The 72089-nt window shown below is 31.0% G+C and overlaps 2 protein-coding genes across 2 annotated transcripts; one reads left to right on the forward strand and one right to left on the reverse strand.

Annotated features, from left to right (window-relative positions):
• Window positions 1–7044: 7044 nt before the first annotated feature.
• Bulli (regulator of MON1-CCZ1 complex protein bulli) lies at window positions 7045–10245 on the forward strand. The gene is made up of 11 exons (XM_018539056.1): window positions 7045–7186; window positions 7284–7589; window positions 7818–7992; window positions 8067–8226; window positions 8304–8409; window positions 8482–8635; window positions 8787–8850; window positions 8976–9195; window positions 9301–9470; window positions 9640–9915; window positions 9984–10245. The coding sequence occupies exons 1-11, from the start codon at window positions 7058–7060 to the stop codon at window positions 10243–10245; spliced, it is 2022 nt and encodes a 673-aa protein (XP_018394558.1). The 5' UTR covers window positions 7045–7057.
• Window positions 10246–22095: 11850 nt separating this feature from the next.
• On the reverse strand, window positions 22096–30299 carry LOC108773411 (GTP-binding protein Di-Ras2). Its single transcript, XM_018539217.1, has 4 exons — window positions 30113–30299; window positions 28817–28962; window positions 27929–28194; window positions 22096–22300 (listed from the first exon to the last, which is right to left on the reverse strand). The coding sequence occupies exons 1-4, from the start codon at window positions 30297–30299 to the stop codon at window positions 22096–22098; spliced, it is 804 nt and encodes a 267-aa protein (XP_018394719.1).
• Between the last annotated feature and the right edge of the window lie 41790 nt (window positions 30300–72089).

Below are 72089 nucleotides of genomic sequence, written 5' to 3' on the forward strand. Positions count from 1 at the left end.
CAAGTATATGCGCTGTATGAAACAAAAAATAAAAAATTATAATAATAAAAAATGAATATAGCTATAGCCGGATGTAGAGAAAAAATTACAAAAAGTAACAAAATGGCGGACGTGAGAACCTTTTTTTATAATTTGGCCACAAAATCAGAATAAATTTGTAAAAAATAATGTAACAAGTAATAAAATATTCAACAATATTCATGTTGAATATTTTATTACTTGTTATATTATTTTTTACAAATTTATTCTAATTTTATGTTACAATTTTTTAATTTCACAATTTTATTAATTAAAAATCGGCTACATCCGGCGATAGAAGTAAGTTTTCTGAACAAAATGCAATTTACACCAAGTTAATAGGTCGAATAGATTTTTTGATTTGCTGTCAACTAGATTGAAAAAGATGATTTTGAGAAAAATGCGTTTAAAGTTTTATTTTTAGATTATATGTTAACTGCACATTAAATTAAAAATTTAAATTACTTACTCTTATAAAATGTGTGTAACGTGTGTGAGAGTAAATCACTTTAATCATGACATCACTGTCTTGATTAAAATACACATCTTTTTTTATAAAAAATGTAAACAATGTTTACAATATTATGTTAGATATTCCATCGAAATATTTGAATTTGCAAAGGCATAACAGCCTCAACAGATCGCGTGATATGAAAATAAAAAAATATTAATACAGTTATAGAAATTTTAATCCTAATAAATATTAAATATAAAAGTAAAGGACTCTTTTAGTATTCAAAATATAATAAATAGGCTAATAAGAGTAAAAGGCTAATAAAAGTCAAACATCTAAAATTAAAAATTGAATCAACGCAAATATATTGACATAACCATATAAAAAAAATTAACATAAAAATTAAACATTAATAAAATTATGTAATGCGTTGAATAATATATCAAACATGACATGTTTCGGCCTCGGGTTTTGGCTATCCTCAGATGTACAAAATTTAAATTGCAGTAAAACAGACTAGAGACGGTTTTAAGAATTAATAAAAAATATACAAAAAATACAAAGCTAACAGAAAAATTGAGTGACTATTCGGAGAAACCCTGATACTCGTCAAGCGATTGGATGACCGGTTGCATAGATATCTCATGATTGTCTAGGTCCCTCAAATGTAACACAAAATCAGAATAAATTTCTAAAAAATAATGTACACACAAGTAATAAAATATTCAACAATATTCATGTTGAATATTTTATTATTTTAACAATATTCATGTTGAATATTTTATTACTTTAACAATATTCATGTTGAATATTTTATTACCTGTTACATTATTTTTTACAAATTTATTCTGATTTTATGTTACAATTGAGGGACCCAGACAATCATGAGATATCTATGCAAACGGTCATTCAATCGCTTGACGAGTATCCGGGTTTATCCGAACAGTCACTCAATTTTTCTGTTAGTTTTGTAGATCTTGTATATTTTTTAATAATTCTTAACTAAAACCGTCTCTAGACCGTTATAATGTTTTACTGCGACTTAAATTATAGACATCTGAGAATGGCCAAAACCCGAGGACGAAACATGTAATGATTGATGTATTATCCAACGCATTATATAATTAATTAATGTTTAATTTTTATGATAATATCTTTCATATAGTTATGTCAACAAATTTGCGATGTTTCAACTTTAAAATTTAAATTTTTGACAGTTATTAGCACTTTATCTATATATTATATTTCCAATAAATATTATATACCTCATTTAAATTAAGATTATTTCACAACGTTACATAAAGTGTTAAAGACGAAAAGTCGTGAAACGACAAATAGAGAAATTAATTATAAAAATTATCATAAACACCTTCACAATAATTCAGACAGAAAAGAGCGCAATACATGTATTTCATTATTATTCCTTTCCTACTTCCTAAACACGTTTATTCTAAAATGAACTTTCCTTCCATATTAGTCACTCCGTTCCGGTTTATTTAAACACTTAATTATTCCAGTTTTTTTTGATTACTCGAGACGAGTGTTATTTTGTTACATGTCTCTTGCAGCCGACTCCATGATACGTGCAACAGACGTTAAAGAACTATTGCAAAATATTTTTTGGGTCTATGCGAAACTTATGTAAATTCGGGATGCGGACTGGTAACAAAATCGATGCAATATCGATACTAAGAACATTTTTCACGAATGAAATTGTGTCAATTTTCTTTGATTAATCGTGTATTATTTTACATATCTCTTGCAGCTCTCTCCATCACACGTGCAACAGACGGTGCGGAATTTTTAAAAAATATTTTCGGTGCCTATTCGAAGCTTGTGTAAATTCGGGATGCTATCCGGTATCGGAATCGTTGCTCGAGTACGTGCTCAATTCTCCTCACGTTTTTCGGTTTGTCGAGTTTATCTCGTAAAACCAGCGTCTAGCAGGCCGATAAGCCGGAGTAACCATGATTAACGCACGAGATGCGGGCACTGTCACCTGGTAGGGAAGTGTCTCGCCTCTCGTCTACCAGCCGAGTGGTTTACATTCTTTGAGTGTTCCATAGAGTATCATGGTTACGAAGGCCTCGTCGACGTTAGTCGCGTGTTAAACGTGAGTCGAGGAGCCGGCTGTATTCGCAAGGATTTCGCTGACGGTCCCGCATCTGTCGCGTCAATCTTAAGGTTCGGTCGCTACGTGGCGGTCCGGTAACGAAATTGTTGTTGGAGTACGTGTTGAATTCTCCTCACGTTTATCAGTTTTTCGAGTTTATCTCGTAAAACCAGCGTCTAGCGGCCGATAAGCCGGAGTAACCACGATTAACGCACGAAACGCGGGCACTTTGTTACCTCGTAGGTGAAGTGTCTCGCGTCTCGTCTACCTGCCGAGTGGTTTACACTCTTTGAGTGTTCCACAGAGTATCGTGGTTACGATGGCCTCGTCGACGGTAGTTATCGTGTGATAAACGTGAGTCGAGGAGACGGCTGTATTCGCAAGGATTTCGCTGTCGTTCCCGCATCCGTCGCGTCGGTCTTAAGTTCGGTAGCCACTTCGCGCAATTCGCACTGTCTGTTGCATGTGCCATGGAAAGCAGCAACCGCGATTTAATGTGATACGCTGGATACTATAAGAACATTTTTCACGAATAAAATTGTGCCACTTTTCTTTGATTAATCATGTGTTATTTTACATATCTCTTGCAGCTCTCTCCATCACACGTGCAACAGACGGTGCAGAATTTTTAAAAAATATTTTCGGTGCGTATTCGAAGCTTGTGTAAATTCGGGATGCGGTCCGGTAACGAAATCGTTGCAATACGTGCTCAATTCTCGTCTCGTTATCGGTTTGTCGAGTTTATCTCGTAAAACCAGCGTCTAACTGGCCGATAAGCCGGGAGTAACCACGACTAAGATACGAGGGATGCGGGCATTACCGCCCCAGAAAGTGGAGTGCCTCGCGTCGCGTCTACCTGTAGGCCTAATGGCTCACTCTTTGAGTGTTTCGCAGAGTATCGTGGTTACAAAGGCCTCGTCGACGTTAGAGTCGTGTGTCAAACGAGAGTCGAGGAGCCGGCTGTATTCGCAACGATTTCGCTGTCGTTCCCGCATCCGTCGCGTCGGTCTTAAGTTCGGTAACCACTTCGCGCAATTCGCACTGTCTGTTGCATGTGCCATGGAAAGCAGCAACCGCGATTTAATGTGATACGCTGGATACTATAAGAACATTTTTCACGAATAAAATTGTGCCACTTTTCTTTGATTAATCATGTGTTATTTTACATATCTCTTGCAGCTCTCTCCATCGCACGTGCAACAGACGGTGCAGAATTTTTAAAAAATATTTTCGGTGCGTATTCGAAGCTTGTGTAAATTCGGGATGCGGTCCGGTAACGAAATCGTTGCAATACGTGCTCAATTCTCGTCTCGTTATCGGTTTGTCGAGTTTATCTCGTAAAACCAGCGTCTAACTGGCCGATAAGCCGGGAGTAACCACGACTAAGATACGAGGGATGCGGGCATTACCGCCCCAGAAAGTGGAGTGCCTCGCGTCGCGTCTACCTGTAGGCCTAATGGCTCACTCTTTGAGTGTTTCGCAGAGTATCGTGGTTACAAAGGCCTCGTCGACGTTAGAGTCGTGTGTCAAACGAGAGTCGAGGAGCCGGCTGTATTCGCAACGATTTCGCTGTCGTTCCCGCATCCGTCGCGTCGGTCTTAAGTTCGGTAACCACTTCGCGCAATTCGCACTGTCTGTTGCATGTGCCATGGAAAGCAGCAACCGCGATTTAATGTGATACGCTGGATACTATAAGAACATTTTTCACGAATAAAATTGTGCCACTTTTCTTTGATTAATCATGTGTTATTTTACATATCTCTTGCAGCTCTCTCCATCGCACGTGCAACAGACGGTGCAGAATTTTTAAAAAATATTTTCGGTGCGTATTCGAAGCTTGTGTAAATTCGGGATGCGGTCCGGTAACGAAATCGTTGCAATACGTGCTCAATTCTCGTCTCGTTATCGGTTTGTCGAGTTTATCTCGTAAAACCAGCGTCTAACTGGCCGATAAGCCGGGAGTAACCACGACTAAGATACGAGGGATGCGGGCATTACCGCCCCAGAAAGTGGAGTGCCTCGCGTCGCGTCTACCTGTAGGCCTAATGGCTCACTCTTTGAGTGTTTCGCAGAGTATCGTGGTTACAAAGGCCTCGTCGACGTTAGAGTCGTGTGTCAAACGAGAGTCGAGGAGCCGGCTGTATTCGCAACGATTTCGCTGTCGTTCCCGCATCCGTCGCGTCGGTCTTAAGTTCGGTAACCACTTCGCGCAATTCGCACTGTCTGTTGCATGTGCCATGGAAAGCAGCAACCGCGATTTAATGTGATACGCTGGATACTATAAGAACATTTTTCACGAATAAAATTGTGCCACTTTTCTTTGATTAATCATGTGTTATTTTACATATCTCTTGCAGCTCTCTCCATCGCACGTGCAACAGACGGTGCAGAATTTTTAAAAAATATTTTCGGTGCGTATTCGAAGCTTGTGTAAATTCGGGATGCGGTCCGGTAACGAAATCGTTGCAATACGTGCTCAATTCTCGTCTCGTTATCGGTTTGTCGAGTTTATCTCGTAAAACCAGCGTCTAACTGGCCGATAAGCCGGGAGTAACCACGACTAAGATACGAGGGATGCGGGCATTACCGCCCCAGAAAGTGGAGTGCCTCGCGTCGCGTCTACCTGTAGGCCTAATGGCTCACTCTTTGAGTGTTTCGCAGAGTATCGTGGTTACAAAGGCCTCGTCGACGTTAGAGTCGTGTGTTAAACGTGAGTCGAGGAGCCGGCTGTATTCGCAACTATTTCGCTGACGGTCCCGCATCCGTCGCGTCGGTCGTAGGCACAGGTAGTCGCTACTTGGCTGAATCTGCACTTAATCCGTCTATCACACGTACCATATGGAGAAGCTGCAATCGAGACATAAAATGATTTCTGGAATATTTTAACAATTTTTTCGAAGAGAGGTATGCGCTACGTGGAATGTTTCGTTGGTGTAAATTCGAAGATTGTTCAAGTTGTATCAGTAGTAGTTTATTTGACGAATCTCGGAAATGTAAGAGGCGACCAAGTAATAGAAATCCAAGAGGCTTTATTACAACTGTTTTGATGTTTTTAATTGATCCTTCTCATTTTGTTTTATTAGTATTTATTCTGCAATGGCTCCTCTCGTTTTGCTTTGCCAATAATCTCTTTTCGAAAATATTTTAATTATGTATATATTAATATTTTTTTTTTTATTATGTTATATGTACGCCATATTGTATTTTGTTCAATTTTTTTATACATGTATAAATTTATGTTGTAAATTATATCCGTATACTTTTATATACATATTATTATTTTTTTTTTATTATGTTATATGTACGCCATATTGTATTTTGTTCAATTTTTTATACATGTATAAATTTATGTTGTAAATTATATCCGTATACTTTTATATACATATTATTAATGCATATTGTATATGTCATAGTATATTGTTAAGTGCGATTTGTTGTGTGTATGATGCTGTGGATCATGAAAATGGTATGCATCACATTTTTTAACCACACCGGGTATTCAATATTTGTATATTCCGACAGTCCGCAGTCTGTAAAGTGGGACGGGAAAATGTGTTGCATTATATTTTTAGTAAAAGAAAAATAAAATGAAATTAGCGAAAACTAATTGTAACTTTTATAGTAATATTTGATTATCTTAAATAATCCAAACTTAAATATAATGTTAATAACATATTAGTTAACACATCGCGCGCTCAGGAACTTACTAGTATAACCGGTTATATTCATATTGATATGCGCATATAGGTTTGAATATCCCCACTACTGGTCACTTGACCCTTTTAGTTCCAAGTTTGGTATCTCATTGTCAGAGCTATTTTTTAAAAAATCATGGACATAGGGAAGATTCGAACCAAAGATTGTGGACATTACCGACACGATCGTGGACATTTGCTACATAGTTCAATATCCATGTTTTGTTGACTTTGTGGCGCTTCAGAATAAAGTAACAGCAATGCTGGATTCACACTGCATCCGATTTTCGTCGTACGATGACTTTGCAACCAATCAGAGAAATCGTATCATCGATACGAAGCAACGTTTTGTTTCCTGATTGGTTGCAGAGTCGTCATACGTCGAAAATCGGATGCAGTGTGAACGTGTGAATCCAGCATAAATCCCGGGCATGGCCGCTCTCAAGTCTCAGGTTTCTCTCTTGTTTTACTTAGGTCAGAGAGAAGTCTACTTAGGTAATGTCTGGTTTATGCTTCGGTCGTAACCTTAAAATCCTAAAATTCTGCCAATGAAATACAGATTTCGATTAGGACTGGCAGTCTTATTGGCTGAATTTTAAGATTTGTGCAGAATGAAGCAGGCAACCAAACGAATTTGATATAGGGAAAGAATATTGAGAAAGGAGAGAGATTTTTTCGTATACATCAACAGCACTGCTACTGCTTTACAATTTTATCCCTAGTTCGTTGCAACTTAGAAAACTGTCAAGCCTGTGATAGGATCACAGATGATCAGTTATGCCAGACATGGAAGCTGATGATCGGGGGAAGAATGATGATTACTACTTGGAGCTGTCTCCTGACCCCATCAGGTTCGAATCGGTCAGCTGTCTCACGAATGTGTTTTTTGATGATTCGAAACAACAAGTTAGTCGACTTTGGCTTAGTACTCGTGAAATCTTTTATTTTTATCCTCATACAATGAAAATGGTATGCATCACATTTTGACACGATTTGTATACAGGTGTTTGCTGTTCGCTCAGGAGGCGTTACAGGAGTGCTCGTTAAGGGCCCGGACCAGAACTTAAACTTTCGGATGGAAGACAGAGGTCCGGTAATATCTATCAAGTTCTCTCCCGATATGAATGTACTGGCGATTCAACGTACCAACTCATCTGTGGAATTTGTTAATTATTCCTCTGTCTCTGGTTTGGATCATGTCGAGTACTCGCAGTCATGTAAAGGGAAGAATGCCACAATATTAGGCTTTGTGTGGACTCATGGCACTGAGATACTCATAGTCACAGATCACGGAGTAGAATTGTTTCAAGTGCGAAATTATTTTGTCATTTATTTTATGTTATTAGGTCTGTTTTTATTCCTATACTAGATTAACTAATATTACTCTTTTGCTTTTATCAAATATTAAACATATATCTGTCTTACTTTAAGTTACAAAAATATATACTATAGTATAATAGTTTGGCTGTAAAAAACAGACCTATTATGTATTATATTATTTAGATGGAATTCTAATACTTTGAACTTATTGTTACAGGTTAATCCAGAGAAACATAACGTTAAAGCCTTAAAATGTTTAAGTTTGGGCATAAATTGGTTTGTATTCTGTCCTAAGAGTTATATGGTATTACTGTCATCTGGTACAGTTGGTAATCAAATACAAGCATTACACATTACCCCTGGCAATCTTCACAAGTTAACTAAGTTTGAAAGTTAGTAAGAAATTGCATATGCTTGAATATTGAGTTAAACAAAATATGTTTCTGTTTATTTAATATTGTTTCAGTTGAACATAACGTAACGAAACCAGGAAAACTGGCCGTTTCCGAAAGGGATGTAGCATTGGCTGTGTTATATGGAACGCCTTGTATAATTTTATTACGGCATCAACCGGGAGCCAATCGTTCAGTGGGAACGGCGTTTGTATATATCTATACTGTACACAAGTAAGATTTGTCACTTTAAACGCAATTCGTAATATGTTTGTGCAATATTATTGCTATTTTATACAATGTTTTTGCAGAATGATGACCATTAAAAAGAGTCATATGTTAAAATTGGATGTTGGTGGAAGATTTGCTATAAATGTTGTTGATAATCTCATTATTGTTCATCATCAAGCATCAAAGGTATATACTATGCTATTGAATATAAACAAGTTTATTTGAAATAGGAACTTAAACATGTACTTTTATCGACAGACATCAATGATATTTGACATTATGATGTCTGGTGTGAGTGATGGAACAGTAATGCATCATACAAGTGTAACTACAGCGAAACCGATTAAACCTTTTAATCTTAAAGTACCAGGTTCAACTTTGTCTGACCAGATGTATCAGCCGTGTCAGTTATGTATCCTTCACACATAAAAAAAAATATATTAAATATTAGTCCTTTCATAAAAAAAAAATATATTAAATATTACTTATTAATTTAATAAGAGTGATGTTTTTATAATATCTTAATCTTATTGTTGTAAATATTAAGTCTTAACAGTATACAGATTCTCCTAATTGGGTTGTTTTTCAACCAAATATAATAATTGATGTAAAACTGGGTTGTTTGTGGTATGTATTATGATTATATGAAACATTTTTTTCTCTTGAGGTCTGTTTTTATTTCTGCATTAGTACTAGAATTTTCTTTCTCGCTTCTGCCAAATATCAAACATATATTTATTTCATTTAAACAGGTATATCGAGCTCAGATTGGAAGTTCTGGTGAAATTAATCACGGATAAAGTGCTTTTAGTAGAATTTTTAATGCAACGGTCGAATGCTAAGCAGATATTAATACAAGTCTTACAGAATTTTATAACACAGTTACCTGTAAGTTTAATGGAGATGCCGACCATATTTGATAAACTTAATATTGTATACAGAAATTATTTAGAAAATGAAATACAGAACCAGGTAATTGTAAGTTATATATTTTTCCTTTTTATATATATCATTATTGTATAATTTTTGTTGTAGTTATGAGTAACATTAAACGTGTCATTTATTTATCATTTATAGATAGGAACACCTCTACAAAATAATATTAAAAATGTAACCACAGTAACCGAAAATTTTAAGTATAAATTATTGCTCGATCAAAGCGACATGTATAGTCACATATTATCCAAATTTCCTGAGAATACAATAGAACCAAAGATGATAATATGGGTCCTACTTGAATATATCAGGTATATATGGGAGTTGTAATAACACATATATAATAACTTATATATATATATATATATATAAATATATATATATATATATATATATATAAGTTTGTATATTGTAAGTCTTGCAATATACAAATTTATCGAGAGTCTATTTATTTAATCTGAATAAATGTTGATTTTACAGATCATTAGCTGAACACGGAATACCAGTGCAACATTATTTGCACGAATTAGTCATCACGACATTGGTACATAGGAAGGCTTACTATCAACTACATCAGTTATTACAGTACCATGTGGTTGCTGATTCGAAGCCTTTAGCTTGCTTGCTGCTTTCCTTGGAAAACTTGTATCCGGCGGCGCATCAATTGGCGTTGGACATGTTGAAACGGTTGGGGAACGCTCATGAGGAGATAATCGAAGTACTTTTATCGAAGGGACATATCTTAGCTGCCTTACGGTAATTTCAAATGCTATTTTTAATTAATTTTTAATTATACATGCATTTATCACATCTCTACATTTCAGATACGTTCGGTCGGTCGGAATGGCAGATCAAGTATCTGCAAGAAAATTCTTAGAAGCAGCGAAAGCTACTGATGACGCGACACTCTTTCATTCGGTCTTTAAATTTTTCGAGCAGCGCAACTTGAGGCTGCATAATACTACGGCCTTTACCAAAGGAGAACATTGTCAGCCATACGTACAACATTTTAAATATTTATTCCAAGGTACAGATAATGAGTGTAATTCGGATACAAACTCGAACGTTACCACTATTTCTTCATAGAATATCAATATCAGTGTTTGTGAAAATAATAGGTAAAAAAAATAATCTACATTTTATTTTTATTTAACGAAGCTGATAGAGAATTTGTATGTTGTAGCTGCTTCGTAACTTGTAAATTCTTATGATGTATAAATATATATTGTTATGGATTATTTATTATGAGAAAGAGAATAAAAAATTAAGAACGATTTATAAGTAATATGTGTAAAATATTTACCTACTAGAATATCTGCTTTCCATCTTTTCACTGTGAAGTTTATATTGCGTGATTTTTTTTATTATGGGAATTGTATATTCGAGATTTATAAAGTATAAGGTTTCTTTAATAATTTTTTAATAGCGAGACTTACGTAGTATAATACAACATTTATAATATTTTTGTTTACGAAGAGTATTTAGTAATATCAACATTCGTTTTTCTCTTTTGATGTATATTTTTAGATAATATATGTATCGCACAATATAGGTTCTCCTTAATAAAAAATAAAACGAATATCTTCTCTTACGTCCTGACAATATAGTGAAGGAAACGAGTTGGTCGTCGATTAGGTCTACGAATTACAACATTAGAATTTACAGTTAGGAGAAAAAGATATCTTAGATTCCGTATACATCAGAAATACAATAAGTACAATCTGTTACAAGTAAACAAAGAACAATACGGTAATAGACGCTGCAACGCTGTAATTTCAATTAACTGTAAAATAGATATTTGGAAAGTGGTAAAAAGTGAGTGAGGAAAAGTGGAAGATCGCTATTAAGTTGTGAGTTTAAATGCTTTCTTCATCATAACAAACTCCGATTAATTTAATTGGCGATTAATTGTTATCAAGTGAGTTAATTGAATTAGTAGAATTAACATGTAGTTAATAAAATTAATATTATTAGAATAGTGTGTTAATAGAATTAATATGATTAGAATGTTTTATTGTTTGATGAATTTAAGAAAATACTAGATTAAAGAGAACGAGTTATGCAATTAGAAATTGTAAGTAATCTCATCAGTTGAATTAATTGTCGAATAAGTTAATCGAAATTTGTGGTCGACGTCAAAGCAATCATAGCCGTAAGTAAATATATATAATTATTGACTGTACAGAGATCTACTAACATAAGATGATTATAAAAACGTTCAATTTCTCAACTGACGTGCAAAGAATTACGAATACAGTGTTCAAACATACATCTGAAGAAATTAGATATTGAGAAATTGGTCGTGTTTGTTAATCGCAATAATCCCGCATTTCCAGAATTGTTTACGATGATTTAAATTTAAGAAATGATTTGGTTGTTCAAGTTCGATTGTGTTTGGTTGTGTTGATTGAGAATAAAAGTAAATTGTTTGTTCTTCTTTAAATGATCATTTAAAAGAGTGTTTAAATATTTTTTTGTTGTATCGCAATAGTCATAAGAATTCTGGCACGAATGGGAGTTTTCAAATTCCATTCTTTAATTTTAATTGTAGAAAGTATGAAAAATATATTTGAAAAGGACATTTAATATTAATAATGTGCAAAATATAAAAGTTGCGTAGTATTAATTACGTCATTATGTTTTATATAATATAGAAAAACAAAAGAATCGTAGTTCAATTAAAATAATATGTAAATATGTGCGAAATAGAGAGAGAGAGGGGGGGGGAGCGATATATGTATAATTATCAATATGTAAAAAATTGAATTATTTTTGTGTGTTTCAATAGTCATTTCATTAAAAAAAAAATCATTTGCATTAAGAAATGATATACTGTGGATAGACATCTTATGTTAAAAAAACTTATCGAGATTAAAAACGTTCATTTTAACGCGAGCGAAACCTGCAAAACGATCTTTAAATTTTTGAAAGCAGTGGATTCTGATTCGCTCGTTATATGTGCCTCACTTCATATCTTATTCGTCTTCGCGGAGTTTGCATACACGATCCGGTTCGCATCGCGTAATATTCGGAATTAGTTTAGCAATTATAACGATGAAATGACAAATAACGTTTTCAAGTGATTAGCAAAAACATGTGCTGCGACAAATATAATACACAAACGTATGTAAGTAAACGGAAGCGCTTAATATACACATAGTATTATACAAAAATTGAAGTTGTTTATTTGGTTAAGAATTGCGTTTTGCTTGAACTTCACGTCGTCATTCGTACCGTATTACAATGCAATGTTGCCGAATTAATTCTTGATTATGAACTTGTCGACAATGATAAAAAGCTAAGTTAAATAATTTTTATAATATATTTTCAAGAGAGAGAGAGAGAGAGAGAGAGAGAGAGAGAGAGAGAGATAGTTGTAACACGAATTCGAATTTTATTGGTTGTTCTCTTAACGTCTTTATTACCGGCTTGTAGATATAATTGAATTGCACGAAATGAATAAAAATTTCTTTAACCTTAATATGTGTATGATAATAAGTTGTACACACATTTTATTAATCTGTAGTACCATTTGTGTTGTGTAGCGACATATTGTTTCTCTTCAGTCAAAAATAATAATTGATAAAAGTATCATCAATTCTATCGAGGTGTATATATGTCGCGACATCATAGATTTGTCTTTTATCCCTGCACTATCTGAACTAGTGTAGTACACGGTGTAACAAGTTGAAGTGAAAAGATATACGTTTGTTTCGTTTCATTTGTTGCACTGTGTGCACTAGTTCAGACAATGCAAGAATAAAAAGCATACCTTATCTTATACACTTAAAAAAGAACGAATTTCCGAATATTCATCGAGAAAGAAATCTCTTGATAATTTATTTCTGCCACTTTTCCTGTATTTCTATTTCTAGTCGTTTCTAAAATGGGAGTGGTTTATATTTGTCCACTATAGCAATTGCCCACTGTCAAAATCACACCGACTTCTGCGTAGAGAGTCTTTTTTTATTTATTAATTTTTCTAGCGCTGTGATTGGTTTATGTTCAATTAGCTCGTGTACAATTGATATACAGCTGTTTATAATTCATAACATTTATAAGTATGTAATTTCATCATATATTATACCAACGTGATATATTTAAGCACATTTGTAATTTATTACATGTGCGAATTTTGCGACCTGAACATAATAAATTATGTAACTGATATAAACACCGGCCGGTAAGCAAGGCGTTAAGATCGATATACGACTGTCGTAAATATGGTACAATTTCGTAATGCTACAAATGCTTCGAAGCATTGTTTGATTGGTAAATTCGTAAAATTCTTCCTTTTAATTGGTCAATCAAATGCTTCAAATTCTACATTTGCAGTGAGACTTTGACCGCGCCAATAGTTAAAGGGTATTCACTAGAGACGCTTCAAATGTTTCGAAGTTTTTGATTAGCCAATTGGAAGAAAACATTTTTTCTAATTGATCAATTTAAAAATGCTCCGAAGCATTTGTAACATCAAATAGACTGCAGCCATAGACGGATATTATATTAGATAAAGACTTCCCGAGTTACCCCTTTTGATTTATTAGCCTAGCCTTTTTTGTCTTACATGCTATATGTATAGGTCCGGTGACCATATTTTCTTAGAGAAAATAAAGGATAAACCTAAAAATTTTAGAACTTTAATCTTAAATATTTCTAAACTGGTTTGTAATTGTTAGAAGTTTGCGCATTAATTTCTAAATTTTTTCTTTTTTTGCGTAGTATCCCAGACAGAGCACAATATTTATAAAATATTTACAAAATATTTATAAAAATTTATGAGACTTATTATGAATATTTTAAAAATATTTTTGTGGTCTTAGATTGCAGATCATAAATATTTATTATATTATAAATATTTATTGTAAATGTTGTAGTAAATGCATTATAATCCAAGTAAAAAATACTATAGAAATATTTATTTATATTTATTATAAGTATTACATAAAATATTTAGTTTATATTTTAATATTTCAAATAAAGCTTTATATATAAAGTATGTATATAAAATATTTATACAATATAACATTTCAGAAAATGAAGAATAATATATATCTATCATAAATATTTTGTGGTCTGTCTGGGATATACTTGAAATAACTCTCAAGTAAAGTACAAGTCATAATATCAAAATAACGTCAAAATAATTGCAAATTTGATTATTATTAAGAGTCATTTTCGAATGTATCATGACTTATTTTGACGTCATTTTGATGTTATTGTGACTGTTGTTCTGTCTAAACTTATATTACCTTGTATAATATTAAATTATATATACAATAATATTAAATTAATCGGTAGTTTCCATAAGAAATCTCTCCCATTAGTACATTAGATATTGCTGGAATACTAGAGTAAAAGAATTTACCGTTTTTACTATTATTAAAATAAAAGACAAAATTAAATTTAAAAAAAATAAACACTTAAATATAAAGAATCGTTACCGAAAATAAAGATCTTTTACAGTAAAGGTCGAATGGTCACCGTATGTATAGGCTGCCCAAAAATGCACGCGTACTTTGAACATTCATAACGTTTTATGCGCAAACCGAAACGGACTAAAATATGTCAGTGGATCTAAAAAAATTTTGAATCGTTTGAAGTGTCTAAAGTGCTTTCGTTAGCAATAAAATACGAAAAGATTTTCTAGGGATTAAAATCCATACGACTCTCGAGTGGATTTGATTTTGATATTTTGCAGCGAAATATTTTTCACGTTTCTGTTAAATAAAACGTAAAAATTATTTTTCTGTGAATATTTCATTAAAATTTGTGATGTAATATAGATTGATTTGAAAGATAAAAGAGGTTTAATAATCTGCTTCTGTTTACTCACTACATTAAGAACAGTATTTTAGAAGCAATACCTGTGCAGAAATCCAATTTAACACAGGAAATTACTTATTAAAAGCACTGTTGTGTTCAATGATATAATACTCAAAATAAGTAATTAATCACTATCGGTCAGTATTAAATTTTCATAAGAGATATAATATTACAGTAATGTTGTACTCGTATAAAAGCAGTAGAATTTATAAAATGTAACACTGATGTAATAATAATAATGCTGACAAATATGATCTCATTCTTATACAGTTAAAAATATTTGATAAATGTTCAAATTACGCGTACATTAAAAGATATTTTTTCGTATAGAATTTCTGACAGAATATACAATATGTATATGTATAGACACATGGTGGCGCGCCGATTACCGATAACGTGTACAGAATCATCTGGGAATACATATCTAACTAGATATATTGAGAGTTTGGGTATTCATTATTTACAGGGACATCATTACCCGGCAATTCCGCTTGTTTACGAGAGTGAGCTTAAGGAATTGGAAATTAGGAGATTAGAGAAGAAAGAGATGGATTGTGTCCTTTACTTCAGTGCGACGATATGGCGACTTAGGTGAGTATTCAATATATAGAAGAGTTGTATACTATGTCGTGTGTTGCAAATATTCTGATTTTTAACAAACCTGGAAAAATAACTGCTCCTTCTCATATTTTAAAGTTTACACAAGATTGAAGTTGCAGAAAATAATTGATTGTTATTAACTATAGCTAAAGACTATTGTCCCGTCAGAAAAATTTTGCAAAAGCTGTCCTATATTATTACTATTTCTTGTAAATTCAACGCCTAAGCAGGATAATAGCCTTTATCGAGTCAACATCTGGTCTGATAGACTTTGGTCCATTGTACGTATTTAGAGAAGGACTGGAGTTAGCTCGATCGTTATTTAGAATATACATATCGTATAAATCATATCTACCCAGTTGGGAGCTTTGCAAGGTACAAGTAAAGTTCGACAGGTAAGGTCTATTCCAAGAAATCCGTGAGGTCGCGTGAAGTTCCATGGACACAGGAGAGAATGTTTGCCACAATAGCCGCAACGAAGTTGCATTTGTGTTATCGTCGGCAAATGCGCACATCTACTTGATGTAACTAAAACTGCTAAAACGTTCAAACTTTAGAAATCTATCTACAGTTTCTGTAATTACGTTTATATGTAAAAAGATATTATACGTTATATATACGTATCTTTTATTATTATACAATCGTATCGGAAAATTCAGAGCTGCTTGTGAAATTTAATATTATATATATGAATATTTAATATATAACTTAAATATAAAACAGAAATCTGATTCTCTCAATTACTTATAACTTTAATAAAAGTTTCCATTTTGCTTGTCGCAGAATTATATATATTCGAATTCTGAAATTTAAAACTATTTTTTTCAAATATTTCTACCTCTTCTCAATATATATTACAAATAACATATATGTCACAGTTAATTCAAAGTTTTTTTCTAGGCATATGTAAATAAATTTAGTAAAATATTATTCCTGTTTTGAAAAATTGGTTGTATATATTTTTTAGTAGGTCTTTGCACATTTGTCGACGATACACTATATATCCACATTTGTACAAACGATAGAACCGATAGAAATACATTGCTCTCTCGCATTAAAATGTCAAAATACAAAACTTCACGCATGCATTCGCACGGAACGTTCGCGAGGTATTTATTAAACATATTCTTATGACCTTTTTTTAACAATGAACTTACCTCGAGAACATTTCGCGATCTCAATTCACTTCGCTGAACATACCTTTCACCTTTATAATTTCCCCTTGGTCGTGTGAAAAATATCTTAATGGGACGGTTATTAATATTCGTAATCTAGTCGCATTACTTAACAGAGCGATTGATCCTTTTTTAAATTTGTATTTCTCCCTTGTTTTAATCTCTATTTAAATTTATTGAAATTTATTTTGTTCTTATATTTTAAATAGCTTAAACTTTCAAGTATGAATTGTAATACTAAAATAATACTAACAAAATTAAAATAAATATAGATGAATAAAACTTGCGTATAAAAATGGAAAAATAATGAAACGTGATTATAATAAGATCATTACTCTTCGCAAAAATTATATTATAATCTTAATTCATTACATTTATATGTAAACTTATGATTGACAGTTTCAAATTATTCGCACTGCAATTATTTATAAGTCATTAATTTTTAAACATTTCTTTATTTTTAAAATATTTTCTATAATTAGATTTTTCAAACTTGAAAGTTTAATCTCTCTCATTATTATTATTACACAGAAGACATTGTACGAGTATAATACTCGCGTACATAAGTTTTTTTTTGCAAATACTGTTTCCTTTTTAATTTAAAACAAATTAAGTTAATTCATATTTTGTTGTAAGTAAAAGATTTTTACCCACAAAATGTAAGTTTTATTAAAAAATGTTTAACTATATCTGAGCTAATTACACTGTGTGACCGATTTCAACTTTTAAAATTTTCCAAAGGGCGCGTGGGTTTGATTGTGTCGGGAACACGGCCCACTATCATTTTCCCAAGAGATTTGGTAAAGTTAGATCGTAGAAGAATGGGGCATAAATTAGAAGTTATTAATTTCGAGGAGTATCAGTTGCGCTATTCTCATGGTTTTGAGATCAAATATTATCACAAATACGTATACACATACTCACACTCACACTTATGTGCGCGAGCGCGAACTTTGTTTTGCAAATACATGAGATAGCATTAGATAGTAGGATCTGTGAAGCTGGCACGACATTCTGTTGATATCAAAAAAATTACAACAGTTCCAGTAGCACTTTTCATAGTTCTACAGTTCTACCTAGAAATAAAAAATAGTTCCGCAGTTTTAATATAAAAAAACTAAAATTGGAAATATGGCGTGCTAACTACGCGAATCTGGCACGTCAGATTTCCTTTAAAGTACAAGAAAAAAATTAATATTTGCACTTTTAGTAACAGTTCCCGATAGTTCTACTAAAAACCAAGTAAGATATGCATTTTCAAAATAAAATAACAACATTTAACAATTTTTATACATCCTATATATAGAAAATGGCATAAAACTTCTAGAAAAAGTGACGTGCTGACTATTTCTATCAGTTTCAACGGCAGTTCTCATTAGTTCTCACAGAGTTCTATGCAATGCAATCATTTATAAACAGAGTTCCGGCCTCTACATATTTTTAATCAATTTTTTAATACCTGAGTCCAGCACGTCACTTTTTCTAGAAGTTTTATGCCATTTTCTATATATAGGATGTATAAAAATTGTTAAATGTTGTTATTTTATTTTGAAAATGCATATCTTAGTTGGTTTTTAGTAGAACTATCGGGAACTGTTGCTAAAAGTGCAAATATTAATTTTTTTCTCGTACTTTAGAGGAAATCTGACGTGCCAGATTCGCGTAGTTAGCACGCCATATTTCCAATTTTAGTTTTTTTATATTAAAACTGCGGAACTATTTTTTATTTCTAGGTAGAACTGTAGAACTATGAAAAGTACTATTGGAACTGTTGTAATTTTTTTGATATCGACAGAATGTCGTGCCAGCTTCACAGATCCTACTATCTAATGCTACTATCTCATGTATTTGCAAAACAAAGTTCGCGCTCGCGCGCATAAGTGTGAGTGTGAGTATGTGTATACGTATTTGTGATAATATTTGATCTCAAAACCATGAGAATAGCGCAACTGGTACTCCTCGAAATTAATAACTTCAAATTTATCCCCCATTCTTCTACGATCTAACTTTATCAAATCTCTTGGGAAAATGATAGTGGGCCGTGTTCCCGACACAATCAAACCCACGCGCCCTTTGGAAAATTTTTGCGGTCACACAATGTTATCGAAACATTTTATTTTATGCCTAAATACTCTTTATGAATAAACTCGTTCGATGAAATATATATACTCAAGCCCGTACTTTTACAACGCGTAAAATAAAATATGAAACGTTATTAAAATAATCTCACAAATTACTAAACTTTTTTAGGGGATATGTTTCATGCAACCGCGAATTAACGAGACTGTAATGACCATATACGATAGAACTCTCAAATGTATATGCGAATATTTCTGGTACCGTGTGAAATATTCATATATCACTCTACCTCGTATTCCCTACCTTAGTTTTTACTTGCATAATGTTACGTGACGTTATATTACACGTTTTTATCGTCTATGCGTCAATTATAATTATAAATACACATTCAAGATATTTCGCGTACTTCAGTACCGTTAAGTTGCAATAGCTGTTTCAGTTTGTGGTATTTCCTCAATCCCCTTTGTGCATCGGTTCAGTTACGATGACATACGAGCCTCCTTCCTGTTCTATGTTATACGTTAGATAGATCTTTTCTTATTTCACAATCGGATATATAAAATATTGGTATTTCCTTCAATACTTTCTATACTACTTTTGATTTCCCTTGAGGTAAAATGTATTCTCTTTACAAAAGCCTCAGGTATTGTAAATAATTCTTTTGTCGTTAGACAATATTTTTTAAGCTTTAGGAATAAATTAGTTTTGAAATAAGAAGACAAGTTTGATAATAGTACCCTCATTCAGATAAACTTTGTAGTTTGATAATTATTTTTTATGTATTGTCTTTTTTCAGATAAACGTTTCGAAATAATTTATAATAAAAGAAATGTAAAAATAAGTAATTATATAGCTACACTAACAATGATATAACACATGTTATTATCTTGTGTTGAAAAAGTATACATTATTTATAATATAATAATATTTTAATTTTAATAAGAGCATGCTAGAAAAAATTGGAAATACTGTAAATAATAAGTTATAGGAATAATAATGTTATTAATTACAATTCTATTCAATATTAACAGTTTGAAGAAATTACAGCATGATGGGAATTTGTTAAAATATTATAGAACAAGGAGGAGAGTCGTTTTTATCGATTTATCTCTAATTATATTATATATATAATTATATGTATATATAATTAGTCTCCTATCTAAATCCAAATATCTAAAATAATATGCTTCGATATATCTCCCGTCGGCTTTATTGAAATTTCTATTGGTTATAAATACGTAACTCTTACATATTGCGATATACTTTCGGGATACTAACACGTTCAATGTAATTTATTTGATTAATTATGCACTTGCTATATATGAACGATATTAACTTAAAAATGATTGAAACAAAGCGCGCAATTAAAAACTTCCACAAAATTAATTCCACGCCGATCTTACTTTAAAATAATTCCAAGTCGAATATTACCAAAATATTTAACGTGACATCTAAGAATTTGTTAAAAAGCAATGACATTCACGTTAAGCAAAATGTTGTTGCACATACAGAATCGGAAATGAAGTCTTTAAACTTCGAAGTGTTTCCAAACAAAATATTAAAATACAGATTGTACAATTTATTACAGTAGCTCGTCAGTTTATAAGCTTTAAAAGAAAAGCGCGTATATCGGATAATATAGTTAACAGAGAGGTAGCAAAAAAGGTACTTTGTGCTTTGACTATTATGTATCCTATAATTTTTTTGCAAACGAATTTCTTTTTACACGACGGCAGTACTCGCGACTGAAGCTTTAACATTAATAAAATATTTGCGCGCAATGTGCATCGTGTGTGTATTACGAAACAAAATTTTAATACCTTTGCTATGGGATTTTTTAATTGGTCATAAAGCATATTTAAGCACAGTGCACCTCTCCTTCCATAATTTTTATATCTTAGAGTGAAACGGTATTGATATTAATTCTTGTTACAAATATCGCAAAACGTTTTTCTTAATTATATGATGTATAATTACTTGCTAATTATACATAATTATTTTAAAGGATCATTAATTTTTTGATAATTATTCGTTATTTAAATAATAGATATATCTCGATTCATTGCTTAAATAATGAAAAAGAATACATTCCTAAAGGATTGTATTTTTTTAGATTGACGTTTCTGATTTCATTTTATTTCCATATTACAAACTTCTCAGATGCTCGTTGGAAGAAGTTTTTTGAATTTTTCGAGCGTTTTGAGGGAAATTTGTACTTTAAAATTATACTAAAAGTTATTTTGTAAAGAAACGCATTTTTAAATTGGCAGATTTTTATACGATTAATTACTGTGCACGCGCACGTGTGTAGTTAAATTATGAGTTAACATATATGTCCGAAAAGCGATATGTGTTTTATATGTAAATTATACATTTCTTGTTAAATAAACTTTTTTCCATATACAGTAAAATTACATGTCGTTTTCCATATATCTACACATATTACACTTTTTGGAATGTAAAAACAATCGCAGCAAAACGTTACATACATATATGTATAATACTCTAATAATGTAATGTTTTACTTGAAATCAGGAATATTTACATGAAGATATATGAGAGTTCATCCATTCGTTGAAAACAATTACATATTTAAACATCAATTTCACATCCACACGTTAATATATATACGTATCTATATACAAGGGATATTTCATATTCCAAAAAAATGTATATCGATAGCAAAAAACTTTTTGTGTTTGCATTTTTCTTAATAAAAATTGAATAAGTTATTTAATTATTTTACAATTTCCATATAAAAACTTACATTATCTTAATGTGAAAAGATTAGAGATTTTATCATGATACTTAACATTTTCTATTATTTATTTGCCAAGAGAAACTTAATTAAAAAATTTTAATTTTTTTCTCTCAAATTTAATATTTAATAATAATTATAATACTTTTTTGTGTTATCGATACACATACTTTTTGGTATAAATCTTATGAAGTCGATTTGTATCTTTTCGAACTTCGAGCTAGACTTCCTCTGAAACTAGCCATTTTATCTACTTATCACGCTTGCTTTTCATTCCGTGGAGCAAGACGGAGCAAGCAGTAAAAGCTAATCCGTTATTATGTAGATATGGAAATACTACTTGTTTCCTTCCAAATCGCGAACGTCGGCTCGAGTCTTACCTTAACGCACTTGATAAAAAAAAAACTCGATTGCTCGTTGCTGCGCTTCTTCGCAATAATCGGGACCAGCGGACTCCTGGTTGTGAATGAAACTCGTTTCTCTGTCAAGACAGCAGATTTAGGAGATGTTGCAGTCATCGGCACGGGCATCTCTGATCTGCTGTTTCGTTTTTCTTGAAGTGCGCCTGATCAGGCTGCGACTACGTGGTTTGCTCTTTACCTCCTCGGTAACGCTTACGACGCTAGGACCCTGAGCCGCGACCACTTGTTGGAGATTCCCACCGGGACCCGCGCTGCCGGTTCTGCCGCTAGGGCTGCCGGACCTTCCATTAATAATAAAAGAATAACAGATGAGAGAATTAGAAGTATCTACATTAAGAAAAAATGGTTTGTTTGTCTAAATTAATTTGGTTCGTCTTTATGTCTTTTAGTGAAGAATGTATGTATTTTAGTCATATTTGTTTTAGTCACATTTATTTAAGTCAATTACAATACAATTTTGTAATTATTATGCAATGAAAGAAAATTATTTATTCGATAAAATTAATTATTCAATTGACTAAATTAATTTAATGTATCTTTATTTCTTTCGTTGGAAAATGTGTGTATTATATATATATATATATACACAATATATACATTCTTCAATGAAAAAAAAACAAATTAAATTAATTTAGTCAAATAAACAATTTTTTCAATGTAATTACAAAATTGTAGCTAACTTGATTTAACGCTGTATCTGTTTTTTCTTCGAATTTGTGGTGTTCAGTTATGTACAGTATTCCTTTACGTCGTATTATTATTGTTTAGATAAAGAATCCTTTTATAATATTAATAATTTATATTTCGTATTAATTTTTTTATTAATTTATATCTCTGAGAAAAAACAAGATTGTTACGATTTAAGAAGAGAAGCTTTCCAAAAGGAAATTTTAAGTAAAGGACAGTAAATAATTAGAAGGATGTAAATATTATTTAAGATTTGAAAGTAATAATAGCCCCCTCTAGCGCTCTATTGAACTACGCGTAATTAATTATATAAGTTCAATAGATGGAGTTATAAAGCGAAAGTAAATATTACGACAGCCTTTTGTTAAGATATTAAAATATAAAATTTGAGTTCGGATATTTTTTTAAGTTAAAGAAAGCTGAAGAGAAATGCATTTATATGTATACACATACAATTTGAAATTATTTTTTTTTAATTATGATTTCTTAAAATATACGTAAATAAAAAAATTCTTTTTTCAATTATTGGAAACATATATACGCATATAATTTCTATATACCTATACAATAATAAATAATTTATTAGGACCATATAATGTAAATATACAATAAATAAGAAGCTATACTGGTCGAAGCTGGACCTTAAGTGCTTTAAATAATTTCGTGTGAAATTGGTGCATTAAATAATTTCATGTAAAACTCGATGGTCTACCTAAAGACATAGGACGTTCGCACGGAATACTAAAGATCCGAGTTCGATTCCCAACTGTGGTGATAGATATTTTTCACGATAAATTTATTTACATATTTTCAATACATTAAGATCTTCTTAAAATTATTGAGCTTTAAATTATTACATTGTTAATCAGTTTAATTTGTGATATTATTATAATAGTTTAGTTCCGCTTCTAATTTCGGAAAACCAATTCGAGAGACTACAAACGTGGTACATACAATATAAATGAAATTATTCAAAGCACTCAAGGTCCAGCTTCGGAACAGGCATTATTTCTTATTTATCCTATATAATGAAATTATTATAATACAAGAAACACTACACAATATGTATGTACGAATTTTTATGAAATTTTTATTTTTGGAAGTATTAAAATGATGAATAGCAATATCATGTTACTAGTAATTGTCAATGTTTTAATGACAAAAATAGAATGTTTATGAAAAATTGAAAATCGAAAAAAGTATGAAAAAATAATACTATTCAACATTATTTTGCAACATGAATGTGAAAATGAAATTGACAAAATATTGCAATGTGGCAGGAAGATTATAAAATGAAGAAGATAATAATCTCATTGTTATATTATATTTTGTTAATTTTACATTACTTTTTGGTTTAGTATGATCCGATTATATTATGTAAATATAAAAGCACTTACTTTTTACACAATGCAGTATTAACATGGAACAAAATTCCTTTTTCATACATTATGTAAGAGAAAAACTATTTTCAAATTTAACATTGGGTGAACAATAAAGATAAAATGATACACGAAGGCACCCTGGAGTCTTACATGCAAAAAAAGAGAAATTTATTTTTGGATTGATCATAGACGACTCGCGAAAAATGATCACGCCGTAGTACACACAAAGTTTTTCCATGATACAACAAATGCATAGAAAAAAATGTCGATTTTTTTTTAAATAATCAAAATGTAAGAAATTCAAAAAATTATTTTTAGAATTTTGAACTTTGTTTTTCTATTTCTTTTAAAATAGGGAAACTTACTTTTGGACTAACCCTCATAAAAGTAATAGCAAAAAAAATTCAGCAATGCAAAACACAAGTTCGAGTAAAACACTATCGAATATAAATAATAATGTTCAAGAGACGATTGAAACGATATTGAAACTGTGTTGAAAACGATATTTAATGTTTCAATTATGTTCATATTTGATCTACTTTGATATTAATAATTACAGCAACATTGAAGTGCATTGAAAATCTTTTAGATTGAATACCTGTTTCGTTAATATGTACAGCTGATAGATAAAACTAAATGGCGGGTTTGTGAATACGATTAAAGTCGTTGATTAAGAAATTATTTTTATATATATTAAAGAAGTTACACCGTAATCTAGTTTGGTACGTGTGTTATCACTATAACGTAATCCAATAAGTTTCTTTTCGGATTTTTATTGATTTTTATTAATACTAGCCTTTTCCTGCGCGCGCTACGCGCGCGATTCAGAATTATAGGGGATACACAAACAAATCTGGAAAAGTCCAAACTGGTTTGTTAATCCCACTAAAATTACAACGTAGGTTCTTTCTTTACTTAATTTTTTAAAAAATTTAAGCATTTATACATCCTTGAAAATTTTTTCCGGATTTGTCTAATTTATGAGATTATCATATGTTTTTTCCTTTTTTTAGTTTTAATTAATTGTCTTCATTTTAAATTATTGATTTTCGTATTTTTCTTATTTTTTTATTTTTACCCGCTTTTTGAAATAGTCATGAAGATGATGATTTTCGTCTTCTTTTAATCTTATTCAGTTGTTCTTCATTTTTTTCGACATTTTTCATTCGTATTTTTTCGAAAAAATCATTACTTTAGTCAAATGAATTCCCAAGCAATCGATACGAACTCGAAAAATGATTACTTTTTTGAACTTCGAAAAATAATAACTTGGGGATGTTACAATCTTTTTTTGTGTATAACTTATTTTTTGAGGATGGACAAATAAAAATAATGGGTGGACAAACGTGGACAAACAGTGGACAAAAAAATGCAATAATGATTTTACCAATATTCGCATTTAGAGATTCCAACTTCACAGAGCTGCTTTGTGAAGTTCGCACCTTAAATGCGAATATTGGTAAAATCATTATTGCATTCGTTTGTCCACAGTTTGTCCACGTTTGTCCACACTCTAAAAAAAAGTTATACTCAAAAAAAATTGTAACACCCCCAAGTGGTTATTTTCCACTACTACGAAAAATATAATAAACATAGGGTGGACAAACGAAAATAATGGGTGGACAAACGTGGACAAACAGTGGACAAACGAATGCAATAATGATATTACCACTATTCGCATTTAGAGAATCCAACTTCATAGAGCTGCTTTGTGAAGTTGGCATCTTAAATGCGAATATTGGTAAAATCATTATTGCATTCGTTTGTCCACTGTTTGTCCACGTTTGTCCACCCATTATTTTCGTTTGTCCACCCTATGTTTGTATTTTCCTAATTTTGATCACGGATTCGAAATCAGCGTCCGCGTAAGCCTCCTTAATCCAAATTTCGCCGAAATCGGAAAACCTTTAAGATTTTCGCATCTTTTCCGTCCGCCATATTGGTCTTTTTGCCAATTATTATCTCGTTAACTATTGCGAAAATTGCAAAACGGAAGAGAACTTTTCGTCTCAGTCCGCTCTACCTATTCATGAAATATTTTCCGGATAGTCGGGACACCCTGTATATGGGATATGTCAAATCCTCTGACGCACGCGCGTTTATTGTGAGTATATACATTGGATATCAAAATGTGTTTTCTGAAAACCTTTAGAATTACAATAATATTTTTAACCGTCAATTTTAATTTTTTAAGTTTTGAATTCGATTTCGAAAACAGCGACCACTAATTCCATTTGATTTTTAAACACGGATTCATAACAAACGATCGCAATATACCCCTTATACCAAATTTCTCAAACAACGAAGAATATCTATTAATGATTTCTTTTTCATTTCCATCAACCATTTTGGATCAACTATTTCGATCTTTCAATATTTAAATACAGATTCGTAGCTACATACGACCCCTAAATCTCCAATTTACTATATTTCACCAAAATCGAACAATCTTTTGAATTTTCGTTACATTTCCGTCCGCTAGGTATATTGGATCAACTTTTTCTAACTTTCGATTTTTGAGTACGGATTCGTAATTATCGACCACGAATACCCCCGAATACGAAATTACACCAAAATCGAAAAATCTTAAGTTTTCCATTAATTTTACGTCCGCTATATTGGATCCACCAGTTCGATTTTCCAATTTTTGAGTTCAGATTCGTAATTATCGACCCCGAATACCCCCGTATACGAAACCACACCAAAGTGGAAAAATCTTTAAAATTTCCGTTAATTTTACGTCCGCCATATTGGATCAACCAGTTCGAATTTTCAATTTTCGAGTACCTAGATTCGAAATATTCGACCCCAAAAACCCCTGTATACGGAACCACATCAAAATCAGAGAATACCAACAGCCTCAACGAATAGAGGCTTCAAAAAAGCGTGAACGCCAATTTTAAGATATGATTAAAGGTAATGAATTATTTAAACATCTATATAAAATTTAATTTTTACAATTTTTTTTGTAGTAAAAGTATTCAATATTTTTTAAATAAAGAGAACTATTAATTATAAATAATTAATGGGTGATAATTTATCCATTGTTTATTATTTATACATAATAGTTTCCCTACGCGTTCGTAATTTTTATTATTTTTAATAATGTTTATTACGTTGATTTGCTTCTAAACCCATATTCTCACCCTATATTTGACGCGAAACTTGCCTCTCACAATTCTCAGTTCTCATTTACGTCGGATGCAATCTTCATTTTAAGTCTGCTTGCGCACCAACTATCTGGATTAAATAACCCTGACTTAGCGATTCACTGTTTCGAGATTACGATTCTATCTAATAGGTATGATGTGAAAAATTACTTAATCACATCGTAATTAATGCTAAGTAACAACCTTTCAACAAATAAACCTTAAAGTCACATTCGATATTGTTATTATAGCACATGTACAATTTATATATATAAATTATTATTATTATTATTTGTGATATATCACAAATGGATTTATTGGAATAATTTTTTCTTAAAAAAGAAAACGAATAAAGGTCAACCCTAGAAATTCTTAATGTATTTCTTTATGTATGATATAAAATATCTTGGTAAACTAAGTTTCAAATTAAAAATTTATTCTGTTAAAAATGAGACGCACTACACATTTTCTTATAATATAGTTTATAATTTGAAAATTTTTCGTCTTGGTTGATATCTTTCTTTAAAAAAAATTGAAAAGTTCACTCTTAAAAGATTTAAATTTTTTTTACTGTATATTATATAATATATATTTTATTATATATAATATTAAAATATATATGAAAAATATATATGCGTTCTTGCTCAATGACTTTCATTCGTAGGAAATAACGTTGTTAGTGTTACCATACCTGCGTGACCCGTACGCCGAACATCTTCTCCTGAGCCCCGACTGCTCGACCTCGCCCGTGGGATTCTTCGGTACGATCTTGGAAAGCGTGACGAAACATCTGAATACGTCCTTAATGTTATAGTCGTCCTTTGCCGAGCACTCCATCACCTTAGCGCGAAGTTTCGGCAATTCGCAAAATAGCCACTCGCTCACGTCCTCGATTGGCACTTCTCTTCGCGCTGGCGCTAGGTCAAGCTTGTTCCCGGCGATAACTATGGGTACTTCCTGTTAGAAAGAAAATATATTTTAGAGAAATATATTTAAGAAAATATATACTCTGTTTTTCTGCATTCTAAAAAATGGTAGGAATTTAACATTCCTGGTGTGTAACACGTCCACGCAGTAGCTATACAATTCTCACCATGTTGATGTTACATTATAATATAACAGCGGCATTAATAATATAACAGCGGCTTTAAAATCCCTGGTGTTTATATCAACACTATTACAGTATGAATTTAACAAGTTTCATGGGGGTGTGGAAATTTAAAATCCATAACGTTAAATCCACACTAGGTTGGTTTTAATCTAACACCAATATAGTGAAAATTATACAGACACCGCATGGTGTTAAGTTCACGCCGTTATTTTTTATAGAATGTACTAAAGTATAACTGTAATAAAATCGATTTGAAAAAATGTCGCATGTAATGCTTTTTCATCAGCTTTAGATATTGTGCAAAGTTATAAATATTGAGAACAGTAAATTAATATTTCATAGATACTTTAAATGATAGAGAAGGAATTAATTTTAATTGTAGATTGATAAGAATAACTGCTGAATATTCGCACGATAAATTCTACGAGACAAATCACGAGCAAATTAATGTGAATAAGCCATATATACCTGAAAGTCGGGTCGTTGTTCTCTTACTTCTTCGAAGCAACGTTTCACGCACTCGAAACTTGGTAACGATGATGTCGCGTATACGAGTAGAAATGCGTGGGCGGTGGCTATGCTCAACCGCCTCATCGCAGGAAACTGCAAGTCGCCTACAGAAATAAAATCAAAACTTATTTCATTTAATAAATGTTTATGAGAAAAATCTTCCTACGCGTTTGAAAAAATCGTGCATTGTTGCTTCGCGTAATGTATACGAAGTAATCCTTAGAAAATCTGAAATAACTTCTTATTCACTTTTTTCCTCTTATTTCTCTTATTTTCTTCTCTCTGTTTTTCTTATTAAAAGATACGTCGAAACGCGTTCGAAACTGACAACTATTTATATCATGATATTTTTACAAATGTTGCTAAAAAACATGCTGTTATTTCTGATAAATTTTTGCTACGTACGAAAAATAAGTCATTCTATTTATTTATGATGCGTATGTGAGGCGCATTTATCTCGCTGTTTTTTCCGATACAAACTCCGTTGGTCTCTTGCTAAAAAGTTATCGGGATATATCTTTGCGCAATCTCGATTAGATCAGGATGCCTTGGACGAACACATTTCTGTAGAGCTGTATTGAGCACTACTGAGTTACGTTTATTTGATACGCGATTCCGGCAAGAGAGAGATCCAAGCTTCTTTCGTTTTCAATCAAAACATTCAGTATTCCGTTTCATCATATTGAGAATGTGTACGTAGTATCACGTATCATTTAATATTTTTCGTTATATTGCATAGCAGATTCGATGAGGGAAACATTTCACATTTTAAGAAAAAGTGGCTTTTAAAAAAATATATAAGAATTAATTTTTCACATATATGAGACTTATTATTTTTCTTGTTATAAATTTATGAACAGCAGATCCGTAAATATACGAAATTTTAAAATGATGAATTAATTAATAACAACGAGATTACAATTTAAGTGTATAATATAGCAGTTAATTAAAATCAACTCGATTAACTTAAGTATTGAATCATTGCATAAGTGCAGCATAAAAACGATGCGTTATTACATTAAAGTGATATGATCCTTTAATAAAAGCATTACTATAGTTTTTGCAAAATAATATTAGTAGTTTAGCGAACTCAACAGTTAAGTGAACGCTTACCGTTATTGGTGTATTCTTTTAGATCATCAATCTAGAATTTTAGATCTAGAAGAATACATCAATAGCAGCGAGCGTTTCATTCAACTTCTGTTGAACTGAAAGAAGGGAAAAAGGGAATGGTGAAAGAGACGTTGATCTTACCTGCGGTATCCAGAAGGTCGACTTTAAGCGTCAGAGTACCAAGAACGCATTCTCGCGAGTACAGATCCTCCACGGTGGGCCGGTATCGCTCGCTGAAACCCTGACCGAGTAGTCGGCGTATAATGGCACTTTTGCCGACCCCGGCGCCGCCGAGCACCACCAGCCTGATCCTTTCGAGATCGGCCATATTTTCCGGCCGGTCGCACCCTGGTGACTTGGAGTACGACCGTGAGAATGTCGCTGTCTCAGGATGGCATCACCCAGGAGGTCGATCGGAGTCCCGTCCACCTTCTGGAAATCCAATACGGTCGCCTTATCCGTCCCGCCACCCGCGTCCGTCAAAGTGTTCCTCCTTCGTCCGAAGGATACTAATTCGATTCCCCGCGGCTATTCCTGACCGCGGTTAGAAACGAGTCGGTGGTAGTTCCTCGAGATCGATCAGATCGCGATCGCTTCGAAACGATCACCCAAGTTTTTCCACCCAACGACGTCGCACGTCACCGACTTCTCCATTCACTTACCCCGCTTACGTTGCGCTCTCGCGGGAACTCCCATTTTCCTCGGGGAAATCGCAGCCATTCGCTCGCTCCGTGATTCGAGTTGAAATTCCTCTGTTGAAAGATGACAAACTGTTTTATTATCACTTATTTACGCACGTGCCGCGAATATGAGATTTCATTGGCAATATGAAATTATGAAATCCAGTGTAACGCTATTTGGGACCACCGAGTGGACTGGAAATTGAAGTATTACTATGGGGACACACATTCTCAGAGCTAATTGGAATATTCCGTTTAGAACAGCGACTTTTATTGAGGCCATATAGCTTTCATGCTTTATGTTAAGAAATCCGATATGTCGGTTATAAATATCGAAGCAGAAAGTCTCGATGATTTTTTAGGTCAGTAAGCAAACGAAATATATTACAATGATTAAAGTATTTTTTTCTCAATATCTAATGTTAACATCAATAGAAAAGGATTAGAATTAACAGCATAATGAACCTCTCTCTCTCTCTCTTCTCTCTAAAATTAATTATTATAATCGCTAATAAAGCTAATATTCTTTCAAGACATCAATATCTGTACATATACTCTATATTTATTATTTTCAGATTTAATCGATTATTACGAGAATTAATTTAAAAAAAATGTATTTATATCAGATTATAGTAATATTTGTGAAATAAATTTTAACAGAAAATATTTTGCAATCAACGAGTATACAATTCCATAATAAAAATTAAACAGTTATAGTTCAATACTTAACTTATGCACTTTAAAGTATTGCAAATATTTTTGCATTATCATAAAAATTATTTGTAAACGAAATATGTATTAAATTGTGAACGTTTTAATTACTTCAATTGCGATCAAAGAGATAGACTAAACTAAAATTATATATTTCCATACAAGATGAAGTTATCCACGGGAAACTCAGAAATATTGTGAAATCGAGCGGCGGAAATGTGCAAACGAGTAGCTGCTGCACGCTAAAGATTTTTTGCACCTTTTTTGCGACAAACACACATATAAAAAATAAATACAAAATAATTTGTCCGAATGAAACATATTAATATGCCGTTATATTGAAATGGAACTATCGGTATGTATATGTCTGCTATATATTAAATTTCAATTTCAAGAATACTCTTTTCCACATCTCGATCAATCTCTATCATTTTTAAACTTACGTTATCATTTTGTTTATTCTGTTTTCTCATTTTGTTATCTTTATTAGTTTTTATTAATTAAAGAATGCGCGTTTAATTGATAATAAGTACGATTTTAATTGTATAATGAATTATAACAATTTTAATAAAATTACATTTTCTAATTAAGATAGATATTATCCTTTTGTGTCATTATATATAATAATAAAGTCTTTATTATATGGAAAATATTTTGTTATATATCCATATTTATAATATTATAAGTGGAAGTATTGATAAACAATAATGTTAATTTTAATTTACGCGCGCGCGTAAACCATTTCGCATATCTTCTAGGAAAAGTTGTATTGATATTGAAGAGATTAATTATATTCAGATATATATATATTTTTTTAATTTACATATTACATATTAATTAATAACGATACACTTTAGCATTTATCATTAGAGATTTCCATGAGTAATGGAAAATACATTCGTGGAAATCTATTTTTGATGAAAATTTGCATGGATTTGTGTCTAACTAGTTATTACATTTTATGTTTAAATAGTTATTAAAAGATAATTAATTACACTGATTAATTCAAACGCGTAAGATTTTACATTTGTATGTATTAACGAACTACGGCCAAATGCGAATTATATATTAATACTTTTGATTGTTATTACAAAAAAATTTTCCTAGTTGCAGATTTGAAAAAATTACTTTTTACTTAAAGATATCATCTTTTTTTTATAAATTAATTATAATATTTAAATATTTTTAAACATACACTTATACTTAACAAAATTAAAGCATCACCTGTTCCACGCTGCAAAAATAGATTTTGAGATAGAATAATTTCGTCAAAAATCATCGTATCGAGATTTTAAAAAAATCTCTGCTTTTTAAACTAGTACGTCAAAAAACGGTATTACTGATATTTCATAAAGTTACACAAATATAAATAAAGATGTATCAGATTTTAAAATTTTTTACAAAATTTGCGAAGAGATCCACGGCGTGAATTAAAAATTGTGCATAAAAGCGGTTTACAGCTTTCGAAAGAGTGAATCTTTATCTTTACTTTGCTTTTCGAAAAATCTCGATATGACGATTTTTGACGAAGTTATTCTATCTAGAAATTTATCTACTTTTTCAGAGTGAAACAGGTGATGCTTTAATTTGATTGAGTAGAGTATTTTAATTAAACTGTAGAGAGAGGGAGAGAGAGAGAGAGAGACAACAATATCATTTCAGTAGTTTTCCTCCCGATTCATTCAACTTCTATGAATGCAAAATTTCTCTTTCGATGAAAATTTATATGTAGGATTTAGGTTAATTTTGTTTAATCTTATCTCGCATGAGCCAGACACAGAGTGGATGGGATGTGTAATGAAATTTTACCGAGCAGCACCGGTGGTATTTACAATCCGCGCGAGATGAAAAAGCATGTTGTCGCTGTCGCGGCGATGCGACGAGACGTGATCGTAATTTACTCTGCATCCTACATCCGCGAAGGGATTATGAAAGAGAAAGAAGAGAGCGCGTACCTCGCTTCTGCCCGATTTATGCTGTTGGATATATCTCTTCGCGTTCTTTCTGTCTCAGTTCTTTCACCTTTTTCTTGTTCGCTATCAACAAGACCCGCAACCCTTCCGGTAAGAGTCACAGGTGGCTGTCGGCGACTTCTTTTTTCTACTTCGACTGCCTTTGTGGGAGTCTCCACAGGATTAAGACGTCGCTAAATACGCCGGTATCGGTCGTCGACAGCAGACTCTGTTTTATGAAATAAAGCCTTAATCATTAAGCTTATTAATTGTAAGCGTCACTGTTGACGCCACAGTACGCAGAGCGTTACCGCGTTAACCGCGTTGTTCGAAGCTTTTCCCACAAATACCACGTCGTGCGGTTCATGTATGCCCTATTTTCATTTAATTAACTTGACAGATACCGCGCGTTACTTAGTTTTATAAGATTTTATCGCAATGTATATTTATTACAATCTCTCCATTTTCGATGTTTTTGGTCATTGTGTTGTATTAATTTCGCCTTTCTGCTTTTAATGCTTTCAACAAATTGGAGTCATTTCTACGTTACTGAGGATATAAAATGGAAATCAAGATAATGTACTGGATTTTGAAAAGAGAGTATGCGGTTTATCGTTATTAATTTTAAATGAGTGGCAGATATAGCGAAGATTGTAAAGAGCTTAGATCTTCTGGAAATAGAAAATGTGTCAAGTTTGTGAGACAAATTGCAATAAAAGAATAATACAAACATGCATAGCCAAGGGAAAGCAAGGCACGGCCACTCCCCTAAATCTTCCAGAATAAAAATGATTACAAAATAATTACAAATTTACAGTAAAATAATTTTAAAATTCATTAATATATTCATCAGTTTACTATTTTATTAAAAAAATAAAATAAATCATTATAAATTAAATATATATAATTTATTTGTAGTAATTAAAAATAATATAAAATAAAAGAAGTTCAATAATTCATACAACTCGACTACTCTTCTCCCCCGAAAGAGACACATATTTAATTCATTATAATTTATTTTTTCTTAAATTTGTAAACTAATTTATATAACAAAAGTCTCAATTCTAATTAGTGCCCCTCCACCCCCTAAATAACATTTTAGCTACGCCTAAGTATACAAATAAAAAGTAAACGATATCATTATACTTGCAATTATGCTTCGCGTAAGTAGTAGCTTTTACGTTTCCTTTTCATTTATCTATGTCCCGCGTTAGAGTTGAAAATCCTGCGTCAGCGTCTGAATATTGATTCTGCAATGAAAAATCAATAATAAGTTAGCGAAATGTTGAAATTAATGTGATTAGGGTCATTATTAAATTTATAAAACAAGATAATCATTAAATTATTAAATTTATGTATATAGTGTCAATCTTCTGTACGAATCATAGAATTAGCATCGCCTAATTCTTTTTCAAACTAATTAAAATCGGGTAAACCGAGCGAGTGGGATAAATTGTGCAATCCGTCTATCTCAAGTGCTGAGAGAAACTGGAATCTGCAGCATCTCTGAGCTATTAGAATAATTATTCGCGTCATTAATGTTTCTCGAGATTCTCCCGCATTCATATACGCATTATATCCGTTGAATTCCAATTGCACGAAGCGTATTTAACATATATCAACGATGCTGGTACATGTTCTTAATCTCTAATATTTTTGTAAATATAGTTTGGAATAATGTCAGATCGAATTTTTATACATTCTTGCAATTATATGTTAGACATTTATAAATCTATATCAACTACAATAATTATGAATAAAGAGAATTTAATTTTTCGTAATTTGCAGATTTATAGCTTGGAATAAAATTTGAAATAAAAATTACAGATTTCATTAGGTTTAATTTATTATATCTAGTTACTATAATGTACCAATGCAAATTTATTCTTGTATGATTATTTTCCGCATTATGAAAATTTTGTTATTGTTGGATGGCTGCTGAGGGAACTGTAACATCCTTTATATGATTCTCCAGAGATAGAAATGGAAAAGAGCTCAAATACGGAAGACTTTCTCGGCTATCCGTGGATTTGTTCAAGCCACTATCTTGTAGGTGAAATGGGAGAGCAAAACCTTGAAGAACTCGTTTAGTTTTGCACTTGTTTTTAGAAAAAGATCTCATTTTGAAAAACTTCGGATATTTTATACAAGCTATTGCAAACCTAAAGAGAAAAATGGAATATAATATCAGATATACTATTATACGCATTATATCCGTTGAATTCCAATTGCACGAAGCGTAATATATCTAGGAAGGGTAGAAAATGCGAATCTTTTACAATAATGTATATCTTTCTGATTTGCCGAAGGATATACTATAAATAAAGAAACTAATAGACATGTTTTATTGTTGTAACTAAATACTTATAATATAAACTTTAAGTTATATAATTATCCAAAGACGAATTCCATCATGTCTATATCGTTTTTTAATAAACAAAATTTTTTACTACATTTAATTTTATTAGATACGTTAAATTTAACTGCTTTCAATTTAACTCGCTTCGGAGATGTCATTTTCAGAGTACGAAAGCTATATTTCACGATTTCCTACGGCAAATGTAAAATTATCTTGCGCGTTCATTTGTTTCGCTTTGTGGTTATTGCATTACGAATATGACCGTGTGTTTATCCATGGACGACGAAATAATAAATTTCATTAATGATTCTGTAATATCGCGTGACGTCCTACATGTATATGGAAAACCTAGTTATTAGACCCTACCTTTACGGCCGTTAACTGATTTTCACTGGCGTCAGCATACCGATTTACATAATAATGCCCGAAAATTCCCGCACGGTTTTCCCGGACACGACCAACAAAATTGAAGTCGTTAATTCGCCGCTTGCGTACAAACAGACGTTGGATAGACGTTTCGCTTAATCACATCACGTCCCTCGATACTACTAATGACTCTTTTCCTCTTCTCAGGGAACGATATCCCTCTAGTGACACAGAAACATAATATACAGCGATATCTGAAAAAATATCAAGGAAGTTTTCCCGAATCAGGGACGCAGCTGTCGTATAGTAAGGCTAGAAGGGGAGTTTATGGGTTTCTTCTGTTTCTTGTTACTTTTTCTCCTCTTTTTGTGTGGAAAAAACATTTTGTTTAAATATTAATAATTTAATATATTATTAGTTATTTGCTTACTATAGTATTCAACATTTTTATTTGTTATTATGTAGTTCTCCGACACATTACTTTATTAGATTCAAATATTTATTATATAATACTAATATAGCTAATCTCTAGTTCCATTACGTTTACGAGATAAAAAATAATATTGATATTTTTATAATCATTTTATCTTTTAATAAAATATTATTTAACAAATCAGGAATATAAAAAAATAATATTAAAGTACATATCATACTTATATTTTTAACCTTTTTCGTTAAAGTTATGTTTTTATTCGTGAAAGAAATTAATTGATATTTTGTCTCAATTTTATATATATTTATTAACTTTTATATTTGAACTTTGTGTTTATATACATCCCATTTTATATTGTATCATTGTATTATATATATATGTATATAATAATCCACACACACAATTTTACACAATCATCATTTAGGTTTGATGTTTCAACGAGTTTCGTGATGAAACGAACAAGATGATAAATGATATAACGCTTGCTCTTCTGAAATGAGATTAATTTCAATTAACCTTAACAAGGTTTTTCCTTTCTCTCATCAAATTACAGTGATACGCATCATTGAAACTCGATTCAGTTTGCAATAAGACCGATTATCGGATATGTTTGTTTCGATGTAATGAAATGAAATTCCGCGCAATAAAATACCGTCGCAGCGTTGAATTTTGCAAGTGTTCGATATCTTTAAGCAATAACAATCACAAGAAATAAAATAAAATTATTATGATCATCAAATGTTTTTGGTTAATTGATGACAAGAAAACATAATAAAACTCAATTTGTTTTTTAATCTTTTCTCTCATTGCCGAAGCTCTGCACAAAACTAATAAAAGATTGATAGGAAAGAAAAATAGCAGCGTAAGCTTATTCAGTCACGTTTTAATATTAAGAATGCTAAAGGAGTAAGAAAATACACGTGTAAAATCAATGTGATCTTTTGTCTTTCCTTTATACGTCTCGTTCCTGTTTGTATTAATACTCTCTGTTATTTTTATGTGAGAGGAGAGATATTTATTTCGAAAAATCCACTGCTCTATGGATCAGGTTTCGTAAGAGCTTTATTAAAACATCTTTTCTATTTACCTTTTTCTATAAATGTATATTAAAAAAAATATTTTTTCTAATGTTATATTATAATTACTAAAAAATTTAATCACAAGTCGTCATAAAAATATTCGTACATTTTTTATTATCTATCTCAGACAGTTAAAATATATATATTTTTTTAAAAGAAATTTTTGTATATTAATAAAAAAAGCATATGCTGCATCAATCTTTTAATTCATATATATTTTTTAATATAAATAATCTAATAAAAATAGTTTTTATTATTATATGCAATTATTATACAATACATCAATACACAATTAATTGTCTGATAATTTAATAATACTTAAGAAGATTAAGTGAATTGGCAGATAATTAACCGTGAAAATATTCGTAGAATCGATATTAATAATGTAATGATCTCATATTTTCGTTGCATGTTTAAAATTACGAGTATTTGAATCGTTCGTGTATCTTTTATACTCGAAGCAACATTGCATGTTAAGCTGATGGTAGCTATTTTGTGGAGAATAGATTTTCCGATCGTTCAAGTAAGCGCGTAGAATTTTGCTCTATCGCTATTATAATGCAATGAAAAGCAAGAGTAAGTATTTGCACACCTTTTCGCTATGGATTTAATTTCGCTAAATCTTTTGAGAGTTCTCTTCTTGAGGCAGAAGATTCTTCTGGCGTATAACCACAGAACATCATCCTCTTAAAAACTTCATCCGCATACGCGGCTGCGACGTTCTTGAAATGTAAGACTTTATACTTTATAAAAAAAAGAACCAGAAAGAAAAGACTGTCGCGTGTAATTACAAAGGCGACGGAAGAGACCAGGGAATACTTAAATCAGTGACATTATAAATGGTCGCAACTTTTCTAATATTCCTTCCCTTGTATTTATTCGAGGTAACTTCGTGGCTAACTGCAGTATTCCCTGAGATACGTTTGAATAAATAAAATAACGCAACGAAATGTGATGTTGAAATAAAGGAACGTGTAATTCAAAATTATTGGAAATTATATCATCCTTCTCGTTCTAGTTGTTGAAACATATTTAATACATTTAAACAAGATATTTTCTTTTGATGCGCGTCTATTCCAATCTTTTCATGCGGAATGAAATATTGGCACATTACATAACTCGTCAGTGATAATGTAATTATTTACGATGATATAAAAATTAAAATTGCAAAATTCTAGAATATTTTCAGATTAATTGAACCGAGCAAAAGATAAATTTAAATTGGAATTTTTTACTTGTATCCCATTTTCTCGTCTCCTTTTTCTTAGAGAAGATTTTAATTTAATTAATAGAACGAAATTCTATTATCCCCTCCAGCAGATCGAGAAGTATCAATTAATTTTATCTTATCACGAGTACGGCGCATAAATTGTCAGACGGACAGATGCAAATCGAGATAGTTAAGCGACGACGACATTAACTGGGCTATGATCTACCTTCGAACGTTGATGGATGTCAGTCGCCAGTCTATTAGATAATATTGCTGTGGTGTTAGTCTGCTATCCATCGAGTTTAGGAAATTATGTTGGGTCGCGGCGCAGAGAGGACGTAAGCTCATTATCGGTACTGACATATTTTCGTGGTTTGCGGCTTCGCTGTGCGGCTTGTGCCATTCGGCGCGCATGTTCCGGAATTACGTATGTATAGATGCGGTATGCAGCTTCACCGATCGCTCTCCTCCGACGTGGCGCGCGTAATTACAGCGGTCTTCGGGGTTTACGAATACGTTACAAACGCATTGCCGGCAGGCCCGTGTATAGATAACGCACAAGCACAAGTTGACGGGCTATAAAGCACGAATAAGCTCGCAAAGCAGTTTCTTCATCCTTTGAGCCGCACAAAATTCTCTCATCAATGTTTTACTCAAAGCTATATACTTGAAATATATCTATATACATATATATGTGTATATATATTTGTATTTCATATAAGTGAAATAAAGATCAAAATTATATAACTAAAATAGAAAAGCACGATTGTAACAAATTGCACTTTGTCGTACAATTATTTTCTTATACTTCATTGAATAACTGTAATGAATAATTGCATTCAATTACACGACTCGAGAAATATAGGACAATGCTCATTAGAATCGAATGAATACGGTTATATAAATAGTCTGTCTAAATATAATTTATATAAGTTTATATAATATACTTTATATAATAATCAATACTAAATTCTCTTGGTTGGAATTTATTTTGTACATACCGATAGTATGGTAAATGCAGCTATATACATATGCAAAGTAACCCTTTACAGATATAATCTACCGATAGAAATTTCACGGATTATCTCCGTTTGAATTGTCTACGATCGTTGTCTGAAAATATCTGTTGTTTGGATTAGACCTCTGAGCTTTACGATGTTCGAGGGCATAAACTATTGGATGTAGAACGGAAAGCAACGATTTTAAGGTTGACACACGATACTTCCAAGTTAAGTTGAATAATCGCGAGATTTTTGCATATCGCAAGAGAAGGCAATGTTCGCTGTCACGTAAAATTGTAATATTTGAAAGCACGTTTTGGACGGTGATATCGATCGCAGTGCTGCACCGATTGTGCAACGCGGGAATTTCATTAAATCGATATTTAAGAAAGGAGTAGTTATAAATATGTAAGCGGTAAATCGCGGAATATATAGACTGTGCTTTTATAGGCAACTACGTTGGCTTAGATTAGCTCGAGGCAGAAATATCCTTATTTGTTTATCTTACAACAGACTTTAGAATAATTCTTCAGCAAAGAATTTTCGTTTCCTATGAGATTAATAAAAGCGCGTTAAAACTCCGCCAGCATAAGTTTAGTTTTAACGGAACACACCTAAAACTTTCTTAATAATCATAGTCTTTATCCATTAAAGTCTTATAGCATTTTTATTGATTAAAGTGAACTCCGTTCTCCTCCAAAGGTCAAATTTTTTGCTAATAACACTTTTATATTCCTAGCCTCTTTAATCCTGTCGTTGCTTATCGCAGGCAATTTTCCATCTGACGTCTAGTCTGCGATTTATCAGCTGGTGGAGGATTACATGTAACCGTTCGTAGCAAATCCGAGTTTCATATTTGTAAATCCAGTCGAAGGCACAGTGATAGATTTTGCCTTTCGCGTATGTACTTCATATAATCAATAAAATGGAGTTATTCGATCAACTGAAGTACCGACTGCTTGGGAACTTTATTTATTCACGCAACGTTTTTGCTCGTCTCTCATCGTGAGATTTATCTATTGAGATTTTTTTTATTCTTGTATAAAACAATACCTTGTTTATTGTTTTATATTACTGACATCTCACATTTTTATACGCTGGTTCAATTTTTGACATCTAATTCGTTTTTCATGAAATAAAAATTTATTTAAAAAAATGTTCAGAATCTTAAAATTCTATCATAAAATTAAAGTATAGAAAATAAAATAAGCTTATGAAAATATTTTCGGTAATAGATTTCGTTCGGCTAATGAAATTCTCTGTTTAATCGAGAGCCATAATTGAAGTACAGGCTTATTCTCATGTTAAACTGTACGGTGACCTATTTATTTCAAAGTATTCGGTCGCTCACATGTGTTGATGATGCATTATGCATCGTTTTCGCTACAGGATATTAACTACGATTGGAACAGAATACAAACACTGCTTCTGTCACCCATGAATCACACAGATGCCAATTTTCCAATACTGAATCATATGAATATTTTACAGAACCACAAAATCTGTCATTCTTTCGCGCATTTTGTGAACCCTCACGTCAGATTGCCACTTCCCCTGCATTATATCGCAGTTATTACTCTTCAGCGTGCACTATCGACAATCACTTCATATTCCGAATCGTTATTTCGTTTCATCATACAATTTCTTCACAGGCGTAGTTTCACTTTGCGTGTCCACTTGCGTTATAATTATCTAATGACAGAAATTAAGCTAGCGTTATTGGTATGTATAATTTAAATACAAATAAAAGCAGAACATATTTTGTACGTATATTTGATTGAATTTACATGTAGACGTGAGATTTGGATTTGCCACGGACACTTATTGTATTATTCTCCACAAGCTGATAAATCGTTAAACATTAAATAGAATGTATAGATATATATTATATTATATTAATAAATCATGTGTGTGTGTGTGTGTGTGTGTGTATGATATCATATAAATGTAATACAATGTACATATTGTACAATCTTACATGTGCTTGATCTATATAACGTGCACTCCATTTAAATTGATAGGTTTTTTTTATTGATAACGTTCTATCAAATCTTGTATGCACACAGGGTGCTCCTAAAAAATTGACTAAGCTTTTTTACCACAGTATATTTTTTGCTAATCATATTAATAAAAGAATATTGCACGAATATATTTTTGCAATTCTTCCACGAAACTAATATTAAAAATTGAAAAGATTTTAGCATTTAAATAAATTGTAGATATACACGATATTTTTTTTAGCATATAACACCCATTAATCACACAGTGCTGATCCTGATAAAAAGAACTGAATCGAAAAGTTCCATAATATTTTTTATGATAAAATGTTTACAATGGTTAACGAGATACTAATTTTTGGAGATTGCCGAATAAACGGATAAAATTGATGCATAAGACAATTTTAAGATATCTTTCAGTGTTCTTTGTGAAATATTATATTTTGAAGATGTTTTTTAAAAGATTCTTGAAGATTTTAAAGTTACCTTAGGCGTCGATTTTAGACATTTTGCTCATAATTAAAAAGAAATATTAAGAAAATTCCAAAATGGTAGAGGATTTTTCAACTCAGTTTTTTAAATCAAGAATAAAACTATATGGGGTTAGCAGGCGTTAATTAAGAAGCACCCTATAATATATAAACATTGTATAACATTATATAATAAAATAATGAAGTGTTATTGATATTGATATTGAATCAAGAGATATACAATTCTAATAAATTAGAGTTTATAAAAAAAGAGAAAGTGTGTCCAGATTTATGCTTAATGGTATCTTTTAATCAGTATAATAGCATATGTGTATAATGAAGTTTAGTTAAAGGTATTAGGATCACCCTGTATATAGGACAAGTATTTCGCACTCGAATAAACTCGATCGAAACTACAAGGCTGAGGCTTCGAAGTAATTGGAGGATCATTTAAAAGGTACGTGACTCCGTTGTTACTTCGTTCCCTGGATTTTCTATGTTCTATTTGCTCTATTGTATCTCCCTTCAACTTACCGTGAATTTGACGACGAATACATGTATGCGTGTACATACACATACATGTGTATAGTTACAGTTACACTTTTGATAACACATTACTGCTTATTAGACACTATATTAATGTCACTGATTCGGTGGAGGATAATTAGTGTTTTATTAATTAGCGAATATTCGAACGTTACAGTAGGAGTTGCACGAATCGGTATTAATTCCAGCTAAATTGTTTTGCGATTAATTCGGATATGTGACAGACGGAACGGAGCGAAATCGAATTATAGAGAGATTGAGATTCAATGTAATTCTCTTCTCTTTTCTCTCTCTCTCTCTCTCTCTCTCTCTCTTCCCTTTCTTCTCTTCCACTCTGAGATAAATATGAAAATTGGAAGTTTCAATTATTTTCTAATTACAACTGCATATAATATGATATTAAAAGATGCTAATTTTATGAAATGTAACGTAGAATTTATTTCATTCTTCATTAAAAGGTAGGAACATTTTATTTCTGAACAAAATTCTGGCGTGAGAATAAATCTATTTTTTTTTGCTTACTTAAAATAACAGGAGCCTTCTATTGCGGAAGAAACTGTTTGCCATTCGTATCATCGATTATATGAAGTAACTAAGTATAGAAAATTTTCAATAGGTCTCCGAAATTCGATTCCTATAGCGACGCGTGTGATTTCCTGACTTAATGGAGCCGTAAGCAAGAGTAGTGATAGAAACGTTTCGGAAATTCGATCAGTTCACAGAAAGTAGAGAAGTCTCGCTTATCATAGGTTCAACTCGATGGTGTGCAAGTCACAAACGAAGCAACTTTATATTTTATCGTGAGAAATGTACGGCTTGACTTATCGATGCATGAACCTTTATGAGAAGGAAAGAAAGCTGACTAAAAAGGAAAAGATCGTTCTAGTTATTTCGAATTTACAACAATCGCTTCATGTAGATTGAACCAAAGAAGAATTACCATTTCTGAAATGCATATAGACCAATGCTAACCAAGAGAGAGAAAGAGAGAAAGAGAAAAACAAGGAAAATTGTTTATACAAAATGCTTTTAAATTATTGCTTAACACTGTAAGCATTTATATATACAGTTTAAAACTGTTGTATTTTTTCTTTTAAGAAAATGTGTAATTACATTCCTTTCATGAACTTATCAAAAGAATTAATTATTTTTGAATTTAATCATAAATCGGTGCATATTAAACGTATTTTTCAGCATTTACTCAATCGTGCAAATAAATGAATAATTATTTTTTAATCTCGATTAAACGCGAACGCAATAAATTGATCAACAAATTAGGCTTGTGCAAATAATTACTTTGTAAATGAAATACTCGATTGAAAGCAGATGCAACTACCAACAATCGGTTTTTGTCAACAAAGCGATTACTAGACAGGTCTTAATTAGAACCGTCCGACTATGCCAGGATCTCTGGCGTTACATTTTGACGATTGTCAATATTTAATTTATCCTATCGGTCGCTGACAAGCAGGAAACAGAATGCGACCGTTTGCAGCAAAAAGAGAAATTTTTGAAGTGTTCTATATTGACGTCGGACCCGCATTTTATTACGTTTCTCTCATACAATTGCGATCGCAATAAGTAACGTCAAATTGAGTGTTATAATCAATTTGGAACATCTCTCTGTAATTTACTTCGAAAATTTATAAGTGAGAATTAGTTATAAATTAAACGATTATAATATTAATCAATTATCAACAATTATTTGAAATGTTTGAAATTTTATATTTATAAAGAATTTTTTTTCTCTCTTTCTCTTTCGAGAGATAGAACATGAGTTATAATCAATAAAAAAAAAAGATATTTATTTTTAAAAAATGGAGATTAAATGCAGTAGTAACAGTTAAGATCTTTTTCAACTCACTCCTAGGTTACGTAGTGCAATTCGATTATGCATTGTGTGCGACGAAACGCGTCACCCGTAAATCATAATAACGGGAATGAAAAACCTCACTCGCGTGTCGCGAATTTCCGCCGACTGGAATTTCGTTTGACGAACGTTAATTGGGAGCGACGCGTTGCGCCCGTAAGAAAGAAAGGTTATGGGAATTGCCAGCGTTTAATTGTGCCAACTTGACAAATGAGAGATCCTATCATGCTCCCTTTCGCTTCTTTCATCTTTCTCTGTTGTTGTTCTCTCTCTCTCTCTCCTATATATGTATGATGTATATACATATATGTATGCATGTATGTATATTATAGTAGGTATATATACATCCACGGATGCAGCGGGAAATTCAGTCGCAAAAGGGATAGGTTACGGTCTCGCGGCTTTAACAGATGAGGTACTAATTAGTTTCAAATACGATTGTAAAGCAGAGTATATATCAATGGTAGCCTGTTAGCACGAATTTCGGTTTGTTCCACATATCTGGACAAAAGTAACGATGTAGACTCTCCTAATTCCAAAATATGTAAAGATTAAACGAAACGCGTTTCTAATAAAATAAAACTTGTTTTCAACTGCGCATACCGAATGTTATAAATTTTATTTTTAAGTACTTATGTGCTTCTCTCTGTGCGTTTTCTTTTAGTAATCTAATTTTTCCCAAACTTGAAGATTATATTAATTTCCTAAGATTATTTTTTCTCCGATAAATTTATAAAAAAGACAAATATCTCGAAGAAGTCCGAATGCAATATAATTTTAAAAGAAGAACATCTATCTCTTACGTACAGAATTTGCAAAAGTCGTATGTTCAGCTATTTTGTCAAAAATATTCATGAGTTTGTTCCTACTATTTTATTGAAATATATGAAGCCATGGATAAAAAACTTCTTCATATGATTGCAAATTACGCATTAAGTAATATTTCTTCATGTTCTTTTAATAATTTAGTCGTTGCCCGTGCTTCGCTTGCTTTCTATTTCTCTTCTCTCAAGCCAGGATGCTGTAGAATTAACTACATCAATAGAGAGAGAGAGCGCTGCGTCACGTTTTAGATACTTACAAAGCAAAGCTCTGTTGCTTGCTAAAGAGACTTTCATGTACCACACACACATGCACATTAAAAGTTCTCTAGCTCTATGTACATATTTTAATAAATTACGTTATTAGAGTAGTACCGTCGTTATTTTGTAAGTTTTTCGTTGCGGTCACAAATATTTTATAACATGTGATAAAGCGGATTAATCCGAACGTAACGACGGATTAAAGAACATTATGTGTTTTTTATGCTTCTCACATATCAATAAAAATTATATATCGACTTCCTTATTACGTTATATATAATAAGGACCATTGAACGTTCCTCTTTATGGCTAAATCAAAATGACGGAAGAAAAGAGAAATAATAAAGTTCCTATTTCTCCCGGATTAACCTTAGATCTTATTACAATCCAGATTTAATTACAATTTTGCATTGGCATGTTTATTAACGCGAAAGAATCCAAAGCTGGCATCGCGTAAAGTTTCGGAAAATCGATGGTATATTCGTCAAAGCAGCAACTACGGCCGAATGAATATACCGAGAAATACTCCATGCGCACGTATGCCAAGCGAACGTACTCAGTTTTCTCGTTTCACACACTGAAAATGTCGGTGATTCACTGAGCCGACGCGCGCGTTAAACGAAGCGACGTTTACTCACGAATAAATTCTAACGACAAAAAAAGCAATAAACAAATGGCCGAGGAAGTGGTGATTCGGTCAGGCGCAAGAATATCGAAAATGTTCTCGCCTGAGCAGCCATTCACTTGACCGTAATTAATATATTCAATACAAACGAGAGCTCGCTACTCTCGCTGGCTGGTAGTTATAATAACGTAACGATAAAAAAATCCAGCAATAATAACGCATAATATTAAAGACACATCTGATACAGAATCGTAAAATATTAAAATTGCAAAAATGCTTTTTTTGAAAATACTTGATACTGGGTTCCTTTTTCGTGTAGCTTCTTTTTTTACGTTTATAATTAAAACTATTAAAGATTAATTAAAACTTTTTAAAAAATATAAAGGGAAGTAACACAGGACATATCTGAATGAAATTTGAAACGCAGAATTGCAAAATGACGCGCTAATTAAAGAGAAAATGTTCTTCCGAAGAATTTAATCAAACAACAGTGTTCTCTAGCCCTCGTTTCTTCTCGATTTAATTAAACTTTGGTTTAATAATGAGGAGCTCTCTTTCGGAAATCGTCACGTCGTCCAACTTCGACGGCACAGGAGACAAGTTAATAAGTAATCTACGGCGAACTGATGACACGATATTCCGGCAACATCAAACAAAGGAGTTGAATTGTGGTAAAGCACTTAGCTACAGATAGTTACAAGAGTTTCAAAGCTTGTCGTTTGAGCTTCAGAATATCGCGCTGTCTGCAGATGAATACTCGGTCATTGCCAAGCGTGAAATTATTCCTCGTCTCGAGGAATGCATGAGACGACTCCCCATTAGTTACTCACCTCGGTAAAGCTCGCTACGGATAAGCGTATTACGTCAGTGTGATATATATCACTTCAAATTGCCCAATTTATTCTATATCGCGAGTATGCTATGCGAAGTAAGTGAGAAATATAATTATAAAGTACTTGAAAATTCTATATCTACTGTTATTGATAATTTGCATTGACAATACTTCATTATTTATTCATATTTATCGTGAATACAACCAATAATAAAAAAATCAATAAAATCAAAGATAGCAAAAAGATTTAGAAATAAATATGTTATATAACACTTTAGAATTGGAAAACACCCCAAACTAAAAAGATAATAAAGAAAAATAAACGGAAAATATTAACTCTTCCATTCCAATTAATTTTTAGTTAATTTCATGACTTTTAATTAATATAGTCGATTAATAAAAAGATAAAACTATAAAAAATTTCAGTGATTTTAATTTATATTGGTACTTAAGACTTTAGAATTGTAAGTACTAATTTAAAGTCTCTTGATTAAATTTTATTTTCCTAGAAATTTCAAAATAACCAGAAATGAGAAGCTTTTAGAGATTTTAACCATTTTCGTGCAGGTAAATTTATTTAGAGAGTGCCTTTGAGAATAAAATCGAGCTACATGTACCATACGTGTAGTTTCCGCGTAATTTTCGTAATAATACTGTGTGTATCATAAGTTCATTAAGAATCCTATAAGGGTTTATTAAGAGCTTCTACATTTTATGGCGCACGTGTGACGTGTTGTCTAACGCGTCTCGAGAGTTGCAGTGTTTTCCATGTACTAAATATGTACGGATATTTAGAACAGAGAGAGTCGAAATACAAAGCGATTATACGGTTTACAAAGAAATACGGATCTCCAACACTCGCAAATGCAGAACGAAAATCTTCTTACATCGGTATTACTTTTCATTCATGAAGGAACACCTCTATATCGCTATGTCACTTTATAAACATTCTTTCGCGCGATAGGATGCATAAAACGCTTAGATCGTGAATTGAAATGATTGGATAAGAATCGAATGCGGTAATCGGACACAAGAGAGACTTTTTTCCGTAAATCTCGAGAATAAGCCGCGCTCACATTCTCGTCAGTTTCTTTTTAGCGTCGTGTCATAAAACCGAGCCGAGGTTTTTTTTAACGGCCCGCTACTCGCACACGCCGCAATATCTCGTGTTATTTCGTTCCTTATTTCACCAGTAATTTCATTTCTTGCAGATGTTGATAGGTAGATACAGCGAGACGATATGCGTGTCCTATAAAATTCTGTCCGTGAATGTCGGTCAGCTTTTTCTTTCTCATATAGAGGATTTCATGTTCCGCGAAGGTCCACCGATTTAACCCTTTAAATTTTATTATTTTGAATTTTGCAACTTTCATTGAACCTTATTAAAAAATGTATTATTATTCTTTATGCAATACAAAAACTTACTTTCTCGTAATTATATATACTACAATTATTAATTTAATTTTGATGAAAATTTAATGGAAAGTCCATTTAACGAGATAGTTAACGCATAAAATTTGATACTTAATAATTGAAACAAAGAATTTTAATTTTAATGTTAATATAATTTTGTTGAATTACATTTGTTTTGGCTTGTAGCTTTTCTTACTTTATCACTTTTGTTATTTTATTTAAAATAAAAAATTCTCGATGCAAGCTTTTCCATCACGTTCTCTCTCTTGCATTACAAAAAAATATTTAATTAAAGATAAATAAATTTAGTTAAATCGAATTAAATATTTAATAAAGTTGTTATTCAAGACTAACATTTCAATACTTATTATTAAAAGAAAAAGAGAGAGGAGGAGGCAAAGATTAATTAATCAAATTCTTGAGAAAATATGTAAATCAGAATGTATAATTTTTCATAGAGGTATTTTATGTTTATCTTTACCGTAAAAGATACTAACAAGGGAATACACGGAAATGTCTCTCTTTGATTTGATAAGCTTGTAGTATGTTATTCTATAAACAAAAGTAAGAGATACGTATTTTTTTATATTGACTGAGTCAAACGTTAAAGGGATGAAAACCTCCTTTGAAACAAATTAGTTTTTTCTTTTAGAATGAATATCGTCGAAATCATAAGAGATAGAAAAAATTTTCCAGAATAAAAATTTAATGACTTCAAGAGTACTTTAAAATTATAAAAAAATTTATAAATAAATAATTTTTATTATATATATATAATTTTAAAAAACCAATTTTTTTCAAGGAAAGTTTTCATCCCTTTAACGTGTAACTCAGCCATAAAAAAATACGTTTTCTTAATTTTGTTTGTAAAATAACATACTAAAGACACATTAAAATCTGAGAGGGATAGATACTTCCGTGTGTTCCCTTGTAAGCAGTGCAGAGATCTTATCTTGAAAAAGTTATCTATTGACACGGAAGCACAAAGATTAGACTTAGAATATTGATCACGCGTATTTAGAACTGGGTCAGTGGTGGAGAATTCTTGCAAATGCTTTCAAGTGTTAAGAGATATCTACTGAAATTTAAATAGATACACGCGAACATGATATCTACATGTGCTGTGCAACATATATAACAAATAGTAATTTGCTTGATAAAACATCGCGAATAACATGTTCCATCAAATTTTTAATTGAAAAAAAATATTGTGATTTTCTGTATGTATATTACAAGTTGCAAGTTCATTTCACGCTGTATTTGCTTCTAATAATAATTTGTACAACAAAAAAGATTAAAAAGATTTCTTCAGAAACTTAAAGTATCTAAATTCTAATATAACTAACGTATGTATGTCTCTTTTGAAGTTTTATTTAGAAAATAGTAGAGAAAAGTATAGTTATTTTGATTAATTCTTTTAGAACACTTTAATGTTTGCGTAAAATTATTACAATAAATCAACGTGATACAAATATTCGTATATGTAAAATATTAAATTGAATAAACGATAATGAATGAACGTAATGACAATATTTCTCGCTGAGCACAATAAGCAATTCTATTTTTAATGAATAATAAATTTTTCCTACGTTAATATTTATTGTTTCAATAAACAAATAATTAAATCATATTGTTATAATTTATACATACATGTAATATATATATATATATATATATCAATGATATGACATAATATGATATATTTAGCAATTGCGGGATCTGCGAAAGGATTGACAATAAAAAAAATTATAAAGAAATTAACGAATGAGCTCCGTGTTGTAATTGATTCCTCTTTTCTTTCTATACTGAAAGTATGCTTATCTGATTATCTTGTTCACTATACATCATATTTTGTTGAGCAGTATCCCTGCGCTTTCGCACAAATCGCCTCGAGGGTCTGATAATTCTGTGGTTGACAGCCGCCTTTCCTCGACGATTTATTCATAAACGCGCTTTGTTATCGTGAACGCTTCTGCGAGTTACGCGCAAGCTGTATATACGCGCTCGTGAACGTCGCACACGTGTATTTCCGGGTTAACGGGAAAGGTTTAACACTTGTACTCGTTCCGTGAGATAGGTACACGTGAAAAGCAAACATAGAGTGCAGATGAAAAAAATTCCACGTGTATCTTTCAACAATACGGTCGCTTAAAATGCACTCACTATTGCTTATTCAGTATTGAAACTGTCAGATGGAAAATTGTTTATTATTTTTTATTCAGAGGAATGGGCAATGCCCGAGCAAAATGAACACAATGTGTTTCCGTTGTCCTGCCAGAAGAGATTTTGAATATAACATAATAAAATAAAAATGTGCAAAATTAATATAACATACAGTGTTTTTACTAACAGAACTGGTGCGTGCTCAGTGCAGATTTAAGCCGTTATATACACTACTCCAATCTGAATATAAAAGTAAAATATTTCAATTTATAAAATGTCCATTGTATAATATATTTTATCAAATAATATTATACAATAAAATGTAATAAGGATTTTGTTAATTTAATTCGTTTCTATATTTTTATTAAACATGCATCTTTATATCGATTTGTGTATGTACAACGTACGGTTTTAAAATGCACTTTAGAGTGCACACTAGTTCTGCCAGTGAAAAACACCATTATAAAAAAAAGCAAGACATAAACAAAAGTGATTATAAAAGTGGACAGTAATAATGTTACATATAAAATCTAATTTTTAAATAAAAAAAATATTTGAAAATTGTCAATTAGTGAATCTTGAAAATACGCGATTTCTAAAAAAAATCTCGCAATTATTTTTTAAACCAGTATAAAATAATTTTATTTAATTAATAACGAAACAAGTCAGAAAATATAGATATACTTATTGTTATAATTGGTTGCACTTCTCATACAGTAGGTCTTCAAAGACTAATATGTGTGTATTATGTATTTCAATTTTAGATATTAAAGAGGTACTCAATAAACACAAGATGGTATACTATATATATATATATATATATATATATAATATATATTATATATATATATATATATATAATACGTTAAATTAGGTATTTATGAGAAATCTAAACGTAATAGATACAACGTATAAATTTATATAATAATTAAATCAATAAAATATTATTTTCGCATTTTTGTACCTTACCTTCATGAATCATGTCTCATTCTTTCCTGATCTTTGTCATCAATTTCTTATTGTTAATTTTTACGATATGTAAAATTACTCTCATCTCGAATATTCTTTCGAGTAAAATTAGATTCACGGTACATTTGAAGAGAACACATCAAAATTTTGTTATTTATGTTTCAATTGGATCGGAAGAGAGTCATATAAAATTTCGCCCGATTCAATGTAGCGAGACCTAACAAGGATGTAGGAGTGTTCTTATTCAAAATCTAAAGATGAAATTTTATTATTTACATTCGCATCGCACTATTGCACGAGGAATTGAGATGTAGAATGTTGTGTAACAACGAAGTTTTGCGTCTTGTTTCGTTCGTTTGGTGTAAATCAACACACGAACAGAGATGTACACGCGAATTTGTAAGTTCAAGCAGAAATATACAAATATTGGCACTCTTAACTGCAATTGAAGATTACAATATATATATTTTCGGAAAGTATCACAATAAGTTTCATGAAAATATACGTTGTATACAATATTTTCATTTTACTAACAGAGCATACTTGTTTACTACGTTAATTACTGTTATGTTTGTCAAAGTATCCATGAACCATAAATAAAAGACGTAGAAATTCCAAGGTTTTAAAAATATATTGTATAATTATTTAATTTTTAATATATTTTTTTTTATTTTAATAAAGTATTAATAGTTTACTGATGTAGTATATATACTTAACAATTAATTACTTTTAAATTTTTAAACTTGAATTTAACTTGAATGTTTAGAAGAATAATTTTACCTGTAATAAATATTTTTTACAAATAGTAAATTAAAAAGACAAATTAAGAGTCAAGAATTAAAAAAATTTAATATTTAAATGAAGTAGTCAAAAACATAAAATAAATATTAAATCGTCAAAAAACGCAAAAAACATAGCATATAAAAACAAAAGAATTAAAAAAATAACTTTACATTATCGCAAAATCATAGATCTTCAAATACATAACTTTACTAGTTTCGACTCTTGAATTGAGTCTTCTTCAGAAGTACAATTAATGCAGTAATAAGAAGCATTGTTAATAACAGAAGAAATATTTTTTAAATATTCTATCTTATTCTTTTTTCTTCATTTTTACTCAATCAGCACTGGAAGAATCTCGTAGATAACGTCTTCTATAAGCGCACCATTATTAAAGTAAGCCTCTTGAAAAATAACTTTAACTTAACGAGTTAGAAACTCCAGACCAGGTGCCAAAGCGCCTGGCTTTTCCCTTCCGTGAGGTAACGATGAAAATAGCACACGAATAGAATTGGGACGTTGCTACGTGCTATCGTTTTTTCTTCTCGACACAAGATTTATTGCCGGAGTTCTTCCATCGACACGGATACCTCCATATTAGCCGCAAAATTTCCTTCAGTCACGAAATGCGGAGGCATTATCGAGAAAGAGCTTGCTTCGTGTAAAGCAACTTGCAAAAAGACAAAAGTAGAATTGCAGTAAAGATAAGTTGCAGCAAAATTTTCACTTTGATGTAAAATCTGTAATTATATGTATTTTGTCTATTGTTGTTTCAATGTGTTTATTATTTAATTAATAAAGACAGTAATTGTAAATGAAGCGTCATATTTCTGCGACGGACACTACAAGTTATGCTGCAATTAGTTTTGTCTTTGCTTGTTTTATAAAAGTTTATGCAAGTGACGTAAACGAAGTCGTTGTGCGTCAGTTTTAATTAAGAGCTTCGTAAGAGTTAAAGGAAATATAAGTATGACATAACATGCAAACAAAGAGAAACAAAGCCTTAATTAGATTCTTTGAAGTCAAATATTTTAACAATCATAAAATGATGCGAATTTCTGTAAGTCTTATGATATATGCATAAGAATTATATTATCTATATAGATCACATTAATTTAAAGAAAATATAATTACACTATTCGCCAAATTTATAAACTTTTTTTCTAGATCACGAACGCACGGAATCAACTGATTTTTATAGATTTTTGGTCAACAAATCCGTAAATAAAATTGCTCTATTACGTCAAGTTTTTGAGGAAATTGATACTTATAGTGCCAAAAATCGGCATTTTTGTGTTGTTTTGAGCTGAAATATCTTAAAAACGTGACATGATGGAGAAATTTTATTTACAGACCATTTTCAGCAACAAAAAATCTATAAGAATCACTCAGGTTCCATTCTTAATCTGAAATTCGTGTCGGACAGTGATATTAATTTCAAAAACAATCGACCCATTAAATATACAAATAGTACTTTACCAACTTTCTGACTTTTACGTTCTCTTTAGATTTTCAGACACGTTCTCTTTAGATTTTTAGACACGTTCTCTCTTTAGATCTTCAGATTACATTCTATGTGAATTTCACATTGTTCTCAACGATACATTTTACATAATCTCTCTAAAATTGGTCTTATCGAGAAGTACACACGCGTCCGTCCATCTTCGTGAATACCCGCACGAGACCTGCTGATCATGTGATTTTTCGTATTCCATATATTTCTATTTTACGCATAGCCGTTACTCGCGTCGCGTCGTAAGCAAGAATGAGCGCTTCCTCATCGCTTCGACGATTTGTTACGCGAGTGTCACGAGCTTCTCCTTTATCAAGCTCGGCGCTTAGAAAGAAGGACACTCTTCCGTACCATTTCTTCCGTATTAATTGATGGAAAGGGGAACTTAATAAAGCGAAACACGGGGGCGTCAGGCGTTTGCCTACTTCACCTCCTCTCTCTCTCTCTCTCTCTCTCTCTCTCTCTCTCTCTCTCTCTCTCTCTCTCTCTCTCTCTCCATCTTTCTTGGCCTAATGATAGTCGAATGTACGTTTATGAACGTGTAACTATTTCTGATATTAATAATTACGGAACTGCCACATAAATTTTTATTATCGCGGACTAACAGTATAGAAAAGGAATATGCTCACATAATCTATTTCAATATATTTGTGCGTATAAAATTATTTAAAAATATTTTTTATTGATTTTGCGCAATCTGTATAAATGTGCTAATCTTCTGAGAATATTCTTTAACCTGAAAATATATTCCATTTTACAACATTCTGCTCTCTTTTTCCTCTTCATTTGTTTCTCGATGACTAAAATCCTAGAAAGACTAGGAGTCCATTTATAATTCTTTAAATTTCTTGAGATAAATTCGTAGCGTAGTCTCTTCACCCGATTTATACTCGCACTTTAGTATCCCGGAGGAGAAATGTCACTCTGCGAATTTCGACCGCATTGCTTCGAAGATCCGTGAAGCTATTTGCCGTCGTGTCGCAAAGCATCTACCATTTTTCTTGAATGTACCATGACTCTCGAAAACTGTTTGGGTTTCTTATACTGTGACATACATATATCTATGTACCTGGTCCTAATGTACTGATTCTATTTGTTTCACGTCGTTGAGAGCAGAATAACGGAAAATTTATCGTTAAGAACTATTTGTCAGAATTTGTTAAGCGATGTGATTGAAACGATAATTAATGAATAACGAGAAATTTCGAAGACGAAAAGTAGTGTGCTTCAGATTGTCGCTAAAAAGTATATATATGATTAATGGAATAATTTACCTCTGTGAAGTTGGCACCTCATTTTTAAAAAAATGAAATTTTCGACAGAGTTCTGAATGCACCCCGAAGAGTTCTGAAGTTCCTGCCTAAAATAAAAAATAGTTCTGGCGAATTAACACTAAAAATCGAAAATTTTAAATTTGGGGTGCTAACTTCGCAAAACGCACAACGAAAAATTGCGATATCTTCTAAACCATTAGTCATAGCGCTTTAAATGCTAATAACTTTTAGTAGAACTCTTGGGGTGCTATCCAGAACTATCAACAGAACTGCCGTAATGTTAAAAAAAATTTTTTAATTTTTAAATACAAAAAATCGCGATATCTCTGAAACATAATAATTTATGTTTTTGTTCAAACTGAATGTTGATACATTTTCTGTTAAAATTATGATTTCTATCTTACTAATTTCTTTCAATCATGACAAGTGAATAACACGTATCGTGATCAGACAGTATCTATAAACGGAAAGACGAGTATTGCTTCTCGGTGGACATAAAACTGTCTATCTATATTGAGATAGAGATATATCCGACACTGACGACATTACATTACACTAGGAAATAGAGGAAATCGGTCGCATGAACGAAGATAGACGCTTTGATGAAATAGAGAAATCACGTTTCACGTGAAGCTGTCATTTTCAACTATACTTTTTAGCAATTCTTGTTCTTAAAAAATTGTTTAAATAAAAACTGAATTACTAAGTTTAATCATAAATATGAAATATTTTAACTAAGAAAAGTCCATCCAAATTGTGACACTTTTTGATGAGTGATCAAACTTGCAGGAGGATATATGGTCTAGTGTTATTTTGGTGAAATACAACACCTTTGCAATTCTTTTTGATTTTCCATATTATAATCAATGTCAAATAAACAATTCTTAACGAAATTGTGTACGTTTTTTTTTCTGAAACACGTTTGTTCATAACGTATTAGGATATACAGTGAATTTGTCGTTTAAAATGAAATTAGTTACATTGCAAGAGATGTATTGCCAACTATTGGGAAAAAACGTAATAGTTTTTTGTCATTCGTATATCAAATAATTTGCAGGAATTGCATAGAAGAGAAGGTGGTATTATGACCAGTATAATAATCTCTCTTAATAGTTACTTTCTATTTACACCAATTAGATACTCAGGTAATTCTTATTTGTGACGTCATAATTCAGTTGAATGCACTTTTTTTTTGCATTCTAACAAGTGAGATTCAACTGATTTTTTGACTTACAATCTGCACAAGATCATTAATCTGAGTATGAATTTCAGATTCATTATTAGTTTTATTTGTGTGTAAATGCTATAAATGGAAAGCAACTAATATCTCTGCTATTAAATATCGAATTCGAGTGATTACTTATGGATTTATTTACTTAATATAGCTCGCCGTTACATTCTGATTAGCAATGGGATTAAGTATCTTACAAGTAAACAGTTTCGAATCCTTTATGAATACCTCGAAAAATAAAAGCAGTACTTCCAAGTAGATTCGAACCTGAACGAAATAGGTTCGAATTCATTATAAGTATAATATTTTAAAAAATAACAATGTTTTGTTTCTTGCTAACAAACATTTCTAGTGTCAAATTTAACCTAATGTGAGTCACCACTGTTCCTACTAAACATATCGTTATTTTATACTAAAACAATAATCAAATTTGACACTATATATATGTACGACCAAATTGATATAATATAGTGTCAAATTTAATTATCGTTTTAGTAGAAAATACCGATATATTTAGTAGAAGCAATGACGATCACTCACATTAGATTAAATTTGACACTGTAAATTTAGCAGTGTACATATTTGCATTATTTGAATACATATACTGTATAATATTTTACTTTTTTTTGTAAATTTTGTAGATAAAAATAGTTTTTTGAACAAAACCAATTTTTTAAATTTTTTTTGTAGAAGGCCATATTATACCACTCTTGTTTCTCTTTGAACTAATATGCAGTGTCGCTACATTTTTGTAAATACCACACTAAGTAATGAATGTTTCATAACTTTGAGTTTAGAGAATCGGTTGAACAATATAAATATAATTGTTAGGTTTTTAATTTAAATAGTGATTATATTCTTTTTTTTAACCAAGTTACTGTACCAAAATGTAAATAGGGTGCCATACTATTTTCTCCTCCACAATTTACTATTAGCTTTCTTGATGATATTGTCGGCAAAATATTAGTGGCTATAATATCTAAAAATCATAAAAAATTATATAACATTAGAAGAGTAATGTACTACTTACATATTATGAAAATCAATAATGGACAATAAATTGTAGTATACGTGCATATAGTCACAGATGCGAATTCTAGATATTACATGATAGTTTTTATTGCGTATAACAGAAATTATCGTGGCATTATTGAAATTATTGAGGCATTTTCATTCTATAATTTCGTCGATTTTCACCTCAAAATCGAATAAATAATTTAATTTCCAGAACATATTACTCGAGTATTGTACGATTGTGGAATTCCTGCATATTGCACACATATCATTCGTAACTGATTAATGTACTATCGCATTTGGCATAAGAAACGAAAGCATTGAATTGTAATGACAATGGATGTGTTCGAGTTACACATGAATTACATAATGTATCATTTGTTCTTGTTGTTCATCAAATAATAAAGAAGGATAAAATGATCATACATTTCATGCGTAACTTGGAATGCACCCAATGTTATTAAAAGTATCAAATTATAAAGCAATAATAGTTCATCAACTTTAATCAGTTATTTTAGTCGTATAATACCCAAACTTCAATATGATTGATAACGATCACCGAAACATGAGATCTGAAACGAATAGGTATTTCGTATTTCAGCATTGCTAATAGTATGAATTTTTCACACTCTATATATATATATTTATAAATTTCAATTTCGAATTACATTGCCCGGGTCCACAATATACATATAATAACTAGATATTACAAATCGTTACAAATTTATCAAGATTATACTTAAAAAAATTATTAATTAATGTTATCAAGATTATACTTAAAAAATATATCTCCTGTATAAATGAAAATATAATTTAAATACATACTAAATGATAATTTAAAACGTGACGTGTGTGTGTGTGTGTAGTTCGTTCTAAAATGATTTATATGTATAAAAAAATGTTCTGTTTTTAGCGATAAAGTATTTATTAAATCTCATGTCTCATATTACGCGTATTTGTTATAAATTCTTAAATTAAATTAAAATATATTATAATTTAATACTTATTAATATGATGCAGCAGCAACAGTTCTGTTCCATCGCTCAATGTCTCTCAGGTATCTGCTTATCAACTGCTTGTCAGTATTTTCGTTACATTCACAGAAATTACAATGCTCTCTCTCTCTCTCTCTCTCTCTCTCTCTCTCTCTCTCTCTCTCTCTGAAATATTTACTGTTTTATGATATAATATAATTTATGCCTCGCGTTTCGGATTATTTCCGATGAGTGTATTATTATCATATTAATATACATAAACATTGCACACACGTTAGTTTAAAGAAGAAAGATTTACTTATGTATCGATCGAGAAGTATTTACACGTAATTTTGCACGGCATTTCCGATATTATAATCAAGCGTAATATACAATTTCACAAAATACGTGAATTTATCATTATTATCAAGATAGATGCACCACACAAAGATTTTCATACTTGAATTATTCGTACGTTACTGCATATTCTCAATCCGGAAATGGGAGTAATCGAATTATATACGCTTAAATCCCGGCGAACAGTTTAAAACAATAAAAGATATACATTCAAATCTATGTATTGTTAAAGAAATAATTGATATTCATGGATTTTGTCACGAAATAGTAATTAATAACGATACTAATATCCACAATTGCTTCGACACTTTTATAAGTTAAATAAAATGCATATGATATTTGAATAAGCAATTGTCATCTAGGTGTATTTATAAGTTGTTATCGTAAAAATTAATTAATCGTACGGTGCAGCAATCACTAATTGTTAATAGAAAAGTATCGTGTTAAATGATAATAATGTTACGACGCGTAGCAATTCGCTCTGATATTTCTCTGCTCGAACGTCGGTGAACAAATAATATCCAGTACTTAACGAGACCGTTCGAGAGAGAAACGCGCAGACTTTATGTACACATCACCGGCAAGCGCGGCAATTTTATGTACAAAGAACGACGCGTGCGAGTTTCAGCAAATAATGTTTTACAATAATTATGGAATATTCATCGCTTTTTAAAACAAACATACTTTGAATATTTTTACCTGATTTTAAATCATGCAATTTCTCGATCAGTGTGCTATTAAAGAATATACGATGTATACTTTCCGTTTGAATTCGTTTGCATAGTCTAAGATAACGGTCGATGTTCTCCTATATTTTAAAATGTTTTTAAAAAAATTTGTATATCTAACTATACTGATTAAGAACGTATTGGAGTCATTTTTACAAGTGCGTTAATATTTATACTTTAAACAAACTAAGTGCATATGTATAAAAGTAGCGTTCATAATATTCTGTTTTTAATGTTTTTATTTAACAAATCTTTATAGTTTATTTATTTTATTTGTTACTGCTTTTACTGTTATAAATTAAAATTTTTTTAATGATAATAAAAATCTAAATTTTTTGATGAACTTCTGAAAACGTTCAATTGTCATGAATTTTGGCAGAAATACTCTAAATGATGTTAAATAAATGCTTTTTAAATGGATTTTTTCAACGATGAAAAATATAATGCCAAAAATGTTTGAATAAATTTATACATCGCTGTGCGAAACGAGATTCACTTCATATTCTGATATCTATTTATGCGCATTCGACTTTCCATGCGAAATGAGGTCTACCCCATTTCTCCGTTGCTAAGAGGTGCCGGACTTTTCATGCAAAGCGAGGTTCACATCATTTCCCCCTGCCAAAAGGCGTTCAACTTTCCAAGCAAAACGAGGTCCATCCTACTTTTTCCCTGTCTCGGAGTGTTTTACAGAGTATTCTGTAACGTTTCATCGAAATTGGATGTGTATTGTTTTTTTGTTTAAATCTTTTTTATAAGTACTTATAAAAAATTAGTCTCTTTCGATACGTGTAACATCTATTTCAAAAACAATTGGAAAGAATAAAGGGCAAATAGGAGTCGGGCGCAGAAGACGTCGCGTAACTAAAAACACCACTAATAAGTAACAAAAACCATTTATTCGAAACGCTCTTTTATTATAATAATAATAATACTCTTACACGTTTCGGCTAACTTTTTAGCCCTTTTCAGAGAACAATCTATTTTATTATAATTATTGAATTTTATTCAACAGACTTTCTATATAAATTAACAATGTAATAGGAGAGTTCTTTGAATGGAGTTCTTAAATGGATAAAATTTAAAACTGAGCCAGATTTTCGATAACAATCGTAGAATTTGGAAAACACGTATTTTTATAATTTGGATTGCTATTAGACACGTATTTCGATCTATTAATTTTTTAAAAATTTATGTATTTTAGATGACTTTCTAATATTGTAGGTTATGTATTGTTATTATTTATTATCACTGAAGAAGACTCTGTAAGTCGAAACGTCTGTATATTGAAATTATATCATGGTACTTATAGTACTATATTAAAATGAGATTTTATCTATGTTATATAAACCAACTTTAATTGCTCGTTTAAAAAAAGCCTTGCTATTAACTATATTGTCTTACAATTACACACGAGCCTATAATTTTTACATAATAAAAAATTCTTGATTTCTTTATGCAATTTTACGAAAAACAATTTGATTCCATTTAAATAATTTACACATATTTTCATTGATACATGTATACAAATCGTGACATTACGAGATTTAATAATGTTCAATTTAATAAATTTTTCTAATGAGAATTAAGAAGGGTTATTTGTTGAATTTTTAGCTGAAGATATAGGGAAATTTTTTCAGAGTTGACGATAAATGAATATAAAAATGATGGCTGTGTAAATTTTATACATTATTTTGATTTCTACGTATTTTCTCTTGTAATATTATCCATAATTTTGTGACGGCTTGTTTGACTACGAAGGGGGAGTGGAGTACGACGTATAAACGCAAATACCCATGTAACTTAAGCCGCATTAAAGGGCCAAGCTGCGAATAGTGGAACAAGAGATTTGCTTACGCGAGTCTCACTCGCATCACAAGAGACGACTCCTCGTTTCTCGTAATCTCCCTTTGGTCGGACATAGTAGTTAGACAAGCGTGACTAACGGCCAGTAGTAGGAATACGATTTAGAATGTCACAGAGAACGTGACACATTTGTATTACGAATCGTATCTTTCCTAGAATAATTTAGAATTTTGGTAAATAAATCTTATAAATTCATGACGTTTGTGGTTCAACTTCGAAATAATTCTTAAAAGAATTCTTGTATACATTGTTTATACGAAAAATTGTTTATTATTTTTTTATATATATTAAAAGCTGAGAGCTTGGTATTAATTTTAAATATTTAAAAACTTTTCATTACATTACAAATTACTATTATATATCATAATATAATAAGATTAATAGAATTTTATATTAGTTGAAATATGTATTAGTACATATTTTTATGTGCATATATTTAAATTTTATATAATAATAATCAGAAAATATTGTAAATTATGTAGGTATCTTTTAAAATGCTCGGCATTTGTTTTTATGTTAATAAAGAATATCTATAAATAAAACGTTGCAATAAAGGATTGTTACAAAGAAAATCTTTGGATAATCTCTCTTCTATTAATACAAATTTTGTTTTGTATGAATTTTTTGTCGCAGTTTTTTACAGATTACTAAATTTACTTAAAACATTAATTTTTTAAGCAAAAGGAAAAAAAATATTGCTTTATACGCTTCACCGATACGCTACAATATCAAGCGTTTCGATCCTTTTAAAATAAACAATTCAATTATTGTAAAGTCATTATTTTACGAACTAGAACTTGTTTTTATACACTCAATAGCTTGCCTTCGATCGTGCCCTTATCAAGATGCGGTTCTTCTCTTTCTTTCTCTTTTTCAAGCTAGATTTTCCTGCAGCATTTCTTGAGTGAGAACGATTTATTACCGTTTAAATTACTTTAATTGAAAATCAGAGAAAGTCGTAGGCTAGTTCGATATAACGCGGTTCATGACGGATGTGGCAGTCGGTCGAGTAAACTGATCAATCTTGATTCGATTAATTATAAACAGTAACGAGATTGCTAATTAGAGCGTTATCGTCGATTTAATTTTTCTGATTTCGTGTTTTTTTATCAGAGATCTTTGCAACAACTCACTTGTATTGATATCTGCATAATTGTGATCTTTATCTATTTATTCGTTCTAGTATATTCATATATAAAATTATATTTATTAAATCTATCACTGTGTTTTTTATATGCATTTACTGTATATAGATTTATATATGAAATTATAAATCATATGTAAAAATTAGTAAAAATGCAACTAAAAAGAAATTTTATTTCATGCTACATATGAAGAGAATGATTTTTTACGAAGTTTTTTAAAATATAAGAAGAAAAAACATAATGTGTCAAATAATTTTTAACGTGTAAAGTTTATTTTTTAACAATCACGTTTATGAACTTGAACGATACTGTAATTATAGTTATTGCAAGAATCGAATGGAAACGTAAAGTCACAAAACGAAATTTTATACTCTAACATATATGAGAGTTATTTTGATTTCACTCCATGTATTTTAGTTCGTTTTACAGTTTATTTACTGTTTCTACCGTTTTATTACTGTAAACGTTTCTCTTTGCAGAAAGTCTACTTAGTTCTATTGTAAGACTGTATTGACAACCGAATCAATCTTGTAATGCGTTGAAATGGCTGCGTAAAAACTTTCAGGCCGATCAATCACTCAATTTTTGATGGTTCAAAGATCTCTGCTCGTCGATTTATTCTCTTATTCGCCATCTGCGTAAGGTTAATTAAATTTATCTTGGAGTTTATCGCTAATTTATGTTCGATGGTGAAATTTGGAGTAAACGCAAGAATAATCTTGCTTAAGAAGATTAAATTTAGAGAAATGAGTCCTTCTAACGAACGAAAATAGATTGTATGCGCGGAATTCTCGACGTATTATAGTATTATACTTGAAAAGCATTGTGTTTTCGCAGAATTAGAACTTTACAAAGCATATAGATAAGCTTGATGCTCTATTTATCTTTTGCCGGATCAAATTTATGAACGTAAATTTACAAAGCGTAAATTTTACGCTTCGATCGGAGAATTAATAATTTGATGGTCGATATGATCATTAATTTGCAGTTAAAATTACATCGCATCTAATAATATAAAATAATATATATATATATAATTCCAACAATAAAAATCTTCTAATTGACTCTCAAATTTCAAACGAATCCACAAGAAATCCTATATTTGGAGGCGAATGAGAGTGCCGCGTTGTTGTTGATACGCCAATCAATAAACTTGGATATATAAAATCCTTTATTCAAAATTACATGAATTTAATACGTTTCGACTCTTTTTTGAGTCATCTTCAGTTATATCATATACGCTCCAATTGAATATCGAAGTAAGTCACATCGAATTGATAGATCTGATGTTCTTAAGTCTGAAGACAAAAAATTAACATTAAATAAAAGATCTCAGTTAAACCAAAGCACAGTGACTCACCTAACGAGATTCAATATGAAGAAAAAAACGCAAACACAAGTAAAATCGCAAAACCATGGATCGCCAAGCATCTTACACTATTATAAACTTACATAATCACAATTATGTCAAAAAATTTTTATAATTTTCAAACAATAGATTTGAGTGTAATAATATCTATGTTATCGGTTTCATAACTAATTTTAAAAAAACAGTTTAAAATTAGTTATGAAACCGATAACATAGATATTATTACACTCAAATCTATTGTTTGAAAATTATAAAAATTTTTTGACATAATTGTGATTATGTAAGTTTATAATAGTGTAAGATGCTTGGCGATCCATGGTTTTGCGATTTTACTTGTGTTTGCGTTTTTTTCTTCATATTGAATCTCGTTAGACTTAAGAACATCAAATCTATCAATTCGATGTGACTTACTTCGATATTCAATTGGAGCGTATATGATATAACTGAAGATGACTCAAAAAAGAGTCGAAACGTATTAAATTCATGTAATTTTGAATAAAGGATTTTATATATCCAAGTTTATTGATTGGCGTATCAACAACAACGCGGCACTCTCATTCGCCTCCAAATATAGGATATATATATATATTACATATTTAATATTAATATTAATTTTAAATATGTATGACCAGTATACTTGTATATCGATATTCTTTTACTTATGTATATTCTTTTAATTATCAAATATTCACTTAATTTTTTTTGTAAAAATATAGAATGATAAATTGTAATTATAAAACTTTATAATTTTTGACGTTAGATATGTCTTAACTAGACAAACAAAAAATTATGTTATTTATTAAAATTATCAAGTATATTCGATCTTAATTAAATATGAAAACTTAACAGAATCCCGGATAGCACTGAGTGAATTAAAAAAGAATTCAATTGTTATGTTATCAATTTTGAATTCATTTTCAGATATAAAAGAAAATTCTTTATACATTTGGAAATTAACTCTGAATTAATGATATATGACTGGATTCTTTTTCTACTATCTGGGATACTTTTAATAAATAGACTAATCAACCAAGTCCACAAAATTTTTTCTCTTCCAATTGAAAGACTTTGCGCTCGATTAACTGGACTGCGTGAAAAATAAACCAGCATGGAAAATCCCCGGAATTTGGAGTCGGCAAAGCGCATCCGACCACGCACTGTCACCCTGTGGGAATTCTGTGGAATCGGATGGAATTAATCACATCCGACCCGTCGAGTTGCGGGCAACAATATGGTTAACTTAACACACTTGCATATCATCCGTCATCTAAACATTTCTGTTCTTTACTACTTCATTTTATAACATCATAGGAAACTTTTTTCTAACGTTAAGCTAAGATACTTTAAGTTAAGGATTGTCATATCGTTAGTTCCAAATCGTAGCTTAAGCTCTTCAGATCTGATTTTATTAGAATTATGTTAAAATGGAATTATGTTATTTTTTTAAATTCAATTTATGCGCACTTTAATAAGTAATTCATACTAAACAATTAATTTTTTCAAAGTTTTGACTATTTCTTCAATATATACATCAAATCTTAGTTTATATTGATTAAATTAAATAATTTTGACGAATAATATCTTCAATTTGATGTACATTACAAAATATACAGGATGTGAAGAGGTTAAATTAATGCATAGAATAATGCAGCAATAAACATATATAATTACAAGTCACGTAATAAATGGAGTTTTGTGTACGATCGCGCATTTGTGAGTGACGGGGAAAACAATAATTGCACGAATTGAGCAGACATCCGATCGTTCGTTTTACATCGATGCACGCCAACGGTGATACCTTTTTCAGATCCCCTTTCAAACGACCACGAGGTACTTTTAGCGCGTACAGTAGAGTTTATATAAAAAGAGCAATTCCATTATTTTCTCGCGCGTTTAACGAGATTCCCCAGAGCAATGCCGCTCCATTATAGCTTGCGAATGTATATTCCTCTATTCAGGAAGCTTCATCACTCTGTCAAAGCGCTTTGCATCCCAAAAGTGGCGTTATGTTATATTAATGCAGCATTGTGTCAACGTATCTCGCGAAAACAGCTAGCATTTAAGTTGAATCAATTTATCGACACAGCAGTTCCGTTTCTTTCGCATTCTGTATTTAAAATAGACTTTCCTGTACAGCAATAACGTATTAAATTTTATTTCACAAAATTGCAAGGTTAATAAAATGAGTAACATAAAATTTTGTATTGCATCTGTTGTAGAAATTATTAATTTTGAGAATTGCAAGAACGTACAGTTTACAAAAAGTGTCCACTGAGAATGGTTCTGTAAGAATCGAAACGTTTGGAAGAGTGATAGATGTAACTTAAATTGTGAATTAAAAAACACAGTTGTTGCATTGTTAGCGTGCTCAGCCCTTGTATAAACACTCTAAATTTAAATTTGTATATCATTGAGCTTTTGGAGATTTTATTTATAATAATTATAAATTATTATGCATTTTAAAGTCACTTAATTTTATAAAATATGCATTTTTTTAAATAAGGCCTTCTATATTATAAATTTTAAAAATTATATTTAAAATAATCGTTTATTGCGTTATTGAAAATACGGAAAAATATTTTACGTATTTATAGTGTAATTTGTTATCTAGTTAATTATTTTAAAAACTTCGAATAATATACGAGATAAATGTATGTACTGACATTGTTATTGCATAGTATTAGAAAAATGTGCTGACGGCTATAGAATTTTTATCGTACAAATGTTTCAAAGTATGCAAACAACATAATGCGATTTATGACACTTTTACGAACTATGTTGCAATTGTAGAAATGCAATTTTTATCCCGTTACTGAAAGAATTATTTATATTCCCTTAGAGTAAATAATATTTATTTATCTGCGAAATATGCGCATCACACGGTATTGTTTCGTACGCGAGAAGCGCTTTAACGATTTATCACAAACATGACACGATAATAAATTATTATGTCACTTTCGTAGAACACATCAAATTATCTCTATATATAGTTATAATTAATGATAACTCTTGTATTTAAGGGAGGGTCAACTTTATACTATGCAATTTTGCACTAAATAATATATTTTCAATAATACACTATAAAAAATAAAATATTATAATTTTTACTTAAAGATTTATAATGGAGCTTCTGAAACACGCAAAAGAGTGTTAAAAAAATCTTAATTTTAACATCTTCGGATGTCTCAGAAAGTCTACTGTACGTCGATTAACATTTTATTTTTACGATATATATGGTACATATATACAATATTTCTCTTCTAGAAAAGAAAGCTTTATAAAAAAACATATTTTTTTAGACTCGGTTATATATTTGATGGATACCTAAGTACATAAATTTCTGTATTTTTTATGTATAACAATATATAATTTAAACAAAAAATATATATTAAATACAGAGTCTTTTATTAAAAAGTTTCAGTTTAAATTAATAAAAAAACGAATAAGTTTTTAAAAATGTTGAGATATGGGCATGATCTGGGCAGCCAATTAAAGTCTCCGTTACGCGAAATGACACGTCAAAGAAACTTCTCCGTGAAATTTTCACCGTATTTGTAGTGAATTTTCACTATTTTTATGCATTGCTCAAGCGAATATCGATTCATTGTTATTAATCGCATAGTTTTTACTCGACAACTATCAAATATGACAACTCCATTTATAATAGGGCTATAAAATACTCCGAAATTTAAAATAAAACCTCTTAATGGAAGATCCTGTATAATAATTTACCGATATTGATGGAAATCAAGCAAATTATAATCTTACAGGTAGACTAATCTTGAATATAATTTATACGTGATCTTATAAAAAATATTTATTTTATATATCAACTAGACATTTATTTAATTGAAATAAAGTTGACTGAAATTTGATGCAGTATGAGCAAATGTAAAATTCTTCGTACTATCAAGCTCTTTTCGATAGAAGTAGTGGAATGTTTGCTTGGCCGTCTTTCATAACTCTCACATCGTTTTAGATATACTCTCCCAAAAAGCATGCGATTCTTCAAAGGCAAGTCTTATCTATTATAACGTCCCGTCCTCTTTTACATACATATTTTCATGTCAAGGGAATACATGAGCGTAGTCACATTGTTTCTGACGGAAAAATCTGAACATGAAAAGTTGAAATTGAACTAAATATGTCATTTAAGTCATATATGTATATACTTTTTCAAAAACATCGTTGTGTTATGAGTGTTACTTTGTTTCTTTTGTTCGTAAAATATTTTTTATTATTGTTCATAACATTTTGCATATGATCATTAATATTTTAATCTTACAATTTTATTTATTAAAGAAATGTTGTTTGCTATAATATAAAATTCTAAATCCAGAAATAGGTATATACCTACAGAAAGTTTTATTGAATATACCAACATTAAAAATGAAAAAATTGTAAATACCTTTTTCTTATTTAACATATTTTTTCTATGACGTATAACAATGTTGTGAATATAATATTGGATTGGGGAAAGTCTTTGTACATATGTGTAGGACCTTTCACAATATTTTCGTTAAAAATGAGCGAAATTTAAATTAAAGAAGAAAGGGTTTTAAAGCTTGAAATTTCTACTTTCAAAAAGTTACTATATTTTTTGAATTTCTATGAGTTTAGCTATTTTTACATATAAAAAACTACGAGCTAAAAAAGATGAAAAATTTTCTCTTTACTTTGTGGGTCTTGTCCAGAAAAAAATGCGAAAATTTTCGACGACCTATTGTGAAATAGCTTGAAGCTTTTTCTACAAAACTGTTTTTTAAAAAATGTTCGATTTTTAGTTCCTGAGTTATTCGCGAGTTAAGTAAAGGAGCATTTTGATTTTGATTGTTCGTAATTCCGTTAAAAATCATCACAAAGTGCAATTAAAAAAAAAACAGATTCTTAAAGCTGAAAGTTTGCTTTATTGAATAACATAACGTCAACGAAAATTTCGCAACAAATAGTGAGTTGGAGGAGGATCCTTTTACATATAATATGTAAAAGGACTTTTTCATCAACTTAATATATAATAATTCTATCGATTGCATTACCCTAGTGGAAAAATTTGTCCAAATGTGTCCGAAATTATCTGAAATGTAATCAAAATGTATCCGAATTTGTAACAAATTTCTAAATTTCTCCGAAAATTGAAATGTACAAATTCGAACAGTTACGAATAAAATACTTTCCATCATTTCGGCGTCTGAATTTGTCAAAATTTATCATTTTTTTATACTTTTCGAACAACCTGACAAATTTTTTTTACTAGGGTAGTTACATACATATATACTGCATCAAAATTATTAGAATAATAAAAAGGACTGTGAAATTCCCACCACAGAGAGCTAAGTCATCTGAGACACGTTTTTACCTTTATTAATACTCAATACCTTCGCGACGAAAAGAATGCTCCAAAGTCACGGGATGAAATTAAGTTTTTCATATGCTCGTGTCAGACGGAGGTGGTAAAGAAGGACGATGATGCGCCGTCACTTTGATAATTCGTCGAGCGAGGCAAAGGGTCGAAGCATGGCAACTTTCCCAATAAATGAGCTTTGAGATCTTTCGGGTACGATGACAAGGGGACGGTCGGCAAAAAGAGGGCTCCGCAATAGAAGGCAGAGCGCGGTGACGAACTCCGTTTACGGTGGCGAACTCTCCGCTCGACGTAGAAATAGATAGGCGGCCCGATTCGGTCGCACGTGGTTGTCACGCCTTTGATCGTTTCACGCAAGATCGGTCCTTGGTACCGACATACCTATACTGAATATACCGACCTGACCTGCCGGTGGACATGCATGTGTGACGGGCCACGGAACGCGGTCAGACATGGCATATGTGACGTCATAAGCATGTTGCGATCTGTTTTCCAAAAGTTCGTCAGCATACGATATAGAGAATGAGATATTCCGGGTAAGTTCGCGAAGATGCAATTTATTCGATGCGTCTATACCCGAGCTCGCAGTTATCGATCTCAATATTTTCGTAATTGGGAAAATAAACTTTATAATTTTCAGAACAAAGTTGGCAGAGTAAGCTGGCGTGAAGTTTCTAGATACGATTATTTGAAGATTAATGACACAGTGCGCAATAAGTTTTGTTACGCGCGATAGGAAATCAATATATAAATTCCATAAAAAAATTAATATTGCATACATGTATATACTACATTATACTGCATTCTACGTTTTTAGATAAAGGTCATTCAAAAAGATACATTGAAAGCTGAATGTAATTATTTATGTATAATGCTTTGATTATGTCATAATGTCATCAATAGTGAAACATTTACCAAATTACTCTATAATGTAAAATGACGCTATATAATTAGAAGTTCTTATTAGCAATTCCTATTTATTAATTATTATTAATAGAATCAGTTATATCCTGTACCTACATATACCTACTGTACTATCTTTAATAACCGATTTCATTACAAGTTAGAATGGAAAAAGAATTACTTGCTGACCTCATAGTAATAATCGAAGATTTATATGCGTAGGTAAATTAATTTTTTTATTACTGTATTGAAAACAGTAATATTATATATAATATTAAATTCAGATTCAATGTGCTATAAAATTCTGATTTAACATATTTCCAGATCGTTCATTAATATCGAAAAATATATCATGTTTTGTGTTATTATTTTGTCGAGTTTTCCGTGGTCAAACGATCGCTTAATTAGAAGTGGCAAATTATTGGCAGTGATGTTCGGCGAACAATATTCGCTATACAAAAGCAATATTCCAGCACGTAAATGACTACTTCAAATTAATTGCATAATAATTGCTAATAACATGCCATATCGCGGTTAGGCACTGTACAACATATTACAAGAAATTTTAGCTATTATCAGATTCCCTTCTCCTTTCCTTTCCACTGTTCATTAACACTTAAACATTGCTCACAATTAAATTCACTATTTACTTAATTTGTAAAAGAAATATTAATACTTCCAAAAGTATTTTAAACAATGCTAAATTTTTTTTTTAATAATTACACGTTTGACTAATTTATTAAACTACATAGATTCTTTATATAAAATACGAAGAAGGCATATTTAGTTAAAGCGAATCTTGGCCAATTATATTTTCGTGTTTTCCATTTCAAACAAATTTCTTTGTTTTAGCAAACAATTTATTTTTACGTTGAAATAAAATAATTGTATATATCATATACTTTTATTTGTGCTTCGTACGTATTTATTTCAATATTTAAATAAAATAAATACGCATAATACACAAATAAAAGTAATTAAATATATACAATTATTTTATTTTAATGTAAAAAATGATATAAATTACGAAAGTTATCCGGAGGTAAAAATATCACTTGTGATACTTGATAGTTTTTTTTAGGTATTATAGTAAAGAGAATTTTTCATGACTTTACATTTTATGTCAGTCGTGTAATTTATTAAACATCCGGTATCTCGCTATACGAAAGCGAAAGAGACATAAATATCTCACATACAATCTAATAGATTGACTGATGGGGAAGTCATACAACGTCACGTGGTTATAGTGATTAAAAATAAAGTATTATCATAATAATGTTACATCATTCGGAGATAAAATAACATTGCGCAGAGCAGTGGTCTGAGACAGCTAAATTCCTGCGACGTTTCATTGTCGAGAAGGGGACAGCATTCCCTCGTCAGGTTTCCAATTTTTCTTTCCGCAAAAAGAGTAGATTCATGGGAATGGATGTTAGAGTTTACTTGACAGTCATGAAATTTACGAGAGAGTCTTACGATACATACTCTCACTTCATGCATTCGTCCTCCGAGAGCGAGTGGGTTTGAATAACGATACAATATAGGTGTCTTCCCCAAGCTCTCTTCAGTAAGTCGTTTCGCGGTAGTTTATTCTTCAGAACGTTCCGTTCTTGTTTCTTCATCGAAACTTCATCGTCTTTCTTCGAAAAATCGTATAAAATCAAAATCTTTGGTAGCATGTATGACTCTGTCTCTCGTTTTCACTTGTTCTTCGAATATCGTTAGTGCTTCACTAGATCTTTCCCTTGAGAATTTTCTCTTTGGACACTACAGATACTCGATCGTTAATACTGCCTACACTTTAGCATGTTTAAGGTATTAATAGCCGATAGTTATAAGGCTTT

Source organism: Cyphomyrmex costatus, unplaced genomic scaffold, assembly GCF_001594065.2.
Source record: "Cyphomyrmex costatus isolate MS0001 unplaced genomic scaffold, Ccosl1.0 scaffold205, whole genome shotgun sequence".
NCBI lineage: Eukaryota > Metazoa > Arthropoda > Insecta > Hymenoptera > Formicidae > Cyphomyrmex > Cyphomyrmex costatus.

Coding starts and splice junctions, on each gene's coding strand:
- Bulli (XM_018539056.1), top strand. CDS start 7,058: ATGCCAGACATGGAAGCTGATGATCGGGGGAAGAATGATGATTACTAC. Junction 8,227..8,303: donor TATATCTATACTGTACACAA/GTAAGATTTGTC, acceptor ATGTTTTTGCAG/AATGATGACCATTAAAAAGA. Junction 8,636..8,786: donor GTATCAGCCGTGTCAGTTAT/GTATCCTTCACA, acceptor AACAGTATACAG/ATTCTCCTAATTGGGTTGTT.
- LOC108773411 (XM_018539217.1), bottom strand. CDS start 30,299: ATGGCCGATCTCGAAAGGATCAGGCTGGTGGTGCTCGGCGGCGCCGGG. Junction 28,195..28,816: donor AACAACGACCCGACTTTCAG/GTATATATGGCT, acceptor TCTTTCTAACAG/GAAGTACCCATAGTTATCGC. Junction 22,301..27,928: donor TCGGCGTACGGGTCACGCAG/GTATGGTAACAC, acceptor TATTAATGGAAG/GTCCGGCAGCCCTAGCGGCA.